This window comes from Rattus norvegicus, chromosome 1, assembly GCF_021556685.1.
Source record: "Rattus norvegicus strain SHRSP/BbbUtx chromosome 1, alternate assembly SHRSP_T2T, whole genome shotgun sequence".
Classification (NCBI taxonomy): domain Eukaryota; kingdom Metazoa; phylum Chordata; class Mammalia; order Rodentia; family Muridae; genus Rattus; species Rattus norvegicus.
In genome coordinates this window covers 173,914,450-173,986,538 of record NC_141534.1, presented here as the reverse complement: position 1 = coordinate 173,986,538, position 72,089 = coordinate 173,914,450, and the positions used below count along the sequence as shown (strand labels likewise).

At 41.3% G+C, this 72,089-nt stretch overlaps 1 protein-coding gene across 1 annotated transcript; it reads right to left on the bottom strand.

The window, feature by feature from the left end:
• Nucleotides 1–26,402: 26,402 nt before the first annotated feature.
• Nlrp14 (NLR family, pyrin domain containing 14) lies at nt 26,403–54,435 on the bottom strand. The gene is made up of 11 exons (NM_001432430.1): nt 54,334–54,435; nt 45,098–45,184; nt 43,091–44,663; nt 41,513–41,686; nt 39,665–39,829; nt 37,362–37,532; nt 36,300–36,470; nt 34,936–35,106; nt 31,691–31,861; nt 27,261–27,431; nt 26,403–26,786 (listed from the first exon to the last, which is right to left on the bottom strand). Exons 2-11 carry the CDS (start codon nt 45,168–45,170, stop codon nt 26,654–26,656), a joined length of 2,973 nt encoding a protein of 990 aa, NP_001419359.1. The 5' UTR covers nt 45,171–45,184; nt 54,334–54,435; the 3' UTR covers nt 26,403–26,653.
• Nucleotides 54,436–72,089: the final 17,654 nt, after the last annotated feature.

The window sequence follows — 72,089 nt, the reverse complement described above, 5'->3', positions numbered from 1 at the left end:
CAATCATTTAGGAAACCTGACCCCAAAATATATTTGGATTCCATCTAATTCCATTTGCATTGTTAACATCTCCATACAAGCTGCCACATCTCTGGCAAAAGACACAAACATAGTCTTTGCCTAGGCTTCTTGGTAAAGGGCTTCTAAAGCCCTTAGCATTTCAGGGAAAGAATGCCTTTTGTTATTTCTAGAGGATACTTGATGCCTAAAGATGATGTGATGGTTTGAATGAGAATGAGAATGGCCCTATAGAATGATATTTGAATGCTTACTCACCCGGGGATGGATACTGTTTGAGAAGGATTAGAAGGAGTGGCCTTGTTGGAGCAGTTGTGTCACTGGGTGTGGACTTTAAGGTTTTGAAAACTCAAGCCAGTCCCAGTGTCTTTCTCTCTTTGTCCACCTCCTCCTCCTTCTTCTCCTACCTCCCTCACCCTTTGGCGAAGGATCAGAATGTAGCTGTCACTACTCCAGTGCCATGCCTGTCTGCCTGCACTCTTCAACATTATGATAATGAACTAAACTTTGGAAGCTGTAATCAAATCCCAGTTAAATGCTTTCTTCTATAAGTTACCTTTGTTATAGTGTCTTTTCACAGTAAATGCTGTGTAAGTAAATCATGTAAATGCTGGTGGGGACCTAGATAACTAACCCAGTGATAAGAATCTGAGAACTCTTGTGCTCCTGAGGAGGAAGAAGGGACCAGGGATATACACATACATATATCATTAATGTGTTGCAGTAGAAATATGGACCTGAAAGAATACTTGTTTAGTAGGCTTACCAAGAAGTAAACTCTTTTCCCTTAGAAATAATTTTGGAATATTGTGAAATTATACTAGATTTATATTGTATTGATAGTGTCTTAGACACAGAACTCAACTGACCAATAAAGAGTTATATAGTTATGTTTAGGAGTTCTAAGGCTAGTGTTTTTCCTGCTTGGAAAACCACCACTGTACTTAAAAAGAGGAAAAAGAGCTCTGGGTGCTTGTGTGGAGGTTTGAATGAAAATGGCCCCCATAGATTCATAGGGAGTGGCAATATTGGGAGGTACGAACTTGTTGAAGTGTGTTTCTGAGAGTGGGCTTGGAAATTTTGAAGCTCCAGCCAGACCCAGTGACTCACACTCTCTCTTCCTGCTGCCTGCCCCTTCAGGTGTAAAACTGCAGCATCTCTGCCTATCTGCTACTGTGCTTCCCATAATGCTGACAGTGGACTAAACTCTTGAACTGCTAGCTAGCCCCCAATTAAATGCTTTCCTTTATAACAGTTGTGACCATGGTGTTTCATCACAACAATAAAACCCTAAGACAGGGAGTCTAAGTAAAATGCTGTTTTCCTAGCAGTTATGGAAGAATTTTAACAATGGTTACAGCTCTTATGTGTGGGTTGTTACTGACATCATGACACTCTAGCTAGTCAGTAGCCTAGGTATATGGTTAAGGAGAGGGATAATAAAAACCTGGCCTTTAAGGGGACACCTATATGAATATCTCTATGGGAATTTTGGAAAACTTCAGCACTAAAACAGAACATGTTGCTGTTCATAAGAGGAACTAATTTGGGAATAAGGTATAGTTGTACAGACCTGTGGTCTCTACTTGGGAGGTAGAGGCTGCAGAATTGTGTGTCCCTGGGCATCTGAAAGTGGTCTGGACAACCTTATTCCAAAGAAGGAAAATAAAAAAGGCAAAACTATTTGTAGCTTCAGAGGGTGGCTGGAATTTGCCAGTGGATAAAACTGTGTAGTTGTCCATCCAGTTTTTGAATTGACCCAAATGAGTTGAGGATTATGTTATAGGAAGCCTACTAGAGATGACCACATAGACACAGTTTATGGCCAATTGGAAGTCTTTATTCCAAGTGTCCAGGAATACACTCAGGTTATTTAGGACCTAAGTGTAGTCTTGAGCATTTAGAGCAAAGGCTTTTTAAAGACAAAAACTGCATTGTGGTATCTCACTCTTTGTTCCTGGGGGAGATTTGTGCAAACAGGCAGTTTAACAGAAGCTAAGATAAATTAGCTGGAGCATCATGAATTCAGGTTCCTGGAATAGAGTTTGGTAATTTTCCACTGGATTCTCCCTCAGGGAGATCAAATTGTAGTTAAACCTGAAAGGGTCTCATGTTTGTCTTGCCCTGTCACAATTACAGTAATGCCAAAAAAATGGAGAACACTATATCATTTGTATTGGCGAGATACAAACTACTGTTAAAGACAGTTCTGGGAGTAGAAGAGACAGATTGCCCATGGCTATATGCCATTCCCTGTTGCAGAACAGAGCTGGTAGATAGCACTGATTTGGATCAGAAGTGGTTTCCCCCGTTATTTTACTTATTTTCCTCGTGTTTAAGGTTGAATCTAGAGCCTTGAGCATACTCAGAAAGCCCTCTACCACTCAACTATATTCCTGACCTCTACCAACTTGTCTTGACAGAAAGAGTGAACAGAGCTTTACTTACCCCATAATAGATGCAAATACTAAGAGTGCTAATAAAGAACTAGAATAGAAGACATTACAGCAATGAGGACTTCTAAATTGCATTTCTTCAAGCAAGGAACATTCTTGGATCCCACAGTTACAACAATGCACAGAAATGCTCCTTTAGGAGCAATACTTTCATAGAGATTAGAAACAGGCTCTTCAAAATATATATATATTTATGCTTTAATGGCTTTATTGAGTCCTATCTCAGGAGTAGCAGGCAGTGTTTAGTAAGAGAAAGCTATATTTTTAAAGGAATTAAAAAACTAAATTTTTATTCCTTGTGTGTGTGTGTGTGTGTGTGTGTGTGTGTGTGTGTGTGTGTGTGTCCCTGAAGCTGGAGTTATTGGTGATTACAAGCCGCCTGATATGGGTGCTAGGAATTAAACTTGGTTCCCCTAGAGGAGCAGTATGTTCCCTTAACCACTGAGCCATTCTCCAGCCCACAGCTGTATTTATTGTGGGTAAAAATGGCCTGTGCTGCTTGCAGTGTGTAACCCTACTCTACTTTAACAGGGGTGGACTTGGACAGGGTGTTTGCTAGTCTAATATTCTGATTGAGATCTAGTCCTGCATAGGAGTTAAAAAGGGAGAGACTTTAGGTGTGACTAGTAGGATGAATAGTAAATAGGGATAAAGGAAGGAAGAAATGGATTCTGCATTTTTGATTGGGGCCTCCAGAAAAACTGAGATGGATTACTGGGCAGTGAGAACTTTATTAAAAGTCATTGAAGCCATGGACACACAGACAGAGAATACCCAGCCTACTGGGTGCTCTGATGAGACTTTAGGCCCAGTGCCAGAAATGGACACCATGACAGGGTCTCTGACGAGGATCAGGCTCCTGTGTCAGAAGAGAGAGCATCTTTTTATTTATACTCTTTAAGGATAGGGTAAGGGTTACAGTAGCAGCCTGCAGCCAAGTTCTACGGTTTCTATGCAGGATGAGGGTGGCATGATAATCGAACATCAATACCCTTAGGTGTTAACTCACGTCATGTTTGCAGTGTCTCAGTGGGATGCCTGCCCCTCAGTGAGCTGGGGAGAGCTGCTGTAAAGCAGACACTCACATTACTTTCTGTTAGGATTTAGGGTGGGGAAATCCTGTACCATCCTAACACCCTGAAAGAGGTGTGGAGCAAGATATTTCATCGAAAGACGACATGAAACCAGAGAGGAAGCCATGTGCTCTGGAGACCACGCACAGGGCCACATGTGAACTGGCAAACAGGAGTGGCTACAGATTTTCTAGACCTGTGAGCCTTATGGCTTTCTCTGTGCCCCAAGTTCACAGAGGATGAAGAGAGCAGCACTTCTTATGCTTGAAATTTAGTTCCGAAAGCCGTAAAACACCCACCACACAATTCTTCTTACCCATTTTAGGTATAAAGCCCAGTTGTGTTAAGTGCATCCACATTGTGTGTACTTTTGAGAACTCTACCTGACAAAACCAGTCTGTCAAACAACTTCTGACTCCTGACACCCCCTGCCTCTGGCAATTCCATTTTACTTTAATACATTTGACTACTGAGCACTAATTACTCGAACAATATAGAATAAAACTCTTTACATATTTCTCTTAGTCCACATATGTTTGGGTTCTATCAGGGAACAATACTCATTCAATGTTGAGATATCAAGTCTGCCTGCTTGTAGGGAAGTAGCTTACACCTTTTCCCTCCTTAATTTATTTATACATTTTACCTCCTCATCGAAGTCCTCCTCTTCCCAATCTTCCCCTCACAAACCTCTCCCCCATCCTCTCCTCTCCCTTTCTCCCCTGAGAAGGGAAACCCACATCCCAGGGGCCAACCAAGCCTGGCACATCAAGTCAGTGCAGGACTAGGCACATCCTCTCTAACTGAGGCCACACAAGGCAGCCCAGTAAGGGAAACAGGATCCACAGGCATGTAACAGAGCCAGCCCCTGCTCCAGTTGTTGGGAGACCTCTGTGAAGACCATATTTGTCTTCATGGCATATTTGTTACAGAGGGCCTGGGTCCAGCCCATATGCGCTCTTTGGTTAGTGGTTCATTCTCTGGGTGCCCAAAATGTCCATGTTAGTTGACTTTGTTGGTCTTCTTGTGGAGTTCCCATCCCCTTCAGGTCCCTCAGTTCCTCCCCTTACTTACTCTCCCACAAGAGTCCCTGAGCTCTTCTTATGTTTGACTTTGAGTCTCTGCATCCTTTCCTGTCAGCTTCTGGGTGGAGCCTCTCAAAGGACAGCTATGCTAGGCCCCTGTCTGCAAGCATAGCAGAGTATCATTGATAGTGTAAGGGTTTTGTTTTTGTAAGTAGGATGGGTCTCAAGTTGGGCCAACCATTGGTTAGCCATTCCCTCAGTCTCTGTTCTATCTTTGTCCCTGCATGTCTTGTAGGTGGACACATTTTGAGTCAAAAGTTTTGTAGGTGGGTTGCTGCCCTTATACCTCCACTGGGAGTCCTGCCTGGCTACAAGAGGTGGCTACTTCATACTCCATATCTTTCACTGCTAGGAGTCTCAGTGAGAAACTCCTTCATAGACTCCCTGGAGCACCCCTCCCGCCACAGCTGCTGCCAATTTCTGTTAACTAGGCCGGGCCTCTGTCCCTAGCTCTCCCTATGCCTGATCCCCCTTCCCCTCCTCATCCCCTCTCTTCTAGTTCCCTCCTTCCATCTGTCTGCAATGACCATTTTATTTCCCCGTTTGAGAGATTCAAGCCTTGGCCTCCTTGTTATGAGCATCTCTGTGAAGTGTAGCATGGGGTCCTGTACTTTATGAATATTATCCACTATAAACAAGTTCTACCATGCGTGTCCTTTTGGCCGGGTTACCTCACTCAGGCTGTTTTCTAGTTTCATCCACTTGTCTGCAAATTTCATGATGTTATTGATTTTAATAGCTGAATAGTATCCCATTGTGTAAATGAACCACATTTTCTTTTCCCCCCATTTTTATTGGTTATTTTACTTTTTGACATTTTAAATGTTATCCCCCTTCCCAGTTTCCCCTCCACAAACCTCCTATCCTCTCTCACTCCCCCTGCCTCTATGAGGGCGCTCCCCCACCTCCCACCCACTCCTGCTTCAGTGCCCTAGCATTCCCCTACTCTGGATCATCAAGCCCCCACAGGACCAAGGGCTCCCCTCCTCGTGATGCTCAGTAAGGCAATCCTCTGCTACATATCCAGCTGGAGCCATGGGTTCCCCCATGTGTACTCTTTGAACCACATTTTCTTTATTCAGTTGAGGGACATCTGGGTCGTTTCCAGTTTCTGGCTTCTATGAATAAAGCTGCTATGAACATAGTGGAGCAAGTATCCTTGTGGGATGATGGAGAGTATCTGTTGGGTATATGTTTAGAAGAGGTATAGGCGGGTTTTGAGACAGAACTATTCCCAGTTTTCTGAGAAGCCGGCAAATTGATTTCCAGAGTGGCTGTACAAGTTTGCATCCCCACCAGGAATGGGGAAGTGTTCTCCTTTAGTTATGATCTTAGCCACTCTCATGGGTAGAAGGCAGAATCTCAAGAGTTTTAATTTGCGTTTTCCTGATGAGTAAGGATGTTGAAACACTTAAATATTTCTCAGCGATTAGAGATTCCTTTGTTGAGAACAATTGGGTCATTTGGTTTGTTGGTGTCCACCTTCTTGAGTTCTTTATATATGTTGGATATTAGCCCTCTAGCAGATGTAGGGTTGTGGAAGAGCTTTTCCTATTCTGTAGGCTATTGTTTGGCCTATTGATGGTGGTTTCACACTTTTTTAAATTTTTTATTTTTTACAGTCTAGTAGTTACCCTCCTCCCAGTTCACCCTCCCACATTTCCTCATCCCATTCTTCCTCCCCCTGTCACCAAGAGGATATCCCACCCCTCCCACTCCTACCCTGCCAGGCCTCCCCACTGCCTGGGGTTAGGAACATTTTCTCTGAGGTCAGACTAGGCGGTCCTCTGTATATGTGTTGGGGGGATCGTACTGGCTGCTGGGTGCTACTTGTTTGGTGGCTCAGTGTCTGAGAGATAGATCTCAGGGGCCTGGGTTAATTAAGACTGCTGGTCTTCCTATGGGGTCACCCTCCTCCTCAGCTTCTTTCAGCCTTTCCGTAATTCAATCATAGGGGTCCCTAACTTCAGACCATTGGTTGGGTGTATCTATCTGCATCTGTCTTAGTCAGCTGCTTTGTTAGGCCTCTTGGACAGTCATGATAGGTTCCTGACTGTAAGTACATCATAGAATCTTCAATGGACTTCCTTTCCCTCAGGCTCTTCTCCATTTTTGTCCCTGCACTTCTTTTAGACAGGAACAATTCTGGGTCAGAGTTTTTGACTATGGGCAACCCCATCCTTCTACTTGATGCCCTGTTTTTTCTACTGGAGATGGACTCTGAATTCCCTCTCCCCATTGTTGGGCATTTCATCTAAGATCCTCTCCTTGGAGTCCTGAGAGTGTCTCACCTCCTAGGTCTCTGGTACATTTTAGAGGGTCTCTCCTCCCAACCCCCAAGGTTGCCTGTTTCCATTCTTCTGGCCCTCAGGGCTTCTCTCCTGTCCCTGGCCCTAATATCTGATTATGTTCCCCTTTTTCTCTCCCTCTCCCCTCTGGAAGCCAGGTCCTCTGCCTCCAGTGATTGTTTTCTTCTCCCTCCCAAGTGGGACTGAAGCATCCTCACTTCGGCCCTTTAGCTTTTGGGTCTGAGTTACTTCACTCAGGGTATTTTCTAGTTCCATAATTTGCCTGCAAAACTCATTATGTCCTTGTTCTTAATAGCTGAATAATATTCCATTGTGTAAATGAACCATGTTTTCTGTATCCATTCTTCTGTCATGGGACATCTGGGTTGTTTCCAGCTTCTGGAGATTCTAAGGCCACCATGAACACAGTGAAACATGTGCCCTTGTGGTATGGTGGAGCATCTTTTGAGTATATGCCCAGGAGTAGTATAGCTGTGTCTTCAGGTAGATCTATTTCCAGAGTGGTTGTAGCAGCTTGCAATCCTACCAGCAATGGAGGAGTGTTCCTCTTTCTCCATATTTCTGCCAAGTTTGATCTTAGCCATTCTGATTGGTGTAAAGTGGAACCTTAGGGTACTTCTGATTCACATTTTTTGCTCACTAAGGACTTTGAACAATTAAGTGCTTCCAGACCATTTGAGATTCCTGTTGTGAATTCTGTTTAACTCTATACCCCATTTTTAAAATTGGGTTGTTTGGTTTTTTTTTTTTTGGAGGTTAGCTTCTATCCAACATATATGTCTCCAATATATATATATACCTCAGGATCTTTTTTCCCCATTTTTATTAAATTGAGTATTTTTTATTTACATTTCAAATGTTATTCCCTTTCCTAGTTTCCTGTCCATCAGCCCCCAGCCCCTCCCCCTCCCCTTCTGTATGGGAGTTCCCTTCCCCATCCACTCCCCATTACTGCCCCCCCCACAATCCCCTACACTGGGGGTCCAACCTTGGCAGGACAAAGGGCTTCCCCTTCCATTGGTGCCCCAACAAGGCCATTCACTGCTACATATGCAGTGGAGCCCAGGGTCAGTCCATGTATATAGTCTTTGGGTAGTGTTTTAGTCCCTGCAAGCTCTGATTGGTTGGCATTGTTGTTCTTGTGGGGTTGCAAACCCCTTCAGCTCTTTCAGTCCTTTCTCTAATTCTTCCAACGGGGGTCCTGTTCTCAGTTCAGTGGTTTGTTGCTAGCATTCACCTCTGTATTTGACATGGTCTGGCTGTGACTCTCAGGAGAGATCTACATCCGGTTCCTGTCAGCCTGCACTTCTTAGCTTCATCCATCTTATCTAGTTTGGGTGGCTGTATATGTATGGGCCCCATGTAGGGCAGGCTCTGAATGGGTTTTCCTTCAGTTTCTGCTCTAAACTTTGCCTCCCTATCCCCTACTATGGATATTTTTGTTCACCTTTTAAAGAAGGAGTAAAGCATCCGCATTTTGGTCATCCTTGAGTTTCATGTGGTCCGTGCATTGCATCTAGGGTAATTTGAGCATTTGGGCTAATATCCACTTATCAATGAGTGCATACCATGTGTGTTTTTCTGTGATTGGGTTACCACACTCAGGATGATATTTTCTAGTTCCATCCATTTGCCTATGAATTTCATGGGGTCATTGTTTTTAATAGCTGAGTAGTATTCCATTGTGTAGATGTACCACATTTTCTGTATCCATTCCTCTGTTGAAGGGCATCTAGGATCTTTCCAGCTTCTGACTATTATAAATAAAGCTGCTATGAACATAGTTCAGCATGTGTCTTTGTTGTATGTTAGAGCATCTTTTGGGTATATGCCCAGGAGAGGTATAGCTGGATCCTCAGGTAGTGCAATGTCCAATTTTTAAACCCAGGATCTTTTTTTTTTGTTTGTTTAAATTTTATTTCTTTTTATTGACACTCGCTCCACATTTTTAACACAGAGGTCATTTTGAAAGTCTATTCTATTTGGTAAATGGTTGTATATAGTCACATACCATTCAGCTGGATTACATTTGCTGATTGAGTCCATAATCTTAATTTTCTTTTTTAGTTAAAGTTAGCATCTAGAATAGTGGGTTTTCTTCATAGAAAACATCATACTTTTTCTCATTTCTTCCCCCCCTCAGAGGTGGTCTATCCCCCCCAAAGTAGACTTCCTTCCTTTTTTCACGTCACATGTATGTCCCCCTCCATTCTTCCCCTTGAGGTCTCTTCTGCCCTGTGTTGGCGTTTCCAGGCAGCTTAGCGTTAGCCAGAGTCACTTTGGAAGAGAGAACCTCTATTGAGAAAATGCCTCCTGGCCCCTCCAGAGTGGCCCTGTGGTTCATTTTCTTGATTGATGATTGATGTGGGAGAGTCTAGCTCACTGTGGGCAGTGCCAGTCCCTGACTGTAGTCCTGGGTATAAAAGAAAGCAGGCTGTGTAAGCCTGCAGGAGCAAAGCCATACACAGCACCCATTCATGACTTCTACATCAGTGCCTGCCTCCAGGGTCCTGCTCTACTTGATTTCCTGCCCTGACTTCCCTCAGTACTGAATGTCACCTGAGATTTGTAAGCTGAAATTTCTCATCTCATCTCACGTGTGCGTGCGCACACACACACACACAATTTTTATTTACTGTTTATTTATTAAACTTAGAAATTAGTAAATTTAGTATTTAGTATTTAGTTTTTACAGTTCTTCCTATAATCTAGATATTATTCCTCTCTCTGATATGTAGTTCATAAAACACTTTCTCTTACTCTGTGTTTTGTCTTTTTAGCCTGTTTCTTTGGCTGGTCAGAAGTTTTAAATTCCACTTGTCAATTCTTTGAGTTACTTCCTGTGCTACTGACATTTTTCAGGGTCTTCTCTCATGCTTATTTCTTGAAATATCTTTACCTATGTTTTCCTCTAGCAGTTTTAGAGTCATAGGTGTCATATTAACATCTTTGATCCATCGTGAATTTATGTTTTTGCAGGGTGTGTGTGTGTGTGTGTGTGTGTGTGTGTGTGTGAGAGAGAGAGAGAGAGAGAGAGAGAGAGAGAGAGAGAGAGAGATCGAGAGAGAGATCTAGTTCCATTTTGTACGTGTGGAAAGTCACTTTTCTGAGTACCATTTGTTAAAGAGGTTGACTTTTCTCTAATGTAAGCATTTGACATCTTGGTTGACAAAGGTGACTTGAGCTGTGCAAGTCTACTTCTGGTCCTCCGCTGTGTTCCCTGGGTTTCTGTGTCTGCTTCTGTGCCGGTACAACGCTGCTGGTTTGTCTCTATTGCTCTGTAACTAACTTGAGCTCAGGCGCTGTGCTGCTTCCAGCTCTGCCTCTTCTGCTTTGGACAGCTTTGACTTTTCAGTGACTTCCGGATGAGTTCTCGGATTTTTTTTCTCGCTCTGTAAAGAATGCTATTGGTATTTTTATGGAGATTGCACCGAGCTTGTAGATCACTTTGGTAATTTCATCATTTTCACAATATTCTCTCTTCTCATCTGCGAGCATGGGAAGTCTTTTCTTTTTTTTTTTTTTATTAAATTAGGTATTTCTTATTTACATTTCGAGTGTTATTCCCTTTCCAGGTTTCCGGGCAAACATCCCCCTAATCCCTCCCCCTCCCCTTCTTTATGGGTGTTCCCCTCGCCATCATCCCCCCATTGCCGCCCTCCCCCCAACAGTCACGTTCACTGGGGGTTCAGTCTTAGCAGGACCAAGGGCTTCCCCTTCCCCTGGTGATCTTACTAGGATATTCATTGCTACCTATGGGGTCAGAGTCCAGGGTCAGTCCATGTATAATTAGTCCCTGGAAGTTCTGGTTGCTTGGCATTGTTGTTCATAAGAACCCCAGGATTTTTTTTTTTTGTACTCATTTCTTCTCAGATTTCCAACATTTTTTTTTTTATTAACTTGAGTATTTCTTATATACATTTCGAGTGTTATTCCCTTTCCCGGTTTCCGGGCAAACATCCCCCTCCCCCCTCCCCTTCTTTATGGGTGTTCCCCTCCCCATCCTCCCCCCCTTGCCACCCTCTCCCCAACAATCACGTTCACAGGGGGTTCAGTCTTAGCAGGACCCAGGGCTTCCCCTTCCACTGGTGCTCTTACTAGGATATTCATTGCTACCTATGAGGTCAGAGTCCAGGGTCAGTCCATGTATAGTCTTTGGGTAGTGGCTTAGTTCCTGGAAGCTCTGGTTGGTTGGCATTGTTGTTCATACAGGGTCTCGAGCCCCTTCAAGCTCTTCCAGTCCTTTCTCTGATTCCTTCAAGGGAGGGGTCCTATTCTCAGTTCAGTGAACCCCAGGATCTTTTTTTTTTTAATGAATGAGAAATTTATTTCTTAATGTATATACAGCAATGTTTTTATTTATGCATTGTAGATTTATTTATTTATTTTTATTTTTTTTATTTTTTTTATTAACTTGAGTATTTCTTATATACATTTCAAGTGTTATTCTCTTTCCCGGTTTCCAGGCAAACATCCCCCTCCCCCCTCCCCTTTCTTATGGGTGTTCCCCTCCCAACCCTCCCCCCATTGCCGCCCTCCCCCCATAGTCTAGTTCACTGGGGGTTCAGTCTTAGCAGGACCCAGGGCTTCCCCTTCCACTGGTGCTCTTACTAGGATATTCATTGCTACCTATGGGGTCAGAGTCCAGGGTCAGTCCATGTATAGTATTTAGGTAGTGGCTTAGTCCCTGGAAGCTCTGGTTGCTTGACATTGTTGTACTTTTGGGGTCTCGAGCCCCTTCAAGCTCTTCCAGTTCTTTCTCTGATTCCTTCAACGGGGGACCTATTCTCAGTTCAGTGGTTTGCTGCTGGCATTCGCCTCTGTATTTGCTGTATTCTGGCTGTGTCTCTCAGGAGCGATCTACATCCGGCTCCTGTCGGTCTGCACTTCTTTGCTTCATCCATCTTGTCTAATTGGGTGGCTGTATATGTATGGGCCACATGTGGGGCAGGCTCTGAATTGGTGTTCCTTCTGTGTCTGTTTTAATCTTTGCCTCTCCCTTCCCTGCCAAGGGTATTCTTTTTCCTCATTTAAAGAAGGAGTGAAGCATTCACATTTTGATCATCCGTCTTGAGTTTCGTTTGTTCTAGGGATCTAGGGTAATTCAAGCATTTGGGCTAAAAGCCACTTATCAATGAGTGCATACCATGTATGTCTTTCTGTGATTGGGTTAGCTCACTCAGGATGATATTTTCCAGTTCCAACCATTTGCCTACGAATTTCATAAAGACATTGTTTTTGATAGCTGAGTAATATTCCATTGTGTAGATGTACAACATTTTCTGTATCCATTCCTCTGTTGAAGGGCATCTGGGTTCTTTCCATTTTCTGGCTATTATAAATAAGGCTGCGATGAACATAGTGGAGCACGTGTCTCTTTTATATGTTGAGGCATCTTTTGGGTATATGTGCAAGAGAGGTATAGCTGGATCCTCAGGCAGTTCAATGTCCAATTATCTGAGGAACCTCCAGACTGATTTCCAGAATGGTTTTACCAGTCTGCAATCCCACCAACAATGGAGGAGTGTTCCTCTTTCTCCACATCCTCGCCAGCATCTGCTGTCACCTGAGTTTTTGATCTTAGCCATTCTCACTGGTGTGAGGTGAAATCTCAGGGTTGTTTTGATTTGCATTTCCCTTATGACTAAAGATGTTGAACATTTCTTTAGATGTTTCTCAGCCATTCGGCATTCCTCAGCTGTGAATTCTTTGTTTAGCTCTGAGCCCCATTTTTTAATAGGGTTATTTGTCTCCCTGCGGTCTAACTTCTTGAGTTCTTTGTATATTTTGGATATAAGGCCTCTATCTGTTGTAGGATTGGTAAAGATCTTTTCCCAATCTGTTGGTTGCCGTTTTGTCCTAACCACCGTGTCCTTTGCCTTACAGAAGCTTTGCAGTTTTATGAGATCCCATTTGTCGATTCTTGATCTTAGCGCATAAGCCATTGGTGTTTTGTTCAGGAAATTTTTTCCAGTGCCCATGTGTTCCAGATGCTTCCCTAGTTTTTCTTCTATTAGTTTGAGTGTGTCTGGTTTGATGTGGAGGTCCTTGATCCACTTGGACTTAAGCTTTGTACAGGGTGATAAGGATGGATCGATCTGCATTCTTCTACATGTTGCCCTCCAGTTGAACCAGCACCATTTGCTGAAAATGCTATCTTTTTTCCATTGGATGGTTTTGGCTCCTTTGTCAAAAATCAAGTGACCATAGGTGTGTGGGTTCATTTCTGGGTCTTCAATTCTATTCCATTGGTCTATCTGTCTGTCTCTGTACCAATACCATGCAGTTTTTATCACTATTGCTCTGTAATACTGCTTGAGTTCAGGGATAGTGATTCCCCCTGAAGTACTTTTAGTGTTGAGGATAGCTTTGGCTATCCTGGGTTTTTTGTTATTCCAGATGAATTTGCAAATTGTTCTGTCTAACTCTTTGAAGAATTGGATTGGTATTTTGATGGGGATTGCATTGAATCTGTAGATTGCTTTTGGTAAAATGGCCATTTTTACTATATTAATCCTGCCAATCCATGAGCATGGGAGATCTTTCCATCTTCTGAGGTCTTCTTCAATTTCTTTCCTCAGTGTCTTGAAGTTCTTATTGTACAGATCTTTTACTTGCTTGGTTAAAGTCACACCGAGGTACTTTATATTATTTGGGTCTATTTTGAAGGGTGTCGTTTCTCTAATTTCTTTCTCGGCTTGTTTCTCTTTTGTATAGAGGAAGGCAACTGATTTATTTGAGTTAATTTTATACCCAGCCACTTTGCTGAAGTTGTTTATCAGCTTTAGTAGTTCTCTGGTGGAACTTTTGGGATCACTTAAATATACTATCATATCATCTGCAAATAGTGATATTTTGACTTCTTCTTTTCCGATCTGTATCCCCTTGACCTCCTTTTGTTGTCTGATTGCTGTGGCTAGAACTTCAAGAACTATATTGAATAAGTAGGGAGAGAGTGGGCAGCCTTGTCTAGTCCCTGATTTTAGTGGGATTGCTTCAAGTTTCTCTCCCTTTAGTTTAATGTTAGCAACTGGTTTGCTGTATATGGCTTTTACTATGTTTAGGTATGGGCCTTGAATTCCTATTCTTTCCAGGACTTTTATCATGAAGGGGTGTTGAATTTTGTCAAATGTTTTCTCAGCATCTAATGAAATGATCATGTGGTTCTGTTCTTTCAGTTTGTTTATATAATGGATCACGTTGATGGTTTTCCGTATATTAAACCATCCCTGCATGCCTGGGATGAAGCCTACTTGATCATGGTGGATGATTGTTTTGATGTGCTCTTGAATTCGGTTTGCCAGAATTTTATTGAGTATTTTTGCGTCGATATTCATAAGGGAAATTGGTCTGAAGTTCTCTTTCTTTGTTGTGTCTTTGTGTGGTTTAGGTATAAGAGTAATTGTGGCTTCGAAGAAGGAATTCGGTAGGGCTCCATCTGTTTCAATTTTGTGGAATAGTTTGGATAATATTGGTATGAGGTCTTCTATGAAGGTTTGATAGAATTCTGCACTAAACCCGTCTGGACCTGGGCTCTTTTTGGTTGGGAGACCTTTAATGACTGCTTCTATTTCCTTAGGAGTTATGGGGTTGTTTAACTGGTTTATCTGTTCCTGATTTAACTTCGATACCTGGTATCTGTCTAGGAAATTGTCCATTTCCTGAAGATTTTCAAGTTTTGTTGAATATAGGTTTTTATAGTAAGATCTGATGATTTTTTGAATTTCCTCTGAATCTGTTGTTATGTCTCCCTTTTCATTTCTGATTTTGTTAATTTGGACGCACTCTCTGTGTCCTCTCGTTAGTCTGGCTAAGGGTTTATCTATCTTGTTGATTTTCTCAAAGAACCAACTTTTGGTTCTGTTGATTCTTTCTATGGTCCTTTTTGTTTCTACTTGGTTGATTTCAGCTCTGAGTTTGATTATTTCCTGCCTTCTACTCCTCCTGGGTGTATTTGCTTCTTTTTGTTCTAGAGCTTTTAGGTGTGCTGTCAAGCTGCTGACGTATGCTCTTTCCTGTTTCTTTCTGCAGGCACTTAGCGCTATAGTTTTCCTCTTAGCACAGCTTTCATTGTGTCCCATAAGTTTGGGTGTGTTGTACCTTCATTTTCATTAAATTCTAAAAAGTTTTTAATTTCTTTCTTTATTTCTTCCTTGACCAGGTTATCATTGAGTAGAGCATTGTTCAATTTCCACGTATATGTGGGCATTCTTCCCTTATTGTTATTGAAGACCAGTTTTAGGCCGTGGTGGTCCGATAGCACGCATGGGATTATTTCTATCTTTCTGTACCTGTTGAGGCCCGTTTTTTGACCAATTATATGGTCAATTTTGGAGAAAGTACCATGAGGAGCTGAGAAGAAGGTATATCCTTTTGCTTTAGGATAGAATGTTCTATAAATATCCGTTAAGTCCATTTGGCTCATGACTTCTCTTAGTCTGTCAACATCACTGTTTAATTTCTGTTTCCATGATCTGTCCATTGATGAGAGTGGGGTGTTGAAATCTCCCACTATTATTGTGTGAGGTGCAATGTATGTTTTGAGCTTTAGTAAGGTTTCTTTTACGTATGTAGGTGCCCTTGTATTTGGGGCATAGATATTTAGGATTGAGACTTCATCTTGGTGGATTTTTCCTTTGATGAATATGAAGTGTCCTTCCTTATCTTTTTTGATGACTTTTAGTTGGAAATTGATTTTATTTGATATTAGAATGGCTACTCCAGCTTGCTTCTTCTGACCATTTGCTTGGAAAGTTGTTTTCCAGCCTTTCACTCTGAGGTAGTGTCTGTCTTTGTCTCTGAGGTGTGTTTCCTGTAGGCAGCAGAATGCAGGGTCCTCGTTGCGTATCCAGTTTGTTAATCTATGTCTTTTTATTGGGGAGTTGAGGCCATTGATATTGAGAGATATTAAGGAATAGTGATTATTGCTTCCCGTTATATTCATATTTGGATGTGAGGTTATGTTTGTGTGCTTTCATTCTCTTTGTTTTGTTGCCAAGACGATTAGTTTCTTGCTTCTTCTAGGGTATAGCTTGCCTCCTTATGTTGGGCTTTACCATTTATTATCCTTTGTAGTGGTGGATTTGTAGAAAGATATTGTGTAAATTTGGCTTTGTCATGGAATATCTTGGTTTCTCCATCAATGTTAATTGAGAGTTTTGCTGGATACAGTAACCTGGGCTGGCATTTGTGTTCTCTTAGGGTCTGTATGACATCAGTCCAGGATCTTCTGGCCTTCATAGTTTCTGGCGAGAAGTCTGGTGTGATTCTGATAGGTCTCCCTTTATATGTTACTTGACCTTTTTCCCTTACTGCTTTTAATATTCTTTCTTTATTTTGTGCGTTTGGTGTTTTGACAATTATGTGACAGGAGGTGTTTCTTTTCTGGTCCAATCTATTTGGAGTTCTGTAGGCTTCTTGTATGTCTATGGGTATCTCTTTTTTTAGGTTAGGGAAGTTTTCTTCTATGATTTTGTTGAAGATATTTACTGGTCCTTTGAGCTGGGAGTCTTCACTCTCTTCTATACCTATTATCCTTAGGTTTGATCTTCTCATTGAGTCCTGGATTTCCTGTATGTTTTGGACCAGTAGCTTTTTCCGCTTTACATTATCTTTGACAGTTGAGTCAATGATTTCTATGGAATCTTCTGCTCCTGAGATTCTCTCTTCCATCTCTTGTATTCTGTTGGTGAAGCTTGTATCTACAGCTCCTTGTCTCTTCTTTTGGTTTTCTATATCCAGGGTTGTTTCCATGTGTTCTTTCTTGATTGCTTCTATTTCCATTTTTAATTCCTTCAACTGTTTGATTGTGTCTTCCTGGAATTCTTTCAGGGATTTTTGTGTCTCCTCTCTATGGGCTTCTACTTGTTTATTTATGTTTTCCTGGAATTCTTTCAGGGATTTTTGTGTCTCCTCTCTATGGGCTTCTACTTGTTTATTTATGTTTTCCTTGAATTCTTTCAGGGATTTTTGCGATTCTTTCAGGCATTTTTGCGATTCCTCTCTGTAGGCTTCTACTTGTTCTCTAAGGGAGTTCTTCACGTCTTTTTTGAAGTCCTCCAGCATCATGATCAAAAATGATTTTGAAACTAGATCTTGCTTTTCTGGTGTGTTTGGCTATTCCATGTTTGTTTTGATGGGAGAATTGGGCTCCGATGGTGCCATGTAGTCTTGGTTTCTGTTGCTTGGGTTCCTGCGCTTGCCTCTCGCCATCAGATTATCTCTAGTGTTACTTTGTTCTGCTATTTCTGACAGTGGCTAGACTGTCCTATAAGCCTGTGTGTCAGGAGTGCTGTAGACCTGTTTTCCTCTCTTTCAGTCAGTTATGGGGACAGAGTGTTCTGCTTTCCGGCGTGTAGTTTTTCCTCTCTACAGGTCTTCAGCTGTTCCTGTGGGCCTGTGTCTTGAGTTCACCAGGCAGCTTTCTTGCAGCAGAAAAGTTAGTCTTACCTGTGGTCCCGAGGCTCAAGTTCGCTCGTGGGGTGCTGCTCACGGGCTCGCTGCAGTGGCAGCAACCAGGAAGACCTGTGCCGCCCCTTCCGGGAGCTTCAGTGCACCAGGGTTCCAGATGGTCTTTGGCTTTTTCCTCTGGCGTCCGAGATGTGCGTGCAGAGAGCAGTCTCTTCTGGTTTCCCAGGCTTGTCTGCCTCTCTGAAGGTTCAGCTCTCCCTCCCACGGGATTTGGGTGCAGAGAACTGTTTATCCGGTCTGTTTCCTTCAGGTTCTGGTGGTGTCTCAAGCAGGGGTCCTGCCGCTCCTGGGCCCTCCCCCACGGGAGCCCAGAGGCCTTATACAGTTTCCTCTTGGGCCAGGGATGTGGGCAGGGGTGAGCAGTGTTGGTGGTCTCTTCCGCTCTGCAGCCTCAGGAATGCCCACCTGACCAGGCGGTTGGGTCTCTCTCTCACAGGGTCTGGGGGCAGAGAGCTGCTGCGGGCCAGGATCCGGGGGTGTGGGACTTCCCGTAAACACAGAACGTGCCCGGTCCTAGAGGAATTCTGCTTCCCTGTTTCCCAAGCTCACCAGGCAGCTTTCTTGCAGCAGAAAAGTTGGTCTTACCTGTGGTCCCGGGGCTCAAGTTCGCTCGTGGGGTGCTGCCCACGGGCTCTCTGCAGCGGCAGCAACCAGGAAGACCTGTGCCGCCCCTTCCAGGAGCTTCAGTGCACCAGGGTTCCAGATGGTCTTTGGCTTTTTCCTCTGGCGTCCGAGATGTGTGTGCAGAGAGCAGTCTCTTCTGGTTTCCCAGGCTTGTCTGCCTCTCTGAAGGTTCAGCTCTCCCTCCCACGGGATTTGGGTGCAGAGAACTGTTTATCTGGTCCGTTTCCTTCAGGTTCTAATCCCAGGATCTTTAAATGGCAAGTTGCCCTTTAAAACTGAGGGAAACTACAAAAGTGCTGTCCAAGGTCCTGCTTGGTGGCAATGGAAACCTGGCTGGGGCTGCCTGCTCTGCTCCATTCTGAGTCTAGAGACTCAAGGCTGCAGCAAATCCATCAGTGGCTGGCTGTGCTCCTGTCTCAAGGAAGCAGTATGTGCCTCTTCCTCTGCAGACTTGCTCTTGGCTTCCTTCTGCTGTTTGCTCAAGGCTAACACTCTGTTCCCAGTACACTTACCACCTCCAACAGAGGTCCTGCCCCTCAGGTCTCAACCCTTCCCACTCGCTCTTAGTCACCCTGTCCCTACCCTTAACATCTCTCCTCCACTTCCATGAGTAGGCTTTCTTCTGAGTGCCCTCCCTGTAGCTACTCACTTCAATCTCATCCACAGAGCTTTGTTAGCACTCCTAGGGCAGAGCTTAATGTGTTCCAACTCACAGACACAGATGCCTTGCAGCACTTTAATATCAGGTTTCTAGCCATCCTCCCAACTGGCTTTCAGAGCATTCCCACTCAGTACCACCAATGAGCCACACATGATACCATGTAGAGGAAAATGCTTGGCTGAGCCCTTGCTGACTTCTCATTTGCCATATCATGAATTAGTTTATTGAGTCACAGTCTCATGTAACATTGCTGGCCTGGAACTCACTCTGTAGATCAGGCTCAACTTGAACCCAGAGATTCCCATGCCCTTTCTTCCCAAGTGCTGAGTATTAAAGGCATGCACCCACCACACCTGGCTCCAAATCACTCCCCCCACCCCACCCCCCGCCACCACACAGTTCTGCAATGGTTTGTTCTACAGTTTTATTAAATAGCCCCTAACAATCTTTCACAGATAACTACTGTGCCATTCTATCAAATTAATCTTTTTAGTTTTATTTTCAAAATTCTATGTCCTCTTAAAATTAAGCAACTCTTTTGAACAGGAGGCTACAAAGTACTCATTGCAGAATAGTATTCTGACATCTACCTAAACCAGTGATTCTCAACTACTCAGAAGTTACTTAAAATCTCACTTATGGAGATTCACCCCATATTCTTGTTCATTGATTCTAGTATGGAGTCTATATAAATCTACATTTAAAGGCTCAAGTGACTTTGATGTTGGCAGTACTCAGCACACATATAGATGCCACTCTTTTTTGTTTGTTTTTTGTTTTGTTTGCTTTCTTTGCTGTGCTAAACACAGAAAACATGCCATCTGAGCTAACTGTATACGTCGATGAAGTCTCACTAATTTTATTCATTTAAAATGTGCAGCCATTGCCAAGATCCATTTCTAAAGCTCCCGAATCCCTATGAACTCCTCATTTCCCTGGCACTCAACCCTAGGATCCCAACCCTACTTTTTCTCTATGTATTTGCCTTATCTCACTTAAGTAGATACTTGTCCTTTATTCTTATTTTACTTAGGGTAATACTTCCATCCACATTATATGTCAGTTCTGTTCATTTAAATAAAATCACGAGTTGCACGAGTCACCCTTTTATCTGTTCATCCATTTATTGGCACTTGAGTTGCTCCCACCGTTTGTGGAATGTGCACTTTATGGTGAGTAATGCATTATGAGCATGGGCGAACAAGGAGCCTGTTTGAGTACCTGCTTTCAGTTGCTCTGAAAATATACTAAGCAAATAAACAAATACATACCTTTGCCACATGTGTGGGAATACAGTTTCATAAGATGGCCACCATCTGGGTAGTAACTGCCAGGTGACCTGGCACATCTTCCACCTTACAGGACTACGTTGTTAACATAGCTAAATGTGCTTTGCAGGCCTCTGATGCCCGGGCTGTTTCTTAATTGACATTGGATATATTATTGTTTTTTTTAGAAAGCCAAAGTATATTCTGGTTGGTCATGGCCCACCTTCATCTCAGTTATTTGCCTTGGGAAACGGGGATATAGCAATATCACTGTTGCTTAAAATCAATTTGCCTATGTGACCTCAGTAAGCTGTGTTTTGTACAATCCTGCCGGTTTGCCTCCTTTCTTTTTTGATCTCATAATACCTCCTACCGTTTGGTCCATTCTCATACACTGGAACTTGGCTTTTCTGAAACAATGTGGTGGTTCTGTGTATAACTTTTTCCCCCCATCTTTATTAACTTCGGTATTATTTATTTACATTTCAAATGTTATTCCCTTTCCTGGTTTCCAGGCCAATATCCCCCTAACCGCCCCCCTTCTATGTGGGTGTTCCCCTCACCATCCTCCCCACATTACCGCCCTTCCCCCAATAATCTCATTCACTGGGGGTCCAGCCTTGACAGGGCCAAGGGCTTCCCATTCCACTGGTGCCCCTACTAGTCTATTCATTGCTACCTATGAATTTGGAGCCCAGGGTCAGTCCATGTATAGACTTCGGGTATTGGATTAGTCCCTGGAACCTCTGGTTGCTTGGCCTTGTTGTTCACATGGGGTCTCAAGCCCCTTCAGCTCTTTCAGTCCTTTCTCTGATTCCTTCAACGGGGGTCCCATTCTCAGTTCAGTGGTTTGCTGCTGGCATTCGCCTATGTATTTGCTGTACTCTGGCTATGTCTCTCAGGAGAGATCTACATCCGGTTCCTGTCAGCCTGTACTTCTTTGCTTCATCCATCCTATCTAGTTTGATGGCTGTATATGTATGGACCACATGTGGGGCAGACTCTGAATGGGTGTTCCTTCTGCCTCTGTTCTAAACTTTGCCTCCCTATCCCCTGCTAAGGGTATTCTTGTTCCTCTTTTAAAGGAATGAAACATTTGCATTTTCATCATCCTTGAGTTTCATGTGTTCTGTGCATCTTGGGTAATTCGAGCATTTGGGCTAATATCCACTTATCAACGAGTGCATACCATGTGTGTTTCTCTGTGATTGGGTTAAGTCACTCAGGATGATATTTTCCAGTTCCATTCATTTGCCTATGAATCATTTGCCTATGAATTTCATAAAGTCATTATTTTTGATAGCTGAGTAGTATTCCATTGTGTAGATGTACCACATTTTCTGTATCCATTCCTCTGTTGAAGGGCATCTGGGTTCTTTCCAGCTTCTGGCTATTATAAATAAGGCTGCTATGAACATAGTGGAGCATGTGTCTTTGTTATATGTTGGAGCATCTTTTGGGTATATGCTCAAGAGAGGTATAGCTGGTCCTCAGGTAATGCAATGTCCAATTTTCTGAGGAACCTCCAGACTAATTTCCAGAATGGTTGTACCAGTCTGCAATCCCACCAACAATGGAGAGGTGTCCTCTTTCTCCACATCCTCGCCAGCATCTGCAGTTGCTGAAGTTTTTGATCTTAGCCATTCTGACTGGTGTGAAGTGGAATCTCAGGGTTGTTTTGATTTGCATTTCCCTTATGACTAAAGATGTTGAACATCTCTTTAGGTATTTCTCAGCCATTTGGCATTCCTCAGCTGTGAATTCTTTGTTTAGCTCTGAACCCCATTTTTTAATAGGGTTATTTGTCTCCCTGCAGTCTAACTTCGTGACTTTATATATTTTGGATATAAGCCCTCTATCAGTTATAGGATTGGTAAAGATCTTTTCCCAATCTGTTGGTTGCTGTTTTGTCCTTACAAGAGTGTCCTTTGCCTTACAGAAGCTTTGTAGTTTTATGAGATCCCATTTGTCGATTCTTGATCTTAGAGGATAAGCCATTAGTGTTTTGTTCAGGAAGTTTTCTCCAGTGCCCATGTGTTCGAGATTCTTCCCCACTTTTTCTTCTATTAGGTTGAGTGTATCTGGTTTGATGTGGAGGTCTTTGATCCACTTGCACTTAAGCTTTGTACAGGGTGATAAGCATGGATCGATCTGCATTCTTCTACATGCTGATCTCCAACTGAACCAGCACCATTTGCTGAAAATGTTATATTTTTTCCATTGGATGGTTGTAGCTCCTTTGTCAAAATCAAGTGACCACAGGTGTGTGGGTTCATTTCTGGGTCTTCAATTCTATTTCATTGGTCTATCTGCCTGTCTCTGTACCAATACCATACAGTTATTATCACTATTGCTCTGTAATATTCCTTGAGTTCAGGGATAGTGATTCCCCCGGAAGTCCTTTTATTGTTGAGAATAGTTTTAGCTATCCTGGGTTTTTTGTTATTCCAGATGAATTTGCAAATTGTTCTAACTCTCTGAAGATTTGGATTGAAATTTTGATGGGGATTGCATTGAATCTGTAGATTGCTTTTGGTAAAATGACCATTTTTACTATATTAATCCTGCCAATCCACGAGCACGGGAGATCTTTCCATCTTCTGAGATCTTCAATTTCTTTCTTCAGGGGCTTGAAGTTCTAATCATACAGATCTTTCATGTGCTTGGTTAAAGTCACACCAAGGTATTTTATATCGTTTGGGACTATTATGAAGGGTGTCGTTTCCCTCATTTCTTTCTCAGCTTGTTTCTCTTTTGTTTAATGTTAATGTTTAGTTTAATGTTAGCGACTGGTTTGCTGTATAATGGCTTTTATTATGTTTAGGTATGGGCCTTGAATTCCTGTTCTCTCCAGGAGTTTTATCATGAAGTGGTGTTGAATTTTGTCAAATGCTTTCTCAGCATCTAATGAAATGATCATGTGGTTGTTATCTTTTAGTTTATACAGTGGATTACATTGATGGGTTTCTATATATTAAACCATCCCTGCATACCTGGGATGAAGCCTACTTGATCATCATTGTTTTGAGGTGTTCTTGAATTTGGTTTGCAAGAATTTTATTATTTTTGCATCACTATTCATAAGGGAAATTGGTCTGAAGTTTTCTTTGTTGGGTCTTTGTGTGGTTTAGGTGTAAGAGTAATTGTGGCTTCATAGAAGGAATTTGGTAGCTCTGTTTCAATTTTGTGGAATACTTTGGATAGTATTGGTAGGTCTTCTAGGAAGGTGTGAAAGAGTTCTGCACTGAACCCATCTGGACCTGGGCTCTTTTTGGTTGGGAGACTTTTAATGACTGCTTCTATTTCTTTGGGAGTTATGGGTTTTTTTTTATTAACTTGAGTATTTCTTATATACATTTCGAGTGTTATTCCCTTTCCCGGTTTCCGGGCAGACATCCCCCTAATCCCTCCCCCTCCCCTTCTTTATGGGTGTTCCCCTCCCCATCCTCCCCCCATTGCCGCCCTCCCCCCAACAATCTAGTTCACTGGGGGTTCAGTCTTAGCAGAACCCAGGGCTTCCCCTTCCACTGGTGCTCTTAAGAGGATATTCATTGCTACCTATGAGGTCAGAGTCCAGGGTCAGTCCATGTATAGTCTTTAGGTAGTGGCTTTGTCCCTGGAAGCTCTGTTTGCTTGGCATTGTTGTACATATGGGGTCTCGAGCCCCTTCAAGCTCTTCCAGTCCTTTCTCTGATTCCTTCAACAGGGCTCCTATTCTCAGTTCAGTGGTTTGCTGCTGGCATTCGCCTATGTATTTGCTGTATTCTGGCTGTGTCTCTCAGGAGCGATCTACATCCGGCTCCTGTCGGCCTGCACTTCTTTGCTTCATCCATCTTGTCTAATTGGATGGCTGTATATGTATGGGCCACATGTGGGGCAGGCTCTGAATGGGTGTTCCTTCTGTGTCTGTTTTAATCTTTGCCTCTCCCTTCCCTGCCAAGGGTATTCTTGTTCCCCTTTTAAAGAAGGAGTGAAGCATTCACATTTTGATCATCCGTCTTGAGTTTCATTTGTTCTAGGCATCTAGGGTAATTCAAGCATTTGGGCTAATAGCCACTTACAAATGAGTGCATACCATGTGTGTTTTTCTGTGATTGGGTTACCTCACTCAGGATGATATTTTCCAGTTCCAACCATTTGCCTACGAATTTCATAAAGACATTGTTTTTGATAGCTGAGTAATATTCCATTGTGTAGATGTACAACATTTTCTGTATCCATTCCTCTGTTGAAGGGCATCTGGGTTCTTTCCAGCTTCTGGCTATTATAAATAAGGCTGCGATGAACATAGTGGAGCATGTGTCTTTTTTATATGTTGGGGCATCTTGTGGGTATATGCCTAAGAGAGGTATAGCTGGATCCTCAGGCAGTTCAATGTCCAATTTTCTGAGGAACCTCCAGACTAATTTCCAGAATGGTTGTACCAGTCTGCAATCCCACCAACAATGGAGGAGTGTTCCTCTTTCTCCGCATCCTCGCCAGCATCTGCTGTCCCCTGAGTTTTTGATCTTAGCCATTCTCACTGGTGTGAGGTGAAATCTCAGGGTTGTTTTGATTTGCATTTCCCTTATGACTAAAGATGTTGAACATTTCTTTAGATGTTTCTCAGCCATTCGGCATTCCTCAGCTGTGAATTCTTTGTTTAGCTCTGAACCCCATTTTTAATAGGGTTATTTGTCTCCCTGCGGTCTAACTTCTTGAGTTCTTTGTATATTTTGGATATAAGGCCTCTATCTGTTGTAGGATTGGTAAAGATCTTTTCCCAATCTGTTGGTTGCCGTTTTGTCCTAACCACAGTGTCCTTTGCCTTACAGAAGCTTTGCAGTTTTAGGAGATCCCATTTGTCGATTCTTGTTCTTAGAGCATAAGCCATTGGTGATTTGTTCAGGAAATTTTTTCCACTGCCCATGTGTTCCAGATGCTTCCCTAGTTTTTCTTCTATTAGTTTGAGTGTATTTGGTTTGATGTGGAGGTGCTTGATCCACTTGGACTTAAGCTTTGTACAGGGTGATAAGCATGGATTATGGGGTTGTTTAAATGGCTTATCTGTACCTGATTTAACTTCGGTACCTGGTATTTGTCAAGGAAATTGTCCATTTCCTCCAGATTTACAAGTTTTGTTGAATATAGGTTTTTGTAGTAGGATCTGGTGATTTTTTTGAATTTCTTCTGATTCTGTTGTCTGCCTTTTCATTTCTGATTTTGTTAATTTGGACACACTGTGTCCTCTGGTTAGTCTGGCTAAGGGTTTATCTATCTTGATTTTCTCAAAGAACCAGGTTTTGGCTCTGTTGATTCTTTGTATATAGTCCTTTTCATTTCTACTTGGTTGATTTCAGCTCTGAGTTTGATTATTTCCTGCCTTCTACTCCTCCTGGGTGTATTTGCTTCTTTTTGTTCTAGAGCTTTTACGTGTGCTGTCAAGCTGCTGACATATGCTTTGTTTCTTTCAGAGCTATGAATTTTCCTATTAGCACAGCTTTCATTGTGTCCCATATGTTTGGGTATTATTGTACCTTCTTTTTCATTAAATTCTAAGAAGTCTTTAATTTCTTTATTTCTTCCTTGACCAGGTTGTCATTGAGTAGAGCATTGTTTAACTTCCATGTTTATGTGGGCGTTCTTTCCTTATTGTTATTGAAGACCAGCTTTAGCCCTTGGTGGTCTGATAGCACGCGTGGGATTATTTCTACCTTTCTGTACCTGTTGAGGCCTGTTTTTTTGCCAGATTATATGATCAATTTTGGAGAAAGTACCATGAGGTGGTGAGAAGGTATATCTTTTCTTTTAGGATAGAATGTTCTATAAATATCTGTTAAGTCCATTTGGTTCATAACTTGTGTTTGTCTACGTCTCTGTTTAATTTCTGTTTCCATGATCTGTCTATTGATGCGAGTGGGGTGTTGAAATCTCCTACTATTATTGTGTGAGGTGCAATGTGTGCTTTGAACCTTAATAAGGTTTCTTTTATCTATGTAGGTCCCCTTGTTTTTGGAATGGATGCCACTCTTAATAAACTAGAGCATAGTTATGAACTTAGACAGGGCTGTGGGAAACCAAGACTCATGAACATTTAGTCTTGACCCCCATCCTCAATCAAGAAAATGCCTCCTTAAGACCCAGCTATATGGCATTTTCTCAGTACTTGATTCGGGAGTGCTCAGCCTATTGTGGTACCATACCTGGACTGGTGGCCCTAGGTTCTATTAGAAAGCTGAGCAAGCCATGTTCAGCCAAGTCAGTAAGGAGTACTCCCTTATGGCCTCTGCATCTGCTGCCTCCAGGTTCCTGCCCGGTGTGAGGTCCTTCTCCTCTCTGCTTTGATGACGAACCATTACATGGAAATGAGAAAAGAAAACCCTTCCCCAACAAGATGCTTCTGGATGTGGTGGTATTTCATTAGAGCAATAGTAACCCTAACTGAGTCAAGTCCCACATCCAGTTCATTTCTTTATTTCCCAGGGTTTTAAGCTTCATAGTCAATAAAAACGTGACACAGTATTTTATGTGTTTTGCTTTACTTTCTCAACCTCTGTGTGAAACCCAACAAACATTTTACAGAGACGTGTGTACTCTATCCCTACTGGAATGCAGTTCAGTGCTTCTTGATATAAACAGTATTTCTCACAAGTTAAAGACTGCCACTTGAAAGATAGGTTTTTAAAGTTTTTAAAGGCACATCACGTTCTTCAGAAATACTGCCACCAGCACCCACTTTCTGTATTAGGACACTGTGGCCTAATGACCAAATGTGGATTATTAATTCTTACATCGACTAGAAATTTCTTGATTTTCTTCTTGAATAAATCCTTTTTGTCCAACCTGAGAAAATAAATGAACATCTTTTCTACCTTCTAAAACTTCAGGAGAGGAAACAAGGCTTTGGTAACATAAGGGATTTAACATTGATGGGGAGTGGGAATTGGAGATGCTGCAACGAGAATTGGCATATAGAGTACAATTAACAAGGACTTGTGGGATCCTCTTCTCAGGAGGAAAACAACCAATACATTCTGGTTAATTATACTGGACACTGTCAGTCTCAAGTCTTATAGATCCTTGGAATAGCCTCGAGGACAGATTTTTACCATTTATCCACTTTACAGGTCAGTTTGAGATACCAGTAAATACCCCAAGTTAACCAGGGGTCGGGCCAGAACTCAAACAGAGGTAGTCTGGTTCCAGACCAATCTATCAAAGTGCAGCATGTTGATTCTGAGGGCATCAATGAAAGAATGGGTACCTAAATCTCTCAACATAGGACATAGAGCATCCAAGAAGCAATTCAAGACTTACGCTAGAAATTCCATTTTGCATGTTGGAGACCTCAAGACTTTACATAAATTCCTAATTGCTTCATAATCAAGGGAATTCTTCATTAAGTTCATTTGTATCACACTTTGGTTGTTAGATAAGAGATCTAAGAGATCCTGACAGCAACCAGGGGTTAAACCACAGTTTTCCAATCTATAGGGAAAGAGACAAAAGGACAAATGACTTTATTTTATGGCATCAACAAGCACTTAAAGATATCTGTGATCTTTGGAAGATATTAGAATTTAAAAAGATATGAATATAGCTAGAGTGAATACACGAACTACAGGAACTCACATAATTAGAAATTTATGGGTTAAACATATCCCCTTCTGACATTAATTACAATGCATAATTACAAGTCCATGAAATTATGCAAGCATAATACTATAAAATACTTAAGAGGTATGTGTGTGTGTGCGCATGTCTGTCTGTCGGCATATGTGCTATTGAATACATTGTGAGGTCAGAGGGCATCTTTGTGAAATCCATTTTCTACCTCTAAAGCCTTTTGAGGGATTACAGGGATCAAATTCTATTTGCACAATGAGATGAGCCCCTTTACTTACTGAACTATCTCAGCAGCCCCAAACAGTTGAAATCTTCATCTATGGATAAACTAAAATATATAAATAGAAAATTTTTAATAAAGCTTGGTACTGAGTCCTTAAAAGGCAAGAAATAACAAGGCTTCAAGCATAGTGTCATTTATGTAAGCATACATCCAGGGGCTAGGGGAGATTGTTCAGTAGGTGCCTTCATCAGGGTTCAAATTGCTGTGATAAAACATGATAACCAAAAGCAATTTGAGGATGAAAGGGATTTTTTTGTCTTAAACTTCCACATCACACTGGAGGAAATCAGGGCAGAAACTCAAGGCAGGAATCTGAGAGCAGGGACTGAATGAAGCAGAAGCCATGGAAGAATGCAGCTTACTGGCTTGCTCTCCATAGCTTCCTTGCTTTTCTATACAAGTCAGGGTTACTTGCCCAGGGGTAATATTATCCACAATAAGTTGGGCCTTCCCACATAAATCATTAATCAAGATGAATAAGATTCGGTGCTTAAAAGCACTGCCTGGGGGCTGGGGATTTAGCTCAGTGGGAGAGCGCTTACCTAGGAAGCGCAAGGCCTTGGGTTCGGTCCCCAGCTCCAGAAAAAAAGAACCAAAAAAAAAAAAAAAAAAAGGTGTGCAATACCACACCCAGATTATAATTAAAAAAAAAAAAAAGCACTGCCTGATCTTCTAAGGATACCTGGGGTTCAATTGCCAGCACCCACATGGCAGCTCACAGCTGTCTGTAACTGCAGTTCCAGGGGACACAACACCCTCACACAGAAAACATGCAGGCAAGACACCACATGCACAATAAAAACAAATACATTACATGTAATAAGAAAATGCTTGACAAAACTTGACTATAGGTCTATCTGATGGAAACTTTCTCAATTGAAGTTCTTTTCAGGTAACTCTAGCTTGTGCCAAGTTGACAAAATATACAAATGAAAACACCAGACAGGATGATGGTAATCTTGCTATGCAAACATAAGAACTACATTTCCAATCCCAGAACTCACATAAAAAGTCAGGGCTGAATGTGTACATCTGTAACCCTAGGACTGTAGAGGGCAGAGACAGGAGGATTTCTAAGGCTGCTGCTAGTTTCAAACCTAGCTTCAGCATCGTGAGGGACTATCTCCAGTAGAGTGGGGCACATGATGTCCTTAAGCCTCTAAGCACATATAACACACACACACACACACACACACACACACCGAGAGAGAGAGAGAGGTGGGGGGAAGGAGGGGGGAGAGAAAGAACACTTTTTTTGAAAGGATAGTGATAATTCTTTTATAATATATTTTATCATACATTTCAAACTCACTTGCCTCCAGGTCAGAATGAAGACATAATTAACCATCTGATTAAGAGCCCTTGATCAAGCCATTAATAATGTCAGAGACAACAAAATAATTTAAACATTTTTTTGTACACAATGTTTTCTCAACCAACTAATTTGAATTCAATTTTCACCTCTACCTCCTGTTTATTTCAAGAATTCCATGTACATATATATGCTGAGGATATTAAACTTTCAACATTGCTGCCCACATGGAAATGGCATATGTGAATGCAATGTCCATGCAAATGAGTTGCCTATGTGACTATGATTACACTAAAAGCAAAATGCAGTGTGGAAAAGGAGACAGTCTCATTGATTACGACACAAGGTAGAGGAACCACAGCCAAACACACTTTAAGACAGAAAGCACTGTGAGATAAAAAGCTATCAGTAATCCACTGAGTAATAGTCACTTTAAAATTTGCAGTCCTGTCAGGCTGGTGGTCCACAATACTAGGGAGGTAATAGCAGATGAGTCATCATGAGTTCCAGACCTGCTAGGACCACTTAGTGAGAGACTGTTTCAAAAGAAAAACCCCACTGTGTATAAAATAATTGTGCAGGACAAGGCTAATGCAAGGATTTGAGGGGACACTGTAGCCTTACATATATGTGATACCAAAGAAAAGTGAAATGTATGATTAGCAACCCAAAGAATTTTGAAAATAGTAAAATAAGCCTATGGAAAAGTAGAGTAGATCTAAAGACTGATGGACAAAGGAAAGCATTTCTGACAGGCAAGCAAGGATGAGAGAAAATGAAATCCTTCTTGAGCAAAAGGATCTGCATAAGCTACCTGAGGACCCAGCTATACCTCTCTTGGGCATATACCCACAAGATGCCCCAACATATAACAAAGACACGTGCTCCACTTTGTTCATAGCAGCCTTATTTATAATAGCCAGAAGCTGGAAAGAACCCAGATTCCCTTCAACAGAGGAATGGATACAGAAAATGTTGTACATCTACACAATGGAATACTACTCAGCTGTCAAAAACAATGACTTTATGAAATTCATAGGCAAATGGATGGAACTGGAAAATATCATCCTGAGTGAGGTAACCCAATCACAGAAAAACACACATGGTATGCACTCATTGATAAGTGGCTATTAGTCCAAATGCTTGAATTACCCTAGATGCACAGAACACATGAAACTCAAGAAGGATGACCAAAATGCGAATGCTTCACTCCTCCTTTAAAAGGGGAACAAGAATACCCTTGGGAGGGAATAGGGAGGCAAAGTTTAGAACAGAGGCAGAAGGAACACCCATTCAGAACCTGCCCCACATGTGGCCCATACATATACAGCCACCAAACTAGATAAGATGGATGAAGCAAAGAAGTGCAGGCCGTCAGGAACCGGATGTAGATCTCTCCTGAGAGACACACCCAGAATACAGCAAATACATAGGCGAATGCCAGCAGCAAACCACTGAAGTGAGAATGGGACCCCCGTTGAAGGAATCAGAGAAAGGACTGGAAGAGCTTGAAGGGGTTTGAGACCCCATATGAACAACAATGCCAACCAACCAGAGCTTCCAGGGACTAAGACACTACCCAAAGACTATGCATCAACTGACCCTGGACTCTGACCTCATAAGTAGCAATGAATAGCCTAGTAAGATCACCAGTGGAAGGGGAAGCCCTTGGTCCTGCCAAGACTGAACACCTAGTGAACGTGATTGTTGGGGGGAGGGTGGTAATGGGGGGAGGGTGGGGAGGGGAAGCCCATATAGAAGGGGAGAGGTTAGGGGGATGTTGGTCCGGAAACCGGGAAGGGGAATAGCAATTGAAATGTAAATAAATACTCAAGTTAATAAAGATAACAAAACAAAACAAAACAACAACAACAAAAAAACCCAACCAACCAACCAATCAAGAGCCTTGAGAAGATTAGCTTAAGAGGGGGAGAGTTTGGGGCACTTGCTCGCGCATGCACACACACACACACACACACACACAAAACCCACTAGGATTGGATCTTACTGTGAACCATTATTTTAAATGTGGAGCTGTGTGCATGCATGGAGGTATGGGCATGCCACAGTTGTCAGACCATGTGTGATTGTCAGAGGAAAGTTTTCAAGAATTGTTTCACTCCTACACTTTTGGTTCTGTAGATTCTGAGGATCTAAAGCTGAATGAACATGAACATATAGAAAGGGCAGGAGATTACAAAGTCCAGAGAACTTGGCATTCTACAGAAACACGATTGGTAAAGTCTTCTATCTCATATGAAAAATTAATTCAAGGATAACTGGAATATCTGAACAATGGCAGTGCATGGAGGACCCCAATAGAATAATATTTATGTACTAAAGAAGGTGAAGATTCTATAGCAAAAGGCGTACAAAATACAGGCCCATATATTTGGAATTTCAATTCTTATTTCTCAAAGTACCTTATCTTCTATAGCACTATTTGCTTTTTATCCACATACAAAATTACCTCTTCAACCAGTCCTTTTTTTTTTTTTTTTTTTGGTAACAGAAAACTGAACTCACCCTAGCCTCCGAATTTGGCAGTTTGGATTCCTTAAAGCCTCACACAGAATATTCAGACCAGCATCATCCAAGATGTTGTTCCCAAGATCTAGGTTCCACAAGTTTGAGTTGTTCACAAGAACAGAAGCCAGATCCCCACAAGCCTCACTCGTGAGAACACAGCCCATCAACCTATGGAGAACACATGAGGGGAAGAGCGAGCTCTTTAGTAGCAAAACTGAGCTAAGTTCTTCCAGGGTGTTGCCCAGTCAGTTAAACCTCTTTTTCTATGTATTAGTACACAACCCAGGACATACCTAAGATGGCTTAACTATCAATAGAAACAGATGGAATTTCTTAATAAGCAAAGAAACCAATTTGTGAACAGTTGTCTCCCATAAACAAAGTTGAGTGCATATTATGTTTTTTTTAAAGCTTTTTCTATTCCCCCCTAGGTATTTAAAAGTTTATTTTATATGTATAAGTGTTTTGCCTGGATATACTTGCACAACATGCACTCCCAGTATTCAGGGAAGTCAGAAAACCATGCTGGAGTACAGACAATTGTGAACCACCACCACGTGGGTGCTGGTCCTTTGTCAGAGTGGCCAGTGTTCTTAACCTCTGAGACATCTCTCCAGGCATTAATAATTCTTTTAAAAATGGGTATACTCGACTCATGCTGCTGGGCATTGGTGGTGCATGCCTTTAAACCCAACAATTGGGAGGCAGAGGCAGAGGCAGAGATCTCTCTGAGTTTGAGGCCAGCCTGACCTACAAAGAGTTCCAGGACAGCCAGGCTGTTACTCAGAAACAAAATGGATGCAAACCTCTCCAAGGAACCTTTAGGTCTATAGGATTTCACATTTTTGTTGTTCTCTTTATATGTTTTTGAAGTAAGTTTGGAGGTCTTGGGGTATAGGTCAATTGTAAAAGCCCCAGTATCAATCTACTATACACAGAGGCACACAGAGGCAGACACAGACACAGAGACGAGGCAGACACAGAGACACAGAGACGAGGCAGACACAGAGACACAGAGACGAGGCAGACACAGAGACACAGAGACGAGGCAGACACAGAGACACAGAGACGAGGCAGACACAGAGACACAGACACGAGGCAGACACAGAGACACAGACACGAGGCAGACACAGAGACACAGACAGACACACGGACACAGAGACACAGACAGACACACGGACACAGAGACACAGACAGACACAGACAGACAGACACAGACAGACACAGACAGACAGACACAGACAGACACAGACAGACACAGACAGACACACACAGACAGACAGACACAGACAGACAGACACAGACAGACAGACACAGACAGACAGACACAGACAGACAGACACAGACAGACAGACACAGACAGACAGACACAGACAGACAGACACAGAGACAGAGACAGACACAGAGACAGAGACAGACACAGAGACAGACACAGACACAGACACAGACACAGAGACAGACACAGAGACAGACACAGAGACAGACACAGAGACAGACACAGAGACAGACACAGAGACAGACACAGAGACAGACACAGAGACAGACACAGAGACAGACACAGAGACAGACACAGAGACAGAGACAGAGACAGAGACAGACACAGAGACAGACACAGACACAGACACAGAGACCGACACAGAGACCGACACAGAGACCGACACAGAGACCGACACAGAGACCGACACAGAGACCGACACAGAGACCGACACAGAGACCGACACAGAGACCGACACAGAGACCGACACAGAGACAGACACAGAGACAGACAGACACAGAGACAGACAGACACAGACACAGAGACAGACAGACACAGACACAGAGACAGACAGACACAGACACAGAGACAGACACAGACACAGAGACAGACAGACACAGACACAGAGACAGACAGACACACACACAATCTTGTCCTGAAGATGTGGATGGGTGCTTAGATGTTATAGATGCTATAATAAACTCATTTGGGAGTTGTTACCAAATACCTAAAATAAGGCACTTCAAGTGTCCAAAGTGAGGCAGAGCATTATGGTAGAAGGGTGTGGTAGGTAATATTCCACTTCATGTCAGGCTAAGAAGCAGGAAAGGGAAGGAAAGTACAGGTGGGGGGAAAGTGACAGCCCTCACAGTAACTGGCTTTCTCCAAGCAGGCTCCATGTGGGTGATGTTTCTTTCCATCACAACTCCAGAGAAGCTCTGGATAATGAAGGTTTTCAAATCTAAACTTTTTGGGGAACCTTCCAAATTCAAACTGTAACAGCTTTCATGACTCAGTCCAGTCAGGACAACACTTCTGGGTATGCTAAGAAGCTGAAGGGAAGTTTAAATGCTGGCATTATAGGGCTGGAAAAATGGCTCAGTGGTTAAGAATATTGTCTGTTCTTCCAGAGGACCTAGGTTCAATTCTAGTACCCACGTGGATACTCAGAGTTGTCTATAACTTCAGTTGCAGGGCTCAAGTCTCTTGTCTTCCATGGATACCAGACATACATGTGGTGCACAGACATACATGCAGGCAAAACTTTCCATAACCATAAAATAAAAATAAATCTATATGCAGGGTTTATATCTCTAAGGACTCAATCATGAAAAGATCTAGCTGCAAAGTAGACGGAGACTACTGACACCTCAGTCTTATTTCACTTTGGTAATTTATTTACCAGATATTAACCTGGAAATGGAAAGATGGTTCAGTGGTTACGAGTACTGTCTCTTCTAGAGGGCCCAGCTTAATTACCAGCACTTGCATGGAGGCTCACAACTGTCTATGTCTCCAGCACTAGAATCTTCTAGCCTTCATGGGCACCAGGCATGCACATGGTACATAGGCATCCATTCAGGAAAAACACCCATACACATAAAATAAAATAAAAAATACCTTTTGGAAAAATGAATACACTCGAAAGGAAAACTAGTAGAGAAATTTCGACCTGTGGATGTAGCTGATAGACAACAGATTTACTAGGGCACAATCAACAACAAAAATAGCTGCTTGTTCACCCTGATGCCTCTGGACTCTGAGGGAAGCAGATTATGATGGCCATAATAATTGTGGGCTTTGGTTTTGTTTTAAACCAAGCAGGCTTCTTTAGCTTGTCTCCAACAGAATGAGAGAAGAGTCAGGTCTATTAGAAGTATCAGTCTTGTTCCGATACTCATTTCTCAGTTCTTCCTTTCGTCTCCCCTGCCCTCTAAAGACAGTCCATGGCTCAAAGTACACAACACTAGAGTCACAGAAAACCTACTCCAACTCCTGAAGGTTGCAGTTTGGCTGCTGAAGGGTTTGACACAGAAGCTTTACTCCACTATCCGCCAGCTTGTTAAATCCCAGGTCCAGATGGATCAAGCTCTTGTTGTTCTGAAGAGCAGTGGAGAGATGCTCACTGCCAATCGGAGTGAAATAGCAGCACCTAAGCCTACAGGGAAGCACGGTGTGAGGAAAGGTGGAGTCAGCCTCTACTGACCAGTGAAAACTCTGTCTGCTCAATTGCCAGCCTGTCCCCCTCATGAGACATGTTCATGTCCAACCGTTAAAAACTAAACTCACATTCTTCAGACCCAATCCCAATCGTCTGTCCCCACTTCCAATTTTCTAAAACAGGGTCTCACTTTGCAACACGGATTGGACTACTCAGGATGGGTTGAAATGCAATGCTTCTCCTGCCACAGTCTCCCTAGTTCTAGAATTACAGGCATTAACCACCACACCTGGCTCAGCTTTTTATACTATAAATCAAATGGTAATCTTTTATTGTCATATATATATGAAAATATATATATGAATATATATATATATATATATATATATATTCCACTCTTGCAGAAGTAGCTACATGGCATAGAGAAACAGGCATGAATACTATAATAGGAATAAGCAAAGTCAGCATCTTTGTATATGAGAATGGCATTTTAAATCAGTAATTTAATAATTTTGGTACAATATGCCTTATATATGGGGAGAAATAAGTATAATCCTTATAAAAATTAACTTGGAAAAACTAAATATGTAAACGTTAAATTCTGGATAAATTTGGGGTAATGTATGTTAAATGCATTAAAAATTATGAAATGACAAAATTAATTTAAAAAAGATTTCTAGAAATAATAAATTTTAGGAGTCATAAGGCAGAATGACTTACAAAATGTAAACATCTGGGATAGGTATGTAGTACATGCCTGTAACCCAAGCGTTTGGAAGGTTGAAGCAGTGGAATTTCCAATTCTGGACTAGCCTAGGCTACATACATAGCAAGTTCAAAGCTAGCCCAAGCAACACAAGATCATATCTTAAATTAGTTCAAAATTTCATAATATGAAGCAATCATACAGAAGTTAGAAATAAAGCAACAGGATAGAAAAATTATCTGTAGTATATAAAAGTAGGCATGATATAATCATGTATGACTTTTATAACAGAAAACATCCAGAAGAAACTGGAGCCTTTGAGGAAGCAATTCCTAGCATATGAAAACCCCTAAATATCTGAAAACAGTCTCAACAAAAGTCATTCAAAAGTTGTGGTTTTTAAAAGATTTTATAGTGTGTATACATATATATGTGCATTCATTCTAAGCTATGTTATATTGGGAAGATGAGAGCAGAGACTCACACAAGGCTTTGTAGAGTACACCGTGGATGCCTCAAGGTATAGCTGAGCAGCTCTATCCCTTCATCTTCCAAGACGTTGTGTGCCAAGCATAAATGTGTCAACCTCTTAGTTTTGGTGAGAGCCGAGGAAAGAACTTCACAACCAACTTTTGTGAGGCCACAGCTTGCTAACCTGAAGTGGAAACAGATAAAAAAAAGGACCCACTCATCTGTTTCTAAATGTCCTGCCTTACTCCTTGAGGAAGTTATCTGATACTTATATATTGGCCAATTTTCCTGTAGAATTAACCTCAACAGACATTTAACTTGTGAATTCCATTGCATTTAGGTACACGAGAGAATGAAACAAAATGGGAGAGTCTAGAAAGTATGAAAAAAGAAAAAAGTATAAAGCCAAACACAAGAAGATAGGACTGGGGAAATAGCTCAGTTGGTAGGCTCTTGCCATACAAGTACTAGTTTCCCCATTTTGATCACCAGCACTATGTAACAAGGTGAGTAAATTAGCTTATATTATAAACCCAGTTCTAGGAGGGTGGACACAGGCAGATCATTAGGGTTCATGGTGGTCAGCCAGCTTAGCCTATTTAGTGAATTCCAGGCCAATGAAAGACTGTCTTGCAAAGTAAGGTGGATGATTCCTGAGGAACAATACTCATGGTTGACCAGAGACAGACAGAGAGGAGAAAGAGACACTGAGACCACCCTCCCAGACACATACCCCAACCCACCCCCACCCACTGACACACCCAGACTCCCACAAAAACTCCCACACAGAGACCCCCCACAAATCCCCCACAGATAGTGATAGAGGCACATATACACAGGGCAGAGCTAGATAGACAGACTCATGTGTGTGCATGCACACACACAGCCACAGAGCCACAAAGACAAACTTGAAGAACTGGTCATAGAGCTTAGTGTTATTGCCTCCTTACCATGTTCAAGGTTCTAGGCTTAACCCCAGGACAAAAAAATAGGAGTACAGAAGAACCCTGAACTAGCCATGTTAACCCACACTATATTCTTATCCAGTTAATAAGTTATAAGCAAATTGACTCACGCTAGTCTCTCTAGAGGACAGTTTGGATTTTCTAAGACCTCACACAACGACTTTACTCCATCATTTGATAGACTGTTGGTGGACAGATTCAGAAATACCAGGCTCCTGTTACTCTGGAGAGCCTTGGATAGATTTTGACAATGGGTTACATTCAGGTCGCAGGATTCCAACCTGAAAAGCAACACAGGAAAGGGGAAATGGCACATTTCAGAGAACTGGAACCTCTCTTTACTCAGCCACTGGGGGGAACAGTCTCCCACTTTTGGAGATCTGGACTGAAAATTCAGCTTCCCTTCATAAAACAAAACATTTAATAGCTAAAGCATATGGCCCTGATAGAAGTTTCCTCCGTAGTCCCACTTAGCACTCTATATCAGGTTGGAAAATCCCAATGCCTCTCAAAAATATGAATGAATACAGTTTTAAATCCACTAAATGGTATCTTTTTCATAACAAGGAAAGGAGTTACCTCTATCTACAACTGATAAGATGGATAGAAGGAAGCTATGATGTTGACCTTGTACACTGATTTGTAGAGCAAAGATGTACCACGAGTCAGGTGCCAAAGCTGGGAGTCAATTCATTTTCTAAAGAACCTAATTTTGCTTTAATATTGAAAATGTTTATTGTTAAAGAACTTGTAAATTAGAAACATTACCCAATGAGGGTAGTCAGACCCAAAGTCTATACATCCCTAAGCGAGCCTTTACAGAGTTAGAATAGGACTTGATTTTTAAGAGTGAAAATAGGGGGCATTGCTTAGTTGGCAGAGTCCTACAGTTTTCTAACACTTTCACAACTATTATCATGTAAAACCAGAAAGTAAAATATCAGAATGCCCCTCTGAGGAGTTCAGCTCAGCCATGATCTATGCATGAACCAGATTAATAAGGACATTAATACTGTCCAACTCTAGTGAGATCTAAAGCAAATAGGAAATTGGATATTGTTCCATATGAAGTATTTAGGATGCTTACAAGACTAGAGTGTATAATACCCATGTATTTAGAGAACAACATTTAGAGAACAACCACACATTTAGAGAACAACCAGTCTTCCATAATGTAGTATTACTGCAAACTTGACAACTTCTGACAGAGCAGTCATTGCCAGCTCTACTAAGTCGAGTCACATCCAGAGTCTCCTGCCCAGCAGCCTACTATAAAATCTACGTTGAGCATCTTCAGTAGAAGGCAATATTCAAATCTCAACAGAAAAGGGGTCTTATTAAACCCTGCAACTTCCAGTATTCAAAGCTTTTGTTTTAGATCCATAGACAACAATGTAAGAGAACATCTTCCCTACCACGCAACAGTATGGATTTTCTTTGTTTAGCTATTGGTATTTTATTTTTAAGTCATAAGAACAAGTGACATATGTCTCACTTGACTTCCAGATAATACAGGTTTAATCCTAAGTCTACTTGCCTGCTAGTTAATTTTCTGTCTCAACCAGACTCAAGACTTGCCCCTCAACTCTGAGATGTTATGTGTTAAGTGCATTTCATTTTAAAAAACCTGGTTAAGACTTAAAAACATTTCCCCAGTGGTCACAGAATTCACCTTCCTATTTTCAAAAGGTTTTGCTACTTTTCAAGTACCTGGACTATAAGTTTTATTTGTGAGAAATAACTTACCTTGACCCTTCATTCATTAAGATTCAACTCACAGAACTGTCCTCAGGGATTATAAAAATTTCTAAGATGAATCTATTTTTCTGGTTTTATGTGTGAGAAAAACTGACAACTTTAACTAGAAAAGTAAGTTTTCTTAAAGGATGTCATCCAATGTGCAAACTAAGTATGATGGCTAAGGCTCTCCTTATTACTTAAAAGCCTCAACTGGAGGGCCAGCAGTAAGAGGAACAGTACATGACAGTGAGTGTCCACCTTGACAGTTGACAGTTGCCACACTGTTCTTTCTCAGCCTTCCAGGGTTGGCTCTGAGCCACAGTTGAAGATGGTAGGGATTTATTATCAATAAACAAGTACAATGGAGCTTTCTCTAGCACTGGTTCCTATCATCATTAGTCAAAGACACAATATATACCAGAACTGAAATCAGAAAAATGTTAAACGTTCATCAATTCTTGGTCTATTCCCTTTCTTCATTTGAAAAATAAAAGACACAGATATACAATGAAAAGTGTTTCATGGGTAATGACAGGAGTGAGTAGTCTTCCTGGGGTGGGGGATGAACTAGAAAAATAGGCTTCCACTATACAGCCCTGTGAACACCAAGTCCAGACTTCAAGTGTCTCCAGGGCAGACACAAGTCCAAGTTGTAATGAAAACTCAAGCTTACCTCAGCACCCGTAATTTACATCCTTGATACTTCAAGGCTTCACATAAGGTCTTTACTCCATTGTCTCCTAAGTCAGTATCTTTCAGGTCAAGATGTGTCACGGTGTTGTTGAAAGCCAGGAAACTAAAATCGTAACAGCTATTCAGGAAACAGACAGCTCTGAACCTTCAGGAGAAATATATGCAGAATGATTATATAATCATCTTCACCCATAGTTTCCTCACCTCCTTCCACTTCTTACTGTCATCTCTTATATACTCCAGAGTAAAGCTCCAAACCAGAGTTTCAGAGAACTGCTATAACAGCAACAGCAGCAGCAGCAGCAGCAGCAGCAGCAGCAGCAGCAGCAGCAGCAGCAGCAGCAGCAGCAGCAACAACAACAACAATAAAAGGGCTACCATATAGCTTTGGATTTGTCATTTGACAACTGGCATTCTCAACTAATTTGACATTACAGGAAATGAAAATGGTAATTATCAGGAAAGATGGAAGCCTCTGAACTATTAGGAATGACTACCACAGTTATGATGGGCACTCCAAATACTGCAATGAGAACATCAACTTACAACACATAAGTCCTTTCTATAATCAAAAGTAAATACACAAAAGCATCACATGTCTATGATTAGCAATGTATACTGTTGCAGATATGCCATCATTCTGTGGGCTTCAGTAAGTATATCAGGGTAGCACAGATAGCAAACAAAAGGGCTCATCTTCTGATTTTTCTCTACTTCTTCCTAAGTGCATTTTTATTTAATATACTTGATTTTTCTGCAGTGCCTCTTCTGGACCAGAATTCCATCTGTCCATACTGCACCTTAACTAGCAACCACCTGGAAACCACTTCCCTTCCTTCCAGCTCATTACCCAGCAGTCTTCCTCCATTCCCTCTCTCCCTAGCTAAGAGCCCACAAGAAAGTACTTTTGCCTATTCACACAGCTAACCATCCTAAGTCACACTGTAAGTATAATTAGAAGCAATTTTTTTCAGGGGAAAACGACTTACCACCAAGAAGCCTAATTGAGAATAGTCGTTATGGTATCATTCTTTAGAGGGACCCTCCCATTTTAAAAGGAACTAGCCAAAAGGTAGCATTGATTATTAATATTTACACCAGTGACATCTGGGAAAAGACAATGTGAGAGAGATGCTCAGAGATGAGTAAGAAGGACTCATACATCCAATGGCCTTTCTTTATCTGTAGGTTTATATATGTTTAAAATATGACACCAGTGCTCACAAACAATGAGATTCTAGGAGAAAATATTTGGTAGGAAGCTAGAAAATTCTTAAAGGAGCCTCAAAACCACATGCCAACTGGTACTACAACCACTGCATCTTTCCCAGAACAAGTGAACTCATATTCCCACATCCTCAGGCATCTCCATTTTTCCTGTTAGAATATTTTCCACAATGATTGTAAGTACAGTCCCACATCACTTAATGAAGAAAAATTTTTTAGAATGTTTCATGATTTTGGCCTTGTGAGAACAGTTATACTTACATGGATCTAAGTCATTAGGCAACAAGAGTTACGGAACCATTACCATCCTTCATTGACCAAAAAGCCTTTGTGTGTCATATGACAGTTTTTATTTGCTACTGTTTTTCCCTAACAATAAGAGTAGAAGGTAAGGCAAAGAAAAACAATGGAGAAACCCCCATTAGAATTTCTCATGTGTCAGGCAGAGGTGAGGCATGCCTTTAATTGCCCCACTCTGGAGGCAGAAGTAGGTAGTCTCTCCAGTTTGCGGCCAGTCTGATTTACAGAATGAGTTCCAGGGCTATACAGAGAAATCTTGTCTCAAAATCCCCACCTGCACACTCCACCATGCAAGACTTACATTACTTTTTGTAGGTTACACTTTGGGTGACTGAATTCTTCATTCAAAATTTTCATCAATGATTCATCAAGTCTGCTTTCATACAGATCCATTTCTAACAGGGATTCATTTGTATGAAGCACAGAAAACAGATCTTGCCAGTAGTGGATGATTCTAACAGCAGCATCCTCAAGGCTGCATAATTGAAAAAAGGACCAGTCACTTTTGCCTTAGAAGATGCTATTGGATAAAAAGGTGCTATGAAAGAACATTAGGTACATCTTTGCTATTGACAGTCCACCAGACATCTTCTCTGGCTGCCCCTAAACTTTATTTACCCATCCCCGCAACCTCATCCATTCCCACCCATTTCCCTCAACACATATGAAATAAAAACTACAGAGACTTCACTTGGTAGCAAGAAACTCAGTGGGGAAGAAGTCTGACCTACATTATCTCTGTGTATGTTGGAACTTGGTATGTAGACCAACCTGACCTCAAACTAACAGACCTGCTTCTGCAGTGCTGAGATTAAAGGTGTGCTTAACCACATCCAAGCTTATGTATCTGCTTTCCTCCAGGTATATGTGCCAGTGTATGTACTCATGTGGACGCCAGAAGACAATGTCAGGTATTGTTCCTTGAGTGTAGTATTTTGTTTTTTTAGACAAGATTTCCTCGTGGCCTGGAAATTGCCAAATAAGGTAGGCTAGCTGGCTAATGAGTTCCAGGAATCTGCTGGAGTCTGTCTGTCCTGGCATTGTGATTACACATGCATGTCACTCTGCAATGAGGGTTTAGGTGTTGAAAATGTCTTCATGTTTAAGGCAGGTGCTTTATCAACTGATCGGTCTCTAAAAAGTCCTTTGTGTTGTAATGAAATCGAAATGAGGCTGGGTGTTGTTTAATGGTATTTTTATCTAGTATGTTTTAAGATGTTGGGGTTTTGAGTCCCAACTCTGGGGAAGGGAAATTTAATAAATGAAACTGCATAGTGGTGGGCTATGGAGACCTTAATTTGTGGAAACCATTCAAGAGCTTCCTATTTACAAACAACTTAGACAAATGGTGAGTCAGACAGAGATAATGCTCATTAAACTGGTCACATCTAATAAGCTGTGACAACTGGCAACCATATGAGCAGCACTCAGTGCATGATAGCTATTGTATGATGTATATTTGAATCAATTATCATTTTCTAGACAAACACCTCTGTGTCTCAGTTTTGAATTTTAGGAATTGTAACATCACACCTATGTTCACAATTCTCTTGCCATCAGAATTAAACTGGATATAATGTTAAGCATCTTGTTTACCATATAATTGTATGCCACATAGTAAGTTTTTACTTTTAGTTAAATATAGAAACTTTATAGTTCATATCTTCTCACAGAAAAGCCAACTTCATGAAAGGGAAAGAGTAAATTCATACGTAGAACAGAAGAGTTAAGGGGGATAGAGGACAGGTAGATGACCTGTGCATACCAGCCTCAGCAAGAGATTTCTGGATGGATTATCTAAAAATAACTTCGTATGTTAGCTAAGCAATGTTCTTTCTGTAAATCTACTTCCTTCGTTACCAGTAAACTCAACACTTACCAAATTTCAGCTGTGGGGTCCAACATATTTCTCAAGTCTGCCCTTGCTGTCAGTCTCACAGTCTGTAGAGAGTGGCAGTGCTTAAGACAGTATGAATATATGAGCAATTTGGATTCTTCATCAACCTTTACCATAATCTTTTGAAAATACGTCAGTGCCTGAGTGATGAATTCTTCATCTTGAGTTTCATATATACAGTGAAGCAAGTCTTGAATTCTCAGCTGTGATAGAGGAGAGTCATCCTTTTCTAGTGCTTCCAGACACACAAGTAACTCTTCCCTTACCGCCCTGGATATTGTAAGGTTGAAAGTTTCCTCCAGTTGTTGTACTCTGTCTTTATTCAGTAGACCAAACAAAAAGCATTTCATCTGTTCCAAATGAGGGTCATGAAAATGGTTGCTTTCAAGCAACAGATGCACGTTTTCGAAAGGTTCTAAGGGATGGTCTTTTTCTTCTGGATTCTCTCTCAGCAAGTAAAACAGAGCTGCAAAATACTCCTGAACTTGGAGGTGAGTGAATGTGTAGCAGTTTTCACACTCAGTGTCCTGCTGAAGAACATTTGCCTCTAGGAAAAGTGAGAGGTCCTCTCTGGTTAGCTCATGCTTTCGGAGATTTTGCTGGTAGAGCACATGCTTCATAGTCCAAATGCCTTCAACAGCGGCCTGGCATAGGCTCCTTAGTAGTGTTTCATTGGGCAGAGTAACAGAGCTCCCAGCTATGCGTGGAAATAAGCTGCAGATATAATATGTGAACAGAGCTGTACTGGTCTGGCAGGTCATTTCAACATTGCCACCTTTCTCCACTTGCTCCTTCAGGAAAGTACAGATCATCTGGCACACATGGCATACATGGCACATGTTGAAAAGCTTTGCATTCATTCTTATTGAACAAACTGCATTCATAGCCCATGTCTTATCTTTTAACAAGTGATGAATATAGTCAATCCTTGAACTCCTAGACAGTCCTGGTAGCTTTACGCGATGAGGTTTCTGCAACAAAGGCACTAGTCGTTTCCAGGCTGTTGTTCTTGTTGTTACTAATAAGTAGGACTCAGGAAGCATCACTTTCCTCAGCAAACTACTAATGAGAAAAGACACTGGGTGCTTCTGGGTCCAATCTCTACACAGTGCGAACTCTGGCTCTTCAAAGGAGAAATCCAGCTCATCAAAACTATCAAGTATAAAAAGGAGACTGCTGGGTTTGCACAGGATCTGTTCAATGGGGCCCTCGCTACTAGGCCAGTGCTTTGATATTAGCTGAGCAAAGTTTTTCTCCTTCTCTTGGCTAATTTCTCTCCCACTGAGATAAAAAACATGGGTAAACTGCTGATAGAGATTGCCATCTGCCCATTCTAAGACTGCCTTTTTCAACAACGTTGTCTTCCCAATTCCAGCAGCTCCATAAAGGACTACCGTTTGTGGAGACTTGGAAGTTTGGATATTCACATCAAATATATGCTCCAACAGCTTTTGGTCTTTGTGAGTAGTTACACAATTTAAAGTTGCAGATTCTCCAAGCAAAGAAGTCTTATCCCATATAATAAAAAAATTTTCCTTTATTATAGTTCTGTAGTCTATTCCATAATTTAAGTCAGTTAGAATGGAAAAAAAACCAAAGACACACATGATCAAAACTTTCTTTAATTTCACTGTTAAGATTCTCACTGACCACCCATCCCCTTCTTTCTGTCCACCCTTCCCTCTTTCTCCCAGCCATATAGGTATTAGGAATCAAACCCAGATCCTTCTGTAAGAACAATAAGTGCTCTTAACTACTTACTCTTTCTTTAGACCTCTAGGTTAACTTTTGACTAGACATTTCTAAATATTGTATTCTTGACATCTCAAGTTAATATGGTTGTGGGTTTGACTTTGGCCATAACTCCAGTTTTATTGACTTGGAAGGACTGATAACAGTGGTACATTGAAAGTAAACTGTTCAACTGAATAATGGTTCTTAGGAACTAACCCTGCCATCATAAAGTTATAAAAATACATAAAAACTGACCAAATTCTTTATCCTCAGACACTATTTCCTCTTTAGAAAGTTGGTCTTCCATCTCCTCATCCTCTGTCTTCATGGTCTTTGTTGGTCCTGAAATAGGTTCCAAGAGGATCATGAGATTTACCAGAAATGGAGCTTTAGGAATGGTTAGAATGGAGAATTGTGCTGTGTTGTGATTCTATGACTATCTGGGTGTAGTGGTGAAATAGGTAAATTGCTTTGGCTCCTGGCTGGTTGCATTCACCCAAGAGCTCTGGATTTATGAATGAAGGACACACACACACACACACACACACACACACACACACACACACACACACACTCACACTCTTACACTTTGATATGCCTTGATTAACTCGATGGCTGGCAACTTCTAAACTTCCCTGGATAGCACACAATCCCCTCCAGTATTCCCGAGTTAACATCTTAAAATCTATAGTTCATCTCTGCTACCCCAGACCCAATGGAGGAATGGTCCCCAGGGCCACTTTCCCAGAACCTTATATGTTGTCTATTCTCCTTGTTCCCCTGTCACTTCCTCTTCCTTTCTCTCTCTGTCCCTTGACTACGGAATCTAAACATCCCACGTCTATCTTCCTGCCCAGCCCAGAATTATTGTACAGCCATTCTTTATCATCAATTGAAGTCCACTGTGGGCAGTGGACCTTCAGTGTTTGGAACCACTGCTTTTGGTAAGAAATTAAGACAAAGCACTAGAACCAATTCTGAACATCTGCGTTTAGTTAAACTAGAGCCAAGAGCTTCAAATTCTGCACCAGGTTAGCTGAGGAAGAATGTGCTACAAACACTAGGTTGAACTTTTGCCTTCTTTATGCTCTAACAGCAGGCACAAAACCACCTTGTGAAATAGAATCAAAGAAAATTCAAACTGAGGGAAACCTGGAAGTGAAAAATTTAGGAACTTAAAACAGAGACATTAGAGGAAAGCCTCACCAACAGAATAAGAGTTGGAAGACATACTCAGGCATTCAAGACATGACAGAAGAAATGAATAGTTTGGTCAAAGGAAATGCTAAATCTAAAAAATTCTGGTATGCTATCCTGAACTCTTGGACACTGTGAAAACACCAAGTCTAAGGATAATAGAAATAGAAGGAGAAGGAACCCAAGTCAAAGACACAGAAAATTTTAAAAAGTCAAATCCTATAGAATAAAAATTTACTAATATTCTATCAAAATACAAGAAGCATATAGGACACTATAAAAAGACCACTCAGCACATTAAAATGTTAAGTGTACAGAATAAAGGATATTAAAAACTTTAAGGGAAAAAGACCAAGTAACATAAAGGCAGGCCTGACTTCTCAATGGAGACCTTAAAAGCTGTAAGTGCCTGAACACATGTTCCAGACTCTAAGAGACCAAAGATGCCAGACACAGACAGATACCTCTACACACACACACACACACACACACACACAGAGAGAGAGAGAGAGAGAGAGAGAGAGAGAGAGAGAAGAGAGAGAAGAGACCCACCCCAGACAGAGAGACCTATACTCTGAAAGAGACAGAGACCCACCCCCTACACAGAGACAGAGATCCATTCCCCATAACAGATGGACAGAGGCTCAACAACAGACAGATCCACCCTCTACCACGATGAACAGAAACTCGCTCCTCTATGACAGATGGACAGAGACCCAACTCTGACAGACAGATGGAAACCTAACCCCCCACGACAGACGAACACACACACACACCCTCACACGGCAGACACCTCCTACCCCCACATAACACGGCAGACACCCCCACATACATGGCACCCCCCCACAGGGCAGTTACCCCTCTCCCCATGGCAGACACCCCCTACACACACAGCAGACAACCCCCCATACATGGGACACCCCCCACACACATGTCACACATACCCCCCACCCACAGCAGACCCCCTCCCCCCAAGCAGACATTCCCTCCCCACATGGCAAACATCCTCTCTGACACAGGACAGACACTCCCTTCTCCCCATACACATACACACACACACTCCCCCCGCCACCCCCCCCCCCCCCACGACAGACAGGGCAGACAACAAAACAGGAACCAACAAACTCTTCTCACTAATATCTCTTTACATCATTTGTCTCATTTTCCCAATAAAAAGACTAAAAGAATGGATTAAAAAAAAACAAACAACCAAACAAATCATGATCCAGCCTTTTATTGCATCCAAGAAACACACCTTAACATGAAGGATAGAGATCACCTCAGGGTAAAGGATGGAAAAAGATATTCTAAGCAAATGGCTCCCAAAAGCAAACTCATGTAGCTATTTTATTATTTGACAAATAGACTTCAAAACTAATTAGAAGAGATAGGGAAGGGTAGTACATATACAAAGGAATAATTCACCAAGAGGACACTGCTATTTTAAACATCTATCTCCAAGACATAAGGCCATCCAAGTTTGTAAAAGAAACACTACTAAGCTTAAATCACATATTGAACCTCACACACTCAGAGACTTCGATTCCCCCACTATTGCCAATAGACAGGTTATGTTCACAAAAACCAAACAGGAATGCTGGAGCTAACATTATAAACCAAATGAACCTAACAGATATCTCAGAACATCTCACCTAACCACAAAAGAATGTATCTTTTTAGCACCTCATGAAACCTTCTCCTAAACTGGCTGTAAACTAAAGACACAAAGCAAGTCTCAGCAGATACAAGAAATTTGAAATAACACCCTGGGTCCTATCTGACAACCACAGATTAAAGCTAAATTTCAATAGAAACAGGAAAGAAAGGTTCCAAACTAAACAACTCACTACTGAAAGAAGAATGGGTCAAAACAGAAAGAAATGAGAGACTTTCTAGAATTGAATGAAAATGAATATACAACATATCCAAACTTATGAGACACAATGATGGCTGTTCTAAGAGGCAAGTTCATAGCATTAAGTTCTTACATAAAACATCTGGAGATATCTCAAACTAGAAACAGCATACCTGAAACCTCTAGGACAAACTAGTAACAGCATACGTAAAAGCTCTAGGACAAAAAGGAATCACACCCCAAAGGAGTAGATGGCAAGAAATAATGAAAACCAGAGTTGAAATCAATAAAATAGGAACAAAAAGCAAGACAAAGAATCAATGAAACAGAGTTTTTTGAGAAAAATCATAATTTGACAAGCCCTTATAAAAATTAAAAGGCAAAGAGAATATCCAAAACTAACTGAATTAGAGATAAAAAGGCAACTATTAACAACATACACCAAGGAAATAGAGTCACAAGGTCATACTTTAAAAAGCAGTACCTCACAAAATTTGAAAATCTAAAAGAAATGGATAATATTTGATACACAGCACCTATCAAGGTAAATCTGGATCAGACAATTTAAATAGATCTTTAATCCCTAGTAAAACAAAAGCAGTCATGAAAATTCTACCAAAAAAATCAAAACAAAACAAAAACTCAGGACCAGATGGTTTTAGCTTGGAATTCTACCAGACTTTCAAAGAAGAGCTAATGCCAGTGCTCATCAAATTATTCCACAAAATGAGAACAGAAGCAACATTGCCTGTGGAGAAGTGGACTGTGAGAGGCAGCTTGGTCCTCAGTTGAGCTAAAGGCTTTGAATCCCCAGAGACCCTGAAGGGATGGTAGGAACTTCACCTGCTCTCAGGCACCAGGCCCCTGACACTTAGCCACAGCCGTACCCCAATAGATTTGTGGTCATCAGCCATGTAAGGGCAACACTCCAAGCCCTTTGACATGTAGATGAGGCATCCCTAACATCTCAGACCAAGACAACAGGAAGAGAGATGTGCATGACCTTTGGTCACATAGGCTTAAGACAGATCTCCGTGCTAATGAGGTACCTAGGGGCCTTGAGGGCTTAGCCAATACACTTTCCTTTCCAGACATTCCTCAATGCAAAAGGTATTTAATCTCAGGCCAGCCCTGAGAAGTGGGCTATGTTTTTATACACCTACTTTCTACCATGGCAATAAACAAATCAGAACCATGGACTTCCTCTTTTCATTGGGATCTGCCATGGGGAGCCATGGAGAAGGTTTTTGCCTATAGAGCTGCTGTCCAATCTCAGTAGATGGCCTCTCTGTACTCTCAGCCACAATCGCCACCAAACCAGCCATCAAGCCAAGGCCAATCACCGTAGGACCGGTGATCCTATAAATTTCATTGGAAGCTCCTACTACAGCTAATGAACAATTTCAGCAAAGTACCCAGATACAAAACTAACTCACAGATCGGTAGCCTTCCTATACTAAGATGACAAGCAGTGACTGAGGAAGAAATCGGAGAGACATCTTTGATAACACAAATACAAAATAACTTGCAGTGAATCTAACCAAGTAAATAAAAGACTTAAGATAAAACTTCAAGTCTTTGAAGAAAGAAATTGAAGATCTCAGAAGATGGAAAGATCGTCCATGCTCATGGATCAGCAAGATTAACATAGTAAAAACAGCCATTCTACCGAAAGCAATCTACAAATTCAGTGCAATCCCAAGCAAAATTCTGACATAATTCTTCACAGGTTTTAAAAGGATAATTTTCATTTTCATATGGAAACAAACACCAACCAACAATAACAAAACCCCAAACCCCTGGGTGGCTGAAAAATAAAGACTGCTACATATTCATCCCTGATTTCAAGTTGTGTTATAGAACTATAGTAATAAGAATAGCATGAAATTGGCACAAAAACAGACATGCTGACTAGTGGAATCAGACCCTCATAAATCCACACACCAAGGGACATCTGATTTTTGACAAAGATGCCATAAATACACCCTGGAAAAAAGACATCACCTTTAACAAATAATGCTAGTCAAACTAGATGTCTATATGGAGAAGAATGCAAATTGATCCACACATCACTCTGCACAAGACTCAACTCCAAATGGATCAAAGACCTCAACATAAAATCAGATACTGTCATACAGGTCTTTCACTTGATTGGTTGAGTTATACAAAGATATTTTATATTTGTGGCTATTGTGAAGGCTATTTCCCCTAATTTCTTTCTCAGCTAGTTAATCATTTGTGCAAGGAGGGCTACTGATTTGAGTTAATTTTGTATCCATCCACTTTACTGAATGTGTTTATCAGCTGTATAAATTCTCTGGTAGAATTTTGGGGGTCATTTATGTATACTATCATATCATCTGCAAACGGAGATACTCTAACTTTTTTCTTTCCAATTTGTGTCCCCTTGATCTCCTTTAGTCCTCTTATTGCTCTAGCTAGTATTATATTAAATAGATATGGAGAGATTGGGAACCTTCTCTTGTCCCTGATTTTATTAAAATTGCTTTAAGTTTCTCTCCATTTAATTTGAGGTTGGCTATCAGCTTGCTATATATTGCCTTTATTGTATTTTGGGCATAACTTTCATCTGAGACGCTACATCCAGCAGCTGATTTAAACAGATGCAGGACTCACAGCCAACATTAGGCAGATCTCAGGAAGAGTCAGAAGTAGGTCAAGAACACTACAAGAAGACCTACAGAATCAACTAACCTGGCCCATGGGGACTCACAGAGACTGAACCACCAAACCACCAACCAAAGAACATACATAGACTGGACCAATGGTCCCTACACACACACACACACACACACACACACACACACACACACACACACACACATCTTAGAGTGTTGTCTGTCTCTGAATCAGACTGTCACCTGCCTTTGGATTTCTTTCCTCTAGCTGGGCTGCCTTTTCTGGCCTCAGTGGAAGAGGATTTGTTTAGTCCTGATTCACCTTGATGTGTCAGGGTGGGTTGGTGGAAGTGGTGGCTTCCCTTCTCTGAAAATGGGAATTGGGAAATGAGGAGGGGTGTGAGAGGGTGTGACAGGAGGATAGGAAGTGGGGTTGTGAATACAAAGTGAATAAATTAATTAAAAAGAAAACCCCAGATACACTGAACCTGATAGAAGAGAAAGTGAGGAATAGCCTTGACACCCAGGAGAAGACTTTCTGAACTGAACATCAGTAGCATAAATAGTAAGATCAACAATAAGTGTGACCTCAGGAAATGGAAACACTTTTGCAAGAAAAAGAATTTTTTTTACCAACTGGACATCCAAAAGAGGACTAATATTCAAAATATATGAAGAACTCAACCAGATATAAAGAAAACAAATAACCCAACTAGAAAATGGGGTATAGATCTAAAAGAATTTAATAGAAGAAGTGCAAATAGCTGAGGAACACTTAAAAAATTCAACATCTGCAGGGAATCTTGAATTCAAATCATCTACCAATAAGCAGGAACAAAAGAAGCTATCATTGTAAAATGATAGTACCTAGATGAGCTCCCAAATGAACATATATTAGATTAAATTCAAAATTAGAAGATAACAGCTACAAGCCTATATTGGTATAAATGATTATATTACATATTGGTATAAACGTGCAAAGGAAACAAATCTCTGCTCAGAAGAGAAACTTCCACATCCTTTATGTAACTACCTCCCTCGCCAAGGAGGGAGATATTAACCCCATCTGATCTATGCACATTTTGACCATGTTTTAGCTGTCTCCCCCATCAAGGAGCCTATGTGTGTGAGCTGAGGAAGTGCAGAGTGAGAAGTTTCAAGTCAGTGTCAGTCATAAATCAATGAGGATAACAGAGTACTACACTACTGGCTTACAGAACAACTTGTTATGCTCTATTCATTTGATATGGGAAGCTCCCTTGTGCATGTGCTCTCTAGAAACCAAAGATGAGTGATTTCTGAGGAGGGGGGTGGGCTGGGAAGAATAGAAGGAGGAGATCTGTAGGGAGAAGGTTGCAATGTAATAGAGAAAAGAAAAAAAGAAGCACTGTGATAGTCTTCCTATATCCCTTAACCCCAACCTAACTATGGGGAAAATACCATATACATCCAAATTTTATGACATGCTACATAATAACTTTTTCAAAACTGCCAACACCATTAGAATATAGGAAAGACTAAGATTCCACTGCAGACTAGGAGAGACTAAGACCAAGTCATTGTCATCTGGTGTCTTTGTCAGATTCTGGAGATAGGAAAACTAACGATAGGAAAAGGTCAGGGAAACCCAAATTAAGTGCACCTCAGTTGTTGTGCCAAACCTCCTTATGACAGATACACCACAGGAATGAAAAGGTGCAAGAACAGGGAACTGAGTGAAAAGAATACCAGAACTCTCTGTAATTAAAAAGACAATCTAAAGTAAAACTTTAGTTATAGACATGTATCCTCAGAAAAAAGTTAAGTATGCAAGAACAATAATACACATGAATAGCAGTACCATGTAATTTCTAAATTCTGGATAAACATCCAAGAAAATGCATTTATGATAGAATTAATCAGTTGTGAAAAGTACTCAAAACCAAACCAAACCAAAATCCCAGTACTTATTGAAACTAGGCCCTTTAAATGGTAGGCCAAGTGCCTAGCCTCTGGGCTATACCCAAAGTCATGATTTAAAAGTAATACACACACACACACACACACACACACACACACACACACACATATGTATGTATAGTTATATCCTATTAACTAATCAAAGTATAGGACTTGCAACAAGCCATCAAGATGAAACTCATAACGAGTAAAAGCAGTCAAATCCAACAGGATTAAACAGGGCATATGCCATTTTAAAACATCAACACAAAGAAAATCGTACCAGCCTGCGCAGATCTAAAATGCATTATATTTTAAAAGGGCTAGTGGTGAGTCAGTCTGTGAGGCCTGTGGGAAGCTGGGGGAGGGCACACAGATGGCTCGATGCAGTTCTCAGGTGCTGACACTTTATTCTTTTACTTGGTCATGACTTACAGGAGTTAATTGTTAATCAGCCAGCAAATGACACACGTTCCATAAGTACTTCTGTAATTTCTACTACACTGAATTATCACCTTAAAAAATCTATAGAACTAGAAAGACTTGAAACTAGTCAGGGTATCCGGAAAACAAATTTATTTTGAACAAGGGAGAAAGAGCTGTCGTACACAAGCAGGTGACTGATTGACAAGTCTGGCAAGCATTCCAGAAAATGTTCAAACTCTAAAATCCCAGCAGATGCCAAAACCAATGCAAACCAGTAGGTTCCAATTCTCAATTATCAAAATGGTTTTAGAAAAAAATTCCTAGAAACAATAGCATGTGATAAGAAATGGTGAAGCAGATAATCTGATATAAATGTTATTAATTGCCATAATCTCGGAAAGATGAGTCCCCACACTACTGACAACTTTTAAAATGTGACTTTTCAATAAATAACATTTCTTAGGAATTTATTCAATGCAATGAACTCTACATATAGAAAGCTTTTTAAAAATAAAATAAATGCATAAAATACATATAGATATAGGCTTACTGGATTTTTGGTTTTGGTTGTTTTGTTTGTATTTTGGGACAGGGTTTGTGTTGCCTTGGTTGTCCTGGAACTAGCTTTGTATACCTGGCTAATGGCCTTAATGGATTCACCTATTTCTGTTTCCCAAATGTTGGGATTAAAGGTGCGTGTCACCACCAATCTGCTACTTTTTTTAAAAAATTAAATTATTGAAACGGCAGACATTAAACCAAGCAGCAGTGCGGTAAAAAAGGGCAATGCCTGTTGGTCAAGTCCCAAAGGATGTGTGCCTTAATAAACCTGTGAGGAGCATAATCATTGGTAACCCCTGAAGCAAGAGCAATTCTGGTCACTGTTGGTATTGGTGTGGGCGTGAGTACCAAAGCCTTGACTCATGGCTTTCTATAATTTTGATAGAGAGACATTTTGTCAGCGTGTAGCATCAAGACCAATTTTTGAAGAGGCTATTTTGCTAACAGCAAGGAAAATCGGGAGGCATTAATCTAAAGGACTATACCTGCACCTGGTCCAGGAACAGGGGTGGCAGGGGTCCCCCAGGACTGCTGAAGACTATATACCATTTTAATTCAGGGCCTCAGACTAGAAGTTACTATTGATGCCAGTTAGGCCTCAGTGCACAGACCACTAAGTAGGAGCAAACCCCAGTTCTAGACTCCCATCCCACTTTAACCCCAATTGCCAGCAGACCCTCACGCAGCAGCTGCATATTCCTGCAGGGTCATCACCCTCACTAAAGCTGTAGGTGTTATGCTTTTCTCCATCCTGGGGTGCAGGCCAAGTCCCTTTCCTAGTTAGCAAGTACAACGTGGGCATCAAAAGGATTCCCACTGAACCCTTGCTAGTCTAAGAGCTGGCAAAATACATATCCAAGAAGCTCCTTCCATACCTGTGGTCTGAGTCGGCCTTCGTGATGAAAGTTAAGTCCTTGTGTTGAGAAACGAGTTAAACAACGAAGGGAACACCTGGCTGAGAAGCCTCTGCAGGTTCACTGAGAAAGGGGCTCACTCTTCAGTCCTTAAGACCTCTCTGCTGTTGCCGCCTTGGGGCGGGGCTGTCTTTCCAGCAGGGATTGGTGGGTTGGCTCAGTTGGGCTTCACCACTGGTCCAGTGAGTCTCTCTTCTGATTGGCTGTCTGGGTAAGCTCTCTGCTTCTGGATGTCTAGGCCTTCCAACTCTTGTCAGATGCAGCTCCTACCCAGGAAGATAATTTCTGTGCTCAACACACGTGTAGGACCACAAGTATGTACTTGACTACAAAATTTGAATTACATTACTAGGAAATAGTTTTCATTCTTGCTTTGTCACCGAACAATTTTACCTTTCGACTATTGATGTTCTCTTCCCAAATTGGTACCATGTGTCTTTCCTCAGTATATAAGATCCAATAACTTTCTGCAGCTCTTAAGTTAATCTTCAGTTAGCTGCAATTTCTGATATTTGCCTATGATTGCTTTGTTAAAGCAACTTCACAAGTGTTCCTTTGTTGTTATTATTTTTAAAAGTAATTATTTATTTATACACATATGAAATGTTGCCCCTCCTCCTGGGCCCCCTTCCTGATACCTGCACCCCATCACCCCTCCCTTCACTTTTGAGAGGGTGCCCCCTACCACGTACAAGTGTTTCCTATAAGCAAAAAAACGGAATTTGCTGCCTCGCCCACTGTTCCTGTCCTTAACTAGAAAAATTCCTTAATTTCATAATCAACAGAGTTTGTTATATTCTTGACATGTTACATTAGGGTTTTTATTTTACCTTGTGGCTTTCTGTTCTGTGGGGTGGCTTTCCCGTTCTTTTTGGGGGTGGAATATGTGTTTTGGGCTTGTTGTTTGAGTACAGTCCTTTCTAGATTTGTTCTCTACAGTTAGAAAACTTGACTGATGTGGACTGATTTCCTACAGGTTTTCAAATCGTTCCATCATCATGACAGGTGCTTACTTTTGGCTGATGGACTGCGACAGGTTTATCTTGACAGCCTGTTCTGTTGAACAGAGTTTTAGCTTTTCCCATTACAAACAGGAAACCAAACGTCTTTCCCCCCATTTTATTTAACTTACTCTTTTTGCCTAAAAGCTTGTTTTCCCTTTACCCTTAGAATGTAGACATTATAATTGATATATCAGGTGCACCTTTACTCATTAATCTGGACAAGAATCCAGTAAGTTCCTTAGGTCTTCAGAAATTTTAAATTTCAATTAAAAAAAATTCAAGCAAGAGAAAGTTCTGTGTTTCTTTTTTTTTTAAATGGAAGGTACACATTTATTACCAGAGAAGAGAAAACACACACAAAGCCTGGATCCTTTCTCCTCATGCACTAGTTTTCTATGCAGTCCAAAACCAACTGGGAAGCTATTTACAAGGACAAACTTCCTAACATGGTCCTGGACTGTGGGGTGGGCTGCTTCTTTTTTTTTTTTATTTTTTATTTTTTTTTTTATTATCTTGAGTATTTCTTATATACATTTCAAGTGTTATTCCCTTTCCCGGTTTCCGGACAGACATCACCCTCCCCCCTCCCCTTCCTTGTGGGTGTTCCCCTCCCAAACCTCCCCCCATTGCCACCCTCCCCGCATAGTCTAGTTCACTGGGGGTTCAGTCTTAGCAGGACCCAGGGCTTCCCCTTCCACTGGTGCTCTTACTAGGATATTCATTGCTACCTATGGGGACAGAGTCCAGGGTCAGTCCATGTATAGTCTTTAGGTAGTGGCTTAGTCCCTGGAAGCTCTGGTTGCTTGACATTGTTGTACTTTTGGGGTCTCGAGCACCTTCAAGCTCTTCCAGTTCTTTCTCTGATTCCTTCAACGGGGGACCTATTCTCAGTTCAGTGGTTTGCTGCTGGCATTCGCCTCTGTATTTGCTGTATTCTGGCTGTGTCTCTCAGGAGCGATCTACATCCGGCTCCTGTCGGTCTGCACTTCTTTGCTTCATCCATCTTGTCTAATTGGGTGGCTGTATATGTATGGGCCACCTGTGGGGCAGGCTCTGAATGGGTGTTCCTTCAGTCTCTGTTTTAATCTTTGCCTCTCCCTTCCCTGCCAAGGGAATTCTTTTTCCTCATTTAAAGAAGGAGTGAAGCATTCACATTTTGATCATCCGTCTTGAGTTTCCTTTGTTCTAGGGATCTAGGGTAATTCAAGCATTTGGGCTAATAGCCACTTATCAATGAGTGCATACCATGTATGTCTTTCTGTGATTGGGTTAGCTCACTCAGGATGATATTTTCCAGTTCCAACCATTTGCCTACGAATTTCATAAACTCGTTGTTTTTGATAGCTGAGTAATATTCCATTGTGTAGATGTACCACATTTTCTGTATCCATTCCTCTGTTGAAGGGCATCTGGGTTCTTTCCAGTTTCTGGCTATTATAAATAAGGCTGCGATGAACATAGTGGAGCACGTGTCTCTTTTATATGTTGAGGCATCTTTTGGGTATATGCCCAAGAGAGGTATGGCTGGATCCTCAGGCAGTTCAATGTCCAATTTTCTGAGGAACCTCCAGACTGATTTCCAGAATGGTTTTACCAGTCTGCAATCGGGTGGGCTGCTTCTTATAGAAGCCATATACTACAAACTAAATATATTCTTAAGAGTTTACAAGAAGCTTTAGAGCAAGTTCTGTGTTTCTTCATCCCTCCCATCAGCCCGCTTTTCTCCTGTGGAATTGGAGTTTTTGTAGCTGCACACCAGACCTCCAACCCACTCTTCTAGCAATTTCTCCCTCTCTCTTTTTCTTCCACACCTATCTTTTCTCTTTCTACACTTTGAAATGTGATTTAAACTTTATTTTTTTCATTTACTTTTTACGAATGTGTTTGTGCCACAGTGCACATGTGGAGATCGGTGGCGAGTCAGTTGTCTATGTGAACTCTGGAGCTCAGTCAGGTCTTCAGGTTTGGCAGCAGATGCTTTTACCCCGCAAAGCTTCTTACCAGCCCTAGAGTGTTATCTAAATAGTGTTACTTATCTTTGGGGTCAAAACTAATCACCTTTTCCAACCTGACTACTTAAAATGATCAGGAATACATAGAATTTCTTTAACTCCCAAAACCTTCGTCTACTCAGTGCTTCATTAGTTTCATTTTGTCCTCTCCCCTTTAGCGGTTTTGTTGCCTCATCTTCACATTCTATTTGTTTCTCTGACAAAGGGCTCTTCTCAGGTATTATTTTTGCTAGTTAGTTGAGGTTCAGGCCTGGTTAACTAAATATTTTAAGCACCAGCAGTTCTATACCTGGGGAAACACACAGCAAAGTCTCATTCGCTTTGGCTATTGAATGGGAGTGTGGTGCCCACCCCGGTTCTACAAGGACACCTGGGGAAAGCCTCTTTATTCTCTTCTTAAATTGCTCAGATTGAGCATGACCCGAGTTCTTCTACACTTTTCAGCTGCTTCTTCATCTTGTGTGATTGAAGGAATCAAGTAAATTTTTACAGGTCTCCCGCAGACTCAAGGGCTAGGCATTTTCTTTTTGTATTTTTTTATTTTTGACACCCAGGCTCTCTTCTGCTCCTCCACATATTCTCTAACTTGGTGCTCCGAGCCCAAGGCTGATCTCCATTTCTTCGGTTTCCTGGTTTAGATGCTAACATTTACAATTAGGGAGTGCAGGAGCTCACTTAAGTAGCTCTTTCCTAGGCTGTCCTTCACATTATGCACATATCTTTAAAGCCTCTGGCTTTTTGGTAACTGATCTTGTGAGATAGACCTATTCACTCTTGTTTTAAAGGTGAAGAAGCTCTGTTCACCCCCTAGTTTTTACCAACTTTGGTGTGGGGAAGACACAGGTGGGTCTTACAGGTGGGTGTCCTTAATTAGCGATCCACTCTTTGAAGCAAAACTCCAGGTCCTCTCAAAATGAATTTAAAATGCTCAAAAACCATATCACCTAACACAAAGCATATATCCTTAACAAGTGAGAATGTAGTCATAGAATGTTGCTGACAGTATTTGATGTTTCTCTTGGACAAGCCAAGAATGATGAAGATTGTTTACACATGCTATGTACCTTGATTCTTTAAAAATCATGTCTAGCGGGGGCTGGGGATTTAGCTCAGTGGTAGAGCACTTACCTAGGAAGCGCAAGGCCCTGGGTTCGGTCCCCAGCTCCAAAAAAAAAAAAAATCATGTCTAGCATTTTGCAGATTGGAAGCAGGGCAGTACAACAGCCTAACTCAGTGTTTATTACTGAGCTATGGCTTATGTCACCACATTTAGGGATGAAATGATTTATACACAAATCACCATATCAGAGATGAGAACAATAAGGTGAGAGGTTAAATTGTATCACCAAAATTGTGATGTTATTTCTGTCTTACAATAATAAGTGAGATGCCATGTTTATTTTGTCCCTGAATGTGTCTCAGGGAGAGGTCCCACACAGAGATTGCCAGATATGACCTTTGGTGTCTAAGAGATTCAGACATCCAGAATTTGCTGGGATATAGCTGATCATTTGCCATGCTCTACGCTTGTCTAGATAACATATAATATCTATGTGCAAGGGACAAGTTTAAGCATTTTAATTGCACAAACTATTATTATTATTATCATTGTTGCATGTATGTGTGTAGTGTGTCAGAGGGCGACTTGGTAGGAATCAGTTCTCTCCATCTATCCCGTGGGTACCCCAACCAGAACTCAGATCATCAGGCACTCTTACCCAAGCAGCCATCTTGCAAGCCCCTAACTAATCTTTTAATTCTAACAAGCCTGTGAATTTGGTACTGTTAGCATGGATGTTAGTGTTGTGGCTATTCAGCTGGCACAAAAAGCTTAAGTGAATCAGCCAAGGTCACATCACTAATAGGATTCAGATTCCAGATATCAGTGTCTTTTACTGACTACCCTAACCAAAGCTCCTTTGCCTACTAAAACGTTTGGTTACTGCTGATTGTGCTCCAGGTTCCAGGTGGATCATTGACAGAATAGAAAACATTTTATGACTACATTTTCACCTGTGGAAATAAGCAAAAGACACTTATTTTAAGTATCACCATTTCATTTTCAGACTTCATTTAATCATGGGGAGATACTAAATTCAAGGTCCCAGGCCTAGGGGATCTGGGGACTTCCAATAACTGAACAGCCTCTACTGTAAGGAAACAGTTGTCTGAGTACAGATATCTCAAGGACAATTTCTCCACATTGCTGCCAGGGTCAAACTAAGTTCAGTTTCTCTAGGAACCCATTCCTAACCTTATTGGTAAAAACTTCCTTGCTGAACCCCTTGTGTCAAAATTGATCAGGCAACACTATATAGCCACCCTGCTCCCCCTCGTTTGGTGGTCTCATCTTTTAAATATGTTCTACAATTTCTCTTCAGGGTCTTAGTTCAGCTCCTGATTCTGTTCTGCAGCCCTGATGGATCAGCAGCAGCTTGAATACAATACATTTTTGTCATCTGCCTTGTTTATGTTGTATTTAAGTGGGCCCTTAAAGTCTTTTTGGGACCCCAGACAGGTTCTTTCCACCAAGCTGAAGATCAGTTCAGGAACTAGCTACTAGCAAAGGTCCAGGAGAGGAGCCAAAGGTGGGATCACCCTGACCACCTGAAGGTGACTCAGAAAGTATCTTCCTTGACTCCAAACCTGCAAGATGTGTGTCTAGGAAAACACAGCATCTAAGGCTAATTTTAGAACTGCTCTCCACCATCCTTGATTCTCCACCTTCACAGAGTTCCACCCTCCAGCAGTGTGTTGGGTGGAGGTGCAGGGTGGTGAGGGGGTGTTGTTGAAAGAAGCTGAGGCCAGAGTGGTGGTGGTGGTGGCTGAGTCATGTTCTTTCTGGCCAATCAGGAGGCACGTCATCTCTGATCTCTGCACTCTGCCTAGCCTTCCTGTATCCATGGGAATGCCCTGGGTTTCTAAGCCAAGGCCAGAACTTCTGTTTGGGCACCAACTGAGGCTATTACTCTGAAAAGTGTTTGGACCAATCTTGGTGCCTCCCGTTGACCATGCAAAGTCTTGGAAGAGGCAGAAGCAAAGGGCCAGAAGAGTAGTTGCTGAAGCAGCGAGCGAGTGGGAGGGAAGCAAGAGGAGTGTGATGAGTGTGGCAAAGGGCTTCCTTCAGTCAAAGCTCAAAACTTCGGATTCATCAATTAGTCCACACTAGAGAGAAATCTTATGTGATGGCTGTGGCAAGGACAGCTCTGATCTTCAAATTCACCAGAGGGGCCACACAGGGGAGACATCCTGTACGTGTCATGAATGTGGGAAGGGCTTTAGCAAGAGCTCAAAGCTAATCCCTCACCTAAGGGTGAGGGTATGGTGAGGGATTCAGTCGATGTTCACATCTATCCCTCAGAAGAGAGAAATCTTACAAATGTGGCATTTGTGGGATAGCCGTTAGTCACAGTTCTGATCTTCACATTCATAAGAGGGTTCACACAGGAGGAAAGGGTTACTTACCTATGTGCATGCAAGGTACAATAAGGGTTTCATCCATAGCTCAACTCTTCAAGTTCATCTGAGTCCACGTGGAAAAGAAAATGTATAAGCCACAGGTACTGTATTCCATCAGAATTCACTTCTCCCCAATAATTACAGGAGAAGCTTTTATGTCTTGTTTATTTACTCAAAATCATAAGCAAACATAAGCTTTAAATGTAATATAAGTGGCTGGAAAAGAAATCCTATAGATATGAGTAGTAATGATGAGCAACAGAGTTCTCCTAACTCTCTAAGAATAACATAATCCTAGTAGGGGGTGTCCTGTAGGAGGAGGAAAACTGTGGTTGGTTCTTTCTATATATGCTGTATATATTCTATACATCCATAGTCTGACCAGGGGAACTTGACAGTGTGAGAAGCCCTTGCTATTCCTATGGGTTTGAGGCACTGGGGCCCTTGACATGGCTATGCTGATGACAGTAGGCACTCACTCAGGACTTTATCAGCTCACCACACTATATATTTAAAATAAAAGATTTTTTATTATAAATACTACTTTTATTAGAGGAGATTTAGTACAATATAAACATGGAGTTACTAAGGATATGTAAGTCCTTTGTTTCGGTTACTTCCCAAGAAGAGAAAAAAGTTAAATGGACCCATTTTGAGCAGTGAAAGATTGTTAATTTCAAAGAATGAAATGTCATCTGGAAGTTCAGAAACATGTAGAATTAGGGTAAAGAAAAGGGAAGGTACCTTCAGCAGCATAACAGAAAATCGAGGGGGAACTGCAGTATAAGTCAGCAAAGTTCAGAAGGTCCTCTGAGGTCAAAAGAGAAGCAAAGGCAGTTAGAAAGGATTTAAGTCTGAATTTTAGGTTGTTAATTAGTTCATAGAGACAATTTTCATTGAATTTGAAGAAGGAAAAACTTGTAAGTTAAAAATTAGAACTCTTTTCAGTGGGAAGTAACTGATACTGGACTGCTGAGTTGCTCTGGATACTTCCAGCAGAGACAGAAAACAAAACAACAGGACAGACAGACAGATGGCAGACCAGCCAGGGAGGCCCTCTCAGTGGGCTGGCTTCCCCTAGGCACCTGTGTCCAGGAGGGACCTGAAATGACCAGGATCAGGAAGGAGATTCTAGTAGACCAAGCAGGGATGGACTGTGATTTGCAGCTCCTATCACTCAATGTTTTTGATCCAGAAAAAAGCCTGGTGTGTGTGTGTGTGTGTGTGTGTGTGTGTGTGTGTGTGTGTGTCAGGAATCAGGATAGCTAAGGGTGTTGGGCTTATAAGGTGGCAAAAGCTAGTAACCATGGTTTGTCTATGTCCATGTTGCTCACAGCCAGGGATAGTCAGTCGGTCATGTGCGCCTCTTTAACATTGAATAGAGGAAGGGTACTGATTTGTTTGAGTTAATTTTATTTTATTTTTTTAATTTTTTTTATTAACGAGTATTTCTTATATACATTTCGAGTGTTATTCCCTTTCCCGGTTTCCGGGCAAACATCCCCCTAATCCCTCCCCCTCCCCTTCTTTATGGGTGTTCCCCTCTTCATCCTCCCCCCATTGCCGCCCTCCCCCCAACAATCTAGTTCACTGGGGGTTCAGTGTTAGCAGGACCCAGGGCTTCCCCTTCCACTGGTGCTCTTACTAGGATATTCATTGCTACCTATGAGGTCAGAGTCTAGGGTCAGTCCATGTATAGTCTTTAGGTAGTGGCTTAGTCCCTGGAAGCTCTGGTTGCTTGGCATTGTTGTTCATAAGGGGTCTCGAGCCCCTTCAAGCTCTTCCAGTTCTTTCTCTGATTCCTTCAACGGGGGTCCTATTCTCAGTTCAGTGGTTTGCTGCTGGCATTCGCCTCTGTATTTGCTGTATTCTGGCTGTGTCTCTCAGGAGCGATCTACATCCGGCTCCTGTCGGCCTGCACTTCTTTGCTTCATCCATCTTGTCTAATTGGGTGGCTGTATATGTATGGGCCACATGTGGGGCAGGCTCTGAATGGGTGTTCCTTTGTCTCTGTTTTAATCTTTGCCTCTCTATTCCCTGCCAAGGGTATTCTTGTTCCCCCCCGCCCTTTTTTTTTTCTTCTTCAAGCAGTTTTTTTATCTGTATATATATATTTATATTTATATAAAAAGACCAATAATAGCAGTGTGTTATGCATCAACAGCAGCAACAGCTTTTCCAGGTTCTGCAGTCATCTGAACAAAACTGTAGAGACATCCAGCACACTCCATTAAAAAAAAAAGTAAAAAAACAAAACCCGAGAAAACAGCACAGTTCTGTTACTCTTGTGGTACCTGGCACCATTTTTTTTTTAAATTAGCTTCTCAATCATCATCTGGAAAGAAAACATTCTGAGCAACATCATTAAAAACAGCTCTGATAAAGCACGGTCACTACTACGTATCATAAAGCAGGTACAATCTATTTTACATCCACAGAGGTATGATACAGTACTGTCCTACATCTATAATACTAGAGGATACAATTTAAAAGGCATTATTTGAGACTTGATTCTACTTTTCCAGCAGAGGGCCCAAAGGACGCTTTGTAAGGAAACATACTCTAGACAGGATTTCCTTTCACTAGTGGCACAGTTCTAAGGATTCATTCTCTCCATGAATGTCCGCTAAAACCGTTATTAAAAAAATGAAATATCCCTAGAACAAAACCGTATAACCACCGGATTCACATGAAGATGACCTAGTGGAGACAAGCTGGACCTCACCTTACCAACAAGCTATCAAATCTGTTATGTTTAAACAGTGAGACCTCCAAGGAAGGAGATGCCAAGTGGTGCTTCAAAGCTTCAGACCACAATCAAACACAGCATCCTTTTCAACAGAAGCAGAAGCTCATCTGAATATGCTCAAGGATGCTGACATCAACATTTAATCATCTCCTCACTCATCCAGGAAGAAGGGGAGATCAGTTACTACTGTACTTTATTGTGTTCAACCAAATCACCATGTTACAAAAATAGCAAGCTGCCATAATAAAAAATAAGGCTCCTCTATCCAGCACCAGATAGCATCATTTTACTTTCAAGCCTAGAAATTGCACACTTGTATATAAACCAACCGAAGATAAGAATTGAGAGTTCATCTTGGTGGATTTTTCCTTTGATGAATATGAAGTGTCCTTTCTTATCTTTTTTGATGACTTTTAATTGAAAATTGATTTTATTTGATATTAGAATGGCTACTCCAGCTTGCTTCTTCAGACCATTTGCTTGGAAAGTTGTTTTCCAGCCTTTCACTCTGAGGTAGTGTCTGTCTTTGTCTCTGAGGTGTGTTTCCTGTAGGCAGCAGAATGCAGGGTCCTCGTTGCGTATCCAGTTTGTTAATCTATGTCTTTTTATTGGGGAGTTGAGGCCATTGATGTTGAGAGATATTAAGGAATAGTGATTATTGCTTCCTGTTATATTCATATTTGGATGTGAGGTTATGTTTGTGTGCTTTTCTTCTCTTTGTTTTGTTGCCAAGATGATTAGTTTCTTGCTTCTTCTAGGGTATAGCTTGCCTCCTTATGTTGGGCTTTACCCTTTATTATCTTTTGTAGTGCTGGATTTGTAGAAAGATATTGTGTAAATTTGGTTTTGTCATGGAATATCTTGGTTTCTCCATCTATGTTAATTGAGAGTTTTGCAGGATACAGTAACCTGGGCTGGCATTTGTGTTCTCTTAGGGTCTGTATGACATCTGTCCAGGATCTTCTGGCCTTCATAGTTTCTGGCGAGAAGTCTGGTGTGATTCTGATAGGTCTGCCTTTATATGTTACTTGACCTTTTTCCCTTACTGCTTTTAATATTCTTTCTTTATTTTGTGCGTTTGGTGTTTTGACTATTATGTGACGGGAGGTGTTTCTTTTCTGGTTCAATCTATTTGGAGTTCTGTAGGCTTCTTGTATGCCTATGGGTATCTCTTTTTTTAGGTTAGGGAAGTTTACTTCTATGATTTTGTTGAAGATAGTTACTGGTCCTTTGAGCTGGGAGTCTTCACTCTCTTCTATACCTATTATCCTTAGGTTTGATCTTCTCATTGAGTCCTGGATTTCCTGTATGTTTTGGACCAGTAGCTTTTTCTGCTTTACATTATGTTTGACAGTTGAGTCAATGATTTCTATGGAATCTTCTGCTCCCGAGATTCTCTCTTCCATCTCTTGTATTCTGTTGGTGAAGCTTGTATCTACAGCTCCTTGTCTTTTCTTTTGATTTTCTATGTCCAGGGTTGTTTCCATGTGTTCTTTCTTGATTGCTTCTATTTCCATTTTTAATTCCTTCAACTGTTTGATTGTGTTTTCCTGGAATTCTTTCAGGCATTTTTGCGATTCCTCTCTGTAGGCTTCTACTTGTTCTCTAAGGGAGTTCTTTATGTCTTTCTTGAAGTCCTCCAGCATCATGATCAAATATGATTTTGAAACTAGATCTTGCTTTTCTGGTGTGTTTGGATATTCCGTGTTTGCTTTGGTGGGAGAATTGGGGTCCGATGATGCCATGTAGTCTTGGTTTCTGTTGCTTGGGTTCCTGCGCTTGCCTCTCGCCATCAGATTATCTCTAGTGTTACTTTGTTCTGCTATTTCTGACCGTGGCTAGACTGTCCTATAAGCCTGAGTGCTGTAGACCTGTTTTCCTGTTTTCTTTCAGCCAGTTATGGGGACAGAGTGTTCTGCTTTCGGGCGTGTAGTTTTTCCTCTCTACAGGTCTTCAGCTGTTCCTGTGGGCCTGTGTCTTGAGTTCACCAGGCAGGTTTCTTGCAGGGGAAAAGTTGGTCCTACCTGTGGTTCCAAGGCTCAAGTTTGCTCGTGGGGTACTGCCTAAGTCCTCTCCGCGGCGGCAGCAACCGGGAAGATCTGCGCCGCTCTTTCTGGGAGCCTCCGTGCACCAGGGTTCCAGATGACGTTTGGTGTTTTCCTCTGGTGTCTGGATGTGCACAGAGTGCAGTCTCTTCTGGTTTCCCAGGCGTGTCTGCCTCTCTGAAGGTTCAGCTCTCCCTCCCACGGGATTTGGGTGCAGAGAACTGTTTATCTGGTCTGTTTCCTTCAGGTTCCGGCGGTGTCTCTGGCGCAGGGGTCCTGCTGCTCCCGGGCCCTCCCCTACGGGAACCCAGAGGCCTTATACAGTTGCCTCTTGGGCCAGGGATGTGGGCAGGGGTGGGCAGTGTTGGTGGTCTCCTCCGCTCTGCAGCCTCAGGAGTGCCCACCTGATCAGGCGGTGAGGTCTCTCTCCCACGGCGTTTGGGAGCAGAGACTTGAGTTAATTTTATATGCAGCCACTTTGCTGAAGTTGTTTATCAGCTGTAGGAGTTCTCTGGTGTAATTTTTGGGGTCACTTAAGTATACTACCATATCATTTGCAAATAGTGGTGTTTTGACTTCTTCCTTTCCAATTTGTATCCGTTTGACCTCTTTTTGTTGTCAAATTGCTCTGGCTAGGACTTCAGGTACTATATTGAATAGGTGGGGAGAGAGTGAGCAGACTTGTCTAGTTTCTGATTTTAGTAGGATTATTTCAAGTTTCTCTTCATTTAGTTTGTTGTTAGCTACTGGTTTGCCATATATTATTGATTTTACTATGTTTAGGTATGGCGCTTGAATTCCTGATCTTTTCAAGACATTTATCCTGTTTGTGTGTTGAATTTTGTCATACTGTCTCAGCATCTAATCTGAATTTATTTTTCATATGTAGTGGATTATGTTGATGGATTTCAATATATTGAATCATCCCTACATCCCTGGGAAGAAGCATACTTGATCATGGTGAATGATCATTTTGATATGCTCTTGGATTCTGTTTGTGAGAATTTTATTGAATATTTTTGCATCAATATTCATAAGGGAATTTGGTCCAAAGTTCTCTTTGTAGGGTCTTTGTGTGGTTTAGGTATAAGCATAATTGTGACTTCAAAGAATGACTTGGGTAGTGTTTCTTCTGTTTCTCTTTTGTGGAATAGTTTGAAGAGTATTGGGATTAGCTCTTCTTTGAAGGTCTGATAGAATTCTGCACTAAGCCCATCTGGTCCTGGGCCTTTTTTGGTTGTGAGACTTTTTTTCCCCTCCCCCCAGTTGTGAGACTTTTATCTCTTTGGGGGTTATGGTACTGTTTACATTGTTTATCTGATCCTGATTTAACTTTGGTACCTAATATCTGTCTAAGAAATCATCCATTTCCTCCAGATTTTCCAGTTTTGTTGAGTATAGGCTTTTGTAGTAGGATCTGACAATTTTTTGAATTTCCTGTTTCTGCTTTTTTTTTTCTAACATTTTTATCAGACTTAAAATTTACATCTCAAATGTTATCCCCTTTCCCTGTTTCTTGTACATAACCCCTATCTCATCCCCCTCCCCTTTCTTCTATGAGGGTGTTCCCCTACCCATCCACCCATCCCTTCCTGCCTTTGCCCCTGACATTCCCAGCCTTAGCAAGACCAAGGACTTCTCCTCTCATTGGTGCCCAACAAGGCCATATTCTGCTACATATGCACCTGGAGCCATGGGTCTGTCCATGTATACTCTTTGGATGGTGGTTTCTGGGAGCTCTGGTTGGTTGGTATTGTTGTTCTTATGAGGTTGCAAACCCCTTCAGCTCCTTCAATCCTTTCTCTAACTCCTCCAATGGGGACCCTGTTTTCAGTTTAATGGCTGACTCTGAGCATCAGCCTCTGTATTTGTCCTGCTCTGGCACAGCCTCTCAGGAGACAGCTATATCAGGCTCCTGTCAGCATGCACCTCTTGGCAATATTGTCTGGGTTTGGTGGCTGTAGGAACCAGGATCCCCTGGTGGGGCAGGTTCTGAATGGCCATTCCATCAGTCTCTGCTCCAAACTTTGTCTCTGTGTCTTTTCCTATGAATATTTTTGTTCCACCTTCTAAGAAGGACTTTAGTCGTCCTTCTTCTTTAGCTTCATGGGGGTCTGTGGATTGTATTTTGAGTAATCTGAACTTTTGGGCTAATATCCTCTTATCTGTGAGTGCGTACTGTGTGTGTGTGTGTGTGTGTGTGTGTGTGTGTGTGTGTGTGTGTGTGTTTTGGTGATTGGGTTACCTCACTCAGGATGATATTTTCTAGTTCCATCCATTTGCCTATGAATTTTGTGAAGTCATTGTTTTTAATAGTTCCTTGTGTAAATGTATCACATTTTCTGTATCCATTCCTCTGTTGAAGGACATCTGGGTTCTTTCCAGCTTCTGGCTATTATAAATAAGGCTGCTATGACCACAGTGTCCTTGTTATATGTTGGAGCATATTTTGAGTATCAGTTTCTGTTGTTATGTCTCCCTTTTCATTTCTGATTTTTTTTTTAATTTGGATACTCTCTCTATGTTCTCTGGTTAGTCTGGCTAAAGGTTTATCTATCTTGTTGATTTTCTCAAAGAACCAGCTCCTGGTTTTGTTGATTCTTTGTATAGTTCTTTTTGTTTCTACTTGGTTGATTTCAGCCCTGTGTTTATTTCCTGCTCTTGGGTGTATTTGCTTCTTTTTGATCTAGAGCTTTCAAGTATGCTGTCAAGCTGTTAGTGTATATGCTCTCCAGTTTCTTCCTGGAGGCACTCAGAGCTATGAGTTTTCCTCTCAGCACTGCTTTCATTGTTTCCATACATTTGGATACACTGTGCCTTCATTTTCACTAAATTCTAAAAAGTTTTAATTTCTTTCTTTATTTCTTTCTTGACCAAATTATCATTGAGTAGAGCGTTCTTCAACTTCCACGTGTATGTGGGCTTTCTGTTGTTTTTATTGTTATTGAAGACCACGGTCTTAGTCCATGATAATCTGATAGGATACATGGGATTATTTCAATCTTCTCGTGTCTGTTCAGGCTTATTTTGTGACCAAGTATAGGGTCAGTTTTGGACAAGATACCATGAGGTACTGAGAAGAAGATATATATATATATATATATATATATATATATATATATATATGATGAAATGTTCTAAATCCATTTGGTTTATAACTTCTGTTAGTTTCACTGTGTCTCTGTTTATTTTCTTTTTCCATGATCTGTCTATGGATGAGAGTGGGATGTTGAAGTCTCCCACTATTATTGTGTGAGGTGCAATGTATGCTTTGAGCTTTAGTACGATTTCTTTTATGTATGTGGGTGCCCTTGCATTTGGAGCATAGATGTTTGGAATTGAAAGTTCATCTCGGTAGATTTTTCCTTAGATGAGTATGAAATATTCTTCCTTTTTTGGTCACTTTTGGTTGAAAACTGCTTGATTTTATTTAATATTAGAATGGCTACTCCAGCTTGTTTCTTGGGACGATTTGCTTGGAAATTTTTTTCCAGCCTTTTATTTTAAGGTAGTGACACTGAGGTGTGCTTTTTGTATGCAGCAAAATGCATATTTTGCTATTTACATATTCAATGTGATAGTCTATCTCTTTTTACTAGGGAATTGAGACTATTGATGTTGAGAGATATTAGGGGCCAACGATTGTTGTTTCCTATTATTTTTGTTGTTACAGGTGGAATTATGTTTGTGTGTCCATCTTCTTTTGGGCTAGTTGAAACAAAATTACTTTCTTGCTTTTTCTAGGGTGTAATTCCCCTCCTTCTGTTGAAGTTTTTCATCTATTATCCTTTGTAGGGCTGGATTTGTGGAAAGATATTGTGTAAATTTGGTTTTGTCATGGAATATCCTGATTTCTCCATCTATGTTAATTGAGAGTTTTGCTGGATATAGTAGCCTGGGCTGGCATTTGTGTTCTCTTGAGGTCTGTATGATATCTGCCCAGGATCTTCTTGCTTTTATAGTCTTTGTTGAGAAGTCTGGTGTAATTTTGATATGTCTGCCTTTATATGTTACTTTACTTTTTTCCCTTACTGCTTTTAATATTTTTTCTTTGTTTTGTGCATTTGATATTTTGATTACTATGTGACAGGAGTTTCTTTTTCTGGTCCAGTCTATTTGAAGTTCTGTAGACTTCTTGGCTATTCATGAGCATCTTTTTCTTTAGGTTGGGAAGTTTTCTTCTATAATTTTGTTGAAGATATTTACTGACCGTTTGAGTTGAGAATCTTTGCTCTCTTCTACACCTATTATCCTTAGGTTTGGTCTTCTCATTTTGTTGTGGATTTCCTGGATGTTTTGGGTTAGATGTTTTTTTGCATTTTCTTTGACTATTGTGTCAATGTTTTTTATGGTATCTTCTGCCCCTGAGATTCTCTGTTCAATCTCTTGTGTTCTGTTCGTAATGCTTATGTCTTGACTCCTGATCTCTTTCCTAGGTTTTCTATCTCCAGGGTTGTCTCTCTTTGTGATTTCTTTATTGTTTCTATTTCTATTTTTAGATCCTGGATGGTTTTGTTCAATTCCTTCACCTGTTTGGTTGTGTTTTCCTGTAATTCTTAAAGATTTATTTATTTATTATATATAAGTACACTGTAGCTGTCTTCAGACACACCAGAAGAGGGCATCGGATCTCTTTACAGATGGTTGTGAGCCACCATGTGGTTGCTGGGAATTGAACTCATGACCTCTGGAAGAGCAGTCAGGTGCTCTTAACCGCTGAGCCATCTCTCCAGCCCTTTCCTGTAATTCTTTAAGGGGAATTTTGTGTTTCCTCTTTAAGGGCTTCTATCTGTTTACCTGTGTTCTCCTGTATCTCTTTAAGGGAGTTATTTATGTCCTTCTTAAAGTCCTCTATCATCCTCATGAGATTTGATTTTAAATCCAAATCTTATTTTTCTGGTGTGTTAGAGTATCTAGTATTTGCCTGGGTTGGAGAACTGGGTTCTCATTATGCCAAGTAGCCTTGGTTTCTGTTGCTTATTTTCTTGCATTTGTCTCTGCCATCTGGTTATTTCTGGTGTTAGTTGGTCTTGCCGTCTCTGACTGGTCCCTCCTATGGGCCTGTTAGCCTGTGATCTTAGGATTGAAAGCACTCCTTGGAGACCAGCTCTCTTGAGGTGGGATTTGGGTATAGATGGCTTTGGGACAGCCTTAGCTCTGTGAGCAGATGGAGACAGGAGGATCCTGCCTCAAGGTGCTCCACAGTTCCTGGCCCTTTGTGCTCCTGTTGGGTTTCTCTTTGAACAGTTATTGTAGCAAAAGTGGGGTCTCACCTGTGGGCTTAGCGGTGTGAGCACTCCTAGGAGACTAACTCTCAAGATGGGATTTGGGTATGGAAGGCTGTGGGACAGCCTTAGCTCTGGGTGCAGATGGAGACCAGAAGTCTTCATGGACTTTTGAAAAGAATGGACTGTTAACTTTTAGGATAGTTCCTGCAGCATGTTTCTACATATCATATGTATATATTTAATAAATACCACTACATTTAAAATTTAGCACACTGAAATGATAATTCTATACAATGAATTCTTTTTTAAAATTTTTTATTAGATATATTTCTTAACTTACATTTCAAATGTTATTCCCCTTCCCAGTTTCCTGTCCATAAGCCCCCATCCTCTCCCCTCCCCCTCCCCAATATAGGTGTTCCCCCATACATCTGATCCAGTGAATTCTTTTAACTGCTTTTGTCTTGTTGTAAGTCAGTCCTTGAGATCCCAATTCCTCTGCAACTTTGCAGTTTTGAAAATCCCCTCTTAATATCCCTTTAAAAAGTGTTCATGGCTACTTCTTTTTCCTTCTCCAAAGCAAAGTGGGTACAAACAAAATCATGAACAATTTATTAAATCTAATACTTTCAGTTGATTTTATTAGTTGTAATGATCAACAGCGTCAACAAATAGTTTCCTTCATTCCAATTTTCATCATCTCATTTAACTCAAAGTACTCTATGAAGTTAATGCGATTCTTCCCCTTGACATTATCTATATGAATTCCAAATTCCTAAGGTAACTTAAAAGATCTCTGGGGATAATGCTGGGTCTTTTTCTACCTTTATCTGTCTACAAAGTGGAATTTCCATTCTTTCCCAGTGAGCGTTCCAGCCAATGACCTCATGCCTCTCTAACATGTCATTTCTTAAGTCCTCTGTAGTAGTGTCTTGCATTTTTATCTCTCCCACCATCATTCTCATTCTTCACTACACCTAACCTCCCACACTGCCTGTCTTCACTAGCTTACACATTAGCCTAACTTCCTTTGATGGTACACAGTCAATTTAAGATGCTAAGTTAGTAAGTTTATGGGGAATTGCCTGACACACATAGGCATCTCTTCTGTGTGTTTTGTTTTGATTTTGCTTTGGAATAGGATATGAACTCTGATAGCAAGCTAGCATCATTTATTGGGGATATCTGCATATAAATCTTTCTGGGAGGAATCAGGCATG

What these genes read in the sequence shown, in the direction of transcription:
- Nlrp14 (NM_001432430.1), bottom strand. Translation starts at nt 45,170, where the DNA reads ATGAAGACAGAGGATGAGGAGATGGAAGACCAACTTTCTAAAGAGGAA. An exon ending in GACCCCACAGCTGAAATTTG is followed by an intron (nt 41,687 to 43,090) that starts GTAAGTGTTGAG and finishes TCAATTATGCAG; the next exon opens with CCTTGAGGATGCTGCTGTTA. An exon ending in TGTCCTCTAGAGAGACTAGC is followed by an intron (nt 36,471 to 37,361) that starts GTGAGTCAATTT and finishes TTTCCACTTCAG; the next exon opens with GTTAGCAAGCTGTGGCCTCA.